This window comes from Aegilops tauschii, chromosome 1, assembly GCF_002575655.3.
Source record: "Aegilops tauschii subsp. strangulata cultivar AL8/78 chromosome 1, Aet v6.0, whole genome shotgun sequence".
NCBI classification, from domain to species: Eukaryota; Viridiplantae; Streptophyta; class Magnoliopsida; order Poales; family Poaceae; genus Aegilops; species Aegilops tauschii.
In genome coordinates, this window is record NC_053035.3 from 187,401,424 (window position 1) to 187,473,512 (window position 72,089).

General features: G+C 43.0%; 2 protein-coding genes and 1 long non-coding RNA gene across 7 annotated transcripts; all 3 read left to right on the forward strand.

Annotated features, from left to right (window-relative positions):
• The first annotated feature begins 31,486 nt into the window (after nt 1–31,486).
• LOC109740764 (uncharacterized) lies at nt 31,487–36,060 on the forward strand. 2 transcript variants are annotated; one of them, XR_005770086.3, is made up of 4 exons: nt 31,487–31,917; nt 32,073–32,139; nt 32,705–32,866; nt 34,520–36,060. It is a non-coding gene; the product is annotated as an uncharacterized lncRNA (long non-coding RNA). The 2 variants fall into 2 exon arrangements; XR_002227416.4 differs by having other exon boundaries at nt 35,628–36,060.
• Nucleotides 36,061–38,178: 2,118 nt separating this feature from the next.
• LOC123495067 (protein FAR1-RELATED SEQUENCE 5-like) lies at nt 38,179–39,676 on the forward strand. Its single transcript, XM_045231812.1, has 2 exons — nt 38,179–38,645; nt 38,761–39,676. The coding sequence occupies exons 1-2, from the start codon at nt 38,179–38,181 to the stop codon at nt 39,674–39,676; spliced, it is 1,383 nt and encodes a 460-aa protein (XP_045087747.1).
• Nucleotides 39,677–59,859: 20,183 nt separating this feature from the next.
• Nucleotides 59,860–70,783, forward strand: LOC109740760 (transcription initiation factor IIF subunit alpha). 4 transcript variants are annotated; one of them, XM_020299810.4, is made up of 9 exons: nt 59,860–60,207; nt 61,299–61,457; nt 61,678–61,829; nt 66,275–66,642; nt 67,339–67,454; nt 68,592–68,714; nt 68,789–69,001; nt 69,093–69,287; nt 70,218–70,783. In XM_020299810.4, the coding sequence occupies exons 1-9, from the start codon at nt 60,034–60,036 to the stop codon at nt 70,311–70,313; spliced, it is 1,596 nt and encodes a 531-aa protein (XP_020155399.1). In that variant the 5' UTR covers nt 59,860–60,033; the 3' UTR covers nt 70,314–70,783. The 4 variants fall into 4 exon arrangements, with proteins under 4 accessions (XP_020155399.1, XP_020155401.1, XP_020155400.1 ...); XM_020299812.4 differs by having other exon boundaries at nt 68,789–68,992; XM_020299811.4 differs by having other exon boundaries at nt 68,792–69,001.
• Nucleotides 70,784–72,089: the final 1,306 nt, after the last annotated feature.

Here is a 72,089-nt window from a genome sequence, read left to right on the forward strand (position 1 = left end):
GGCAGGGGCATTGGTCAATCCAAATGACATAACTGTATACTCATGTAGCTCGTACCTTGTGGTAAAAGTTGTCTTAGGTATATCTTGTTCTCGGATCTTCAGCTGGTGGTATCCTGATCGCAAATCGATCTTGGAAAATACATTAGCTCCTTGCAGCTGGTCAAAAAAATCATTGATCATCGGTAGTGGGTACTTGTTCTTGATCGTCACTTCATTTAATGCACGATAATCAACAACCATTCTCAAGGATCCATCCTTCTTCTCAACCAAGAGCACTAGGGCCCCCCGCGGTGACGAACTTGGTCGAATGTAACCTTTTTCCAATAACTCCTTAATCTGCTTCTTAATTTCCTCCAGATCATTTGCGGGCATCCGGTATGGCCTCTTCGATATTGGTTCGGTGCCTGGCAACAGCTCTATCAAAAATTCTATGTCTCGATCCAGCGGCATGCCTGGTAGTTCCTCTGGAAATACATCTGGGTAATCCTTCACTACATGCACTTCCTCCTGAACAACTCCTGAGAGGGAATTTACTTGGGTCCTCCTTGGCGCATGACTGGATACATACTTACTCCTTTTTCCCTCCGGGGTGGGAGCAGAATTGACTTACTGGCGCAATCGATGTTTCCCCCATACATCGATAGCCAATCCATGCCTAGTATCACATCCAATCCTTGTGACTCCAGAATTATTAGGTCTGAGGGCAAAACATGCCTACCTATGGTCAATGGCATCTGAAAACATCCTTTGCTTGCCATATACTCCGCTCCTGGCGAGCTTACTAACATGGGTGTCTTCAGAACTTTGGTGGGCAACTTATACTTATCCACAAATCCCCTTGATATGTATGAATACGATGCACCAGTATCAAAAAGAATGATTGCAGTAAATGACTTAACCAAAAACTTACCTATAACTGCATCTGGCTGCTCTTCAACCTCCTTCATGTTAACGTGGTTCACCTGTCCCTTGTTGAAAGGGTTGGGCTTCTTCCCAGAGCTTCCATTGCCATTTCCATTCTTTGCTTTGGGACACTCGGTGGCGTAGTGTCCAGTCTTCCCGCACTTGAAACAAGCAATGTGACTTAGATCCTTCTTGGCGGGTGTTGCTGGGTTGGAACGGTTCTGTCTGCTGCTTCCTCCATTCCCATTCCCATTCTTGGGGCCACTATGATTATACGAACTTCCTCCATTGTGAGTGTGGCCTTCATGATTGTGGTGGGTGTGTCCTCCCGAGTTCGGGGTAAAACGAGGTCTCTGCTGAGCTCCTAAATTGTACTTCCCTTGTCCATATTTCCTTTTGCGGCTCTCTATTTGCTGCTGCTTCCCTTCAATCATAAGAGCCCTGTCTACCAACTCCTGGTAGTTAGCAAATGTTGCCACCATCAACTGCATGCTCAGCTCATCATTCAGCCCTTCCATAAACTTCTCCTGCTTCGCGGCATCTGTGGCCACATCATCCGGGGCATAGCGAGCTAACTTACTGAACTCATCCACGTACTGCCCCACAGTACGATTTCCCTGGCGTAACTTGCGAAACTCACGCTTCTTCATGCTCATAGCTCCAGTTGAGACATGTGCAGTGCGGAAAGCTTGTTGAAACTGATCCCAAGTGACATTGGCTATAGGGAAAGTGGTTGTGTAAATTTCCCACCATGAGGCTGCGGGTCCATCCAGTTGGTGTGCGGGAAAACGCACCTTCTTAGCATCTGTGCAACCTGCGGTGGTCAACTCCCTTCCAATCCTGCGTAGCTAGTCATCAGCAACAATCGGCTCGGTGCTACTGGAAAACACCGGCGGATTCAACCTCAGAAAACGAGCTAAGTTGTCAACTGGGGGTGGTGGCGGTGGGTTGTTGTTGTTGTTGTTGCCTTGGTTCTAGACTAGCAACTGCATCAAGGCATTCTGTTGTTGGATCAACTGAGTGAGCTCCGGTGGGAAGACAAATCCGGGGTCACGTCTCGGAGGCATCTGATGGGTTTAGAGGGGAGAGATTAGAATAGAATGAGGTCTAAAGAGAAACACTACCCATATGCACATGAGACAACCACATTCATATCACACCACTCAATTCAAACAAGGGCATACAATCGATCTAGCTACCGTTACAAAATACTCGGACTACTACTATATACATGGGGGAAATACTACTGATAGTATGGTGGTCATCTAGAAATTTTGATCGGTGGAAGACTCCATGATATCCGCTCCAGCTTCATCTTCGTAATCATAGTCACTACTGTCGGGGTCGGAATCAGTGTCATCGATGATGATGTAATCCTCGGGATGGTCGTCATCTCCTCCTGGCGCGGGGTCTCCCATGAATACTCCTAGCTTCCTCGCCAAGTCGTCATTATTTTCTACTAGCACTGCGATTTCCTCCTCATATCCGTCGCGTGTAGACTTGAGTTCCTCTTCAAGCTCCATGTTCCTAGTCATCACCTTCTTCAGATCTATCATGCTTGCGCACATTTGGTTCTCCTAGCGATGAATGTGCTGATTTAACTCCTGGATGAAAGCTGCAATGGACTTGTCCCTCCTGGTGCTGATCATCTCCCATTGCTCGTCTCGGCGCCCACATATCTGGTAGATGGTGTCCTTAAGATCCTTGTGGTAAACTTCGCCGATGCGTCCCATGGCGATGTGGACTGCCGTGCTCTTTCCTAGACTCCAGGTTGGTGCATCAAAGGAAAACTCTATGGGCTCAGTAACTGGTGTGAATGTCCTTCCTGGAACATGAACTCGAATCATCCAACGCTCCTCTTCTGGTAAAGTGGCGGTGTAGGTCCCGGTGAAGCTTGGTATTCCAATGTTCACGTACCTAGTGACTTCCTTCAAGTGTCGTCCAAAAGGGGTGTCTTCATCTGGTTGAGCAAACTTGTTCCTTGGGTTCGCCATCTATACAATGGAAAATGGAGAGGAGTCAGAAATGAGTAGAGAAGAGTGACCTATGGCTTATCTTAGTGGTCACATCCTACAATTAGCGTGTGCTCTGATACCATCTTGTAGCGATCCGACCTCACACGGTCAAATCTCCGTGCATAAGTGTCATCCTTGGATCGGTAATGCTGACACACACAGTACTCGAAGGATTTATAATAGAGTGCAATCACACACTTATTACATCGAAGGTCTCAAAAGAGAGCTTATTACAATAATATGGCTTAAGGCCATCTAAATAAGATAACTGTGGAAGCATCGAAGGTAATGAGTCCATCAACTCCAACGGCATAGCTGAGTGCACGACAACAACCTAGCGCACCTTACTCTTCGTCTGAAAAGTCTGCAACATAATACGTTGCAGCCCGAAACGGGTCAGCACATGGAATAAGCTGGCAAAATAACACTGTAGGGCAATGCACAAGATACAATCTAACACTACATGCATATATGGCAGGTGGAGGCTCTATGGTTATCATGTTTTTGCGAAAAGCCAATTTTTTCCTACAACAAAGGAATATATTTTATTTAACTACGAAGTTTGTTGATAAACGAGAAGGTTCCTCCAACTCAATCCCAATTAAACAGTATTAATAACCCAACAAATTAATTAAAAAGGTGATGAGATCAAATCAATAATTCAAGTACCAGATACTCAAGTTGTCCATAACCGGGGACACGGCTAACCATGATTAGTTTGTACACTCTGCTGGGGTTTGCGCACTTTTCCCCACAAGACTCGATCTCCTCCGTTATATTTCTCGCACTGCATGATGTTTGAGAAACGGATGACCGAGACACAGTCTTTCCGAAGAGGTCCCCTTAACCGATAGATAGGCCGGTACACCTACAATCCCCTACATCTGCTAGCCCATCATGGAAAGGTTTCCCACAACTTACTCAACTATGTCAGAGCCCATAATGGCTTGTGGCTGCACACGGAAGTTTCTAGCATGAATAATCTTATGATCCCTTTGAGCCTGGGTGGTGAACCATAGGATGATCACACGGGTACTCCAGGATATCCCAAGACAACACTGGATTTCTCCAGGTGCCCAGACAACCGCTGGGTGCTCCAGGGTGCCTCAACCAATCCACCCAGACGTGTATTAAAGTAGCCACCTTAAGTTAACCATTAATTAACAACTCTCACATCTGTCATGGATACACTCAACCAATCCATGTCTAAGAACATAACATAGCAGTATAAGCATAACGTAGAAGTAACTCCGAGAGTTTTGATATAAAGGGCAATAGGTTCTACCTCATCAACTACTTCCCAAAACCCACATGTTAATCAGATCCTACTCATGCAATGTTTGAGGATTGGACTAATGCATAAAGACTGGGCAATAAAGGGGTATGATCAAAGTGTTACTTGCCTTGCCGACGATCTGCAAATCCTAGAGACTCGTAGTAGCACGCTTCGCACTCCGGAAATTCTATCGCAAACAAACAATAGCATACATAAGCACTCAAGCATAGATGCAAGGATAAAAATCAGATGAAAAAGTCCAAACTAAAAGTTCAACTAAAGTGCTTCAATTTGCAAAAAAGAATCAATCAAATCGGAGCTACGAAACTCAAACTACGATCAAAAGAAGTTCGAATTCAAATCTGCTTGAAACCAAATTTTAAATTGTCAAAATCATGTTCAAGTTGATTAACTCGAATGAGGGGTTCGACACGAAGATTTTGGCGTTGGTTTCACTGGATTTGGACGAACGGTTGAAAAGTTGCGAGGGTTTGAAGATCAGGGGCCAATCTGCGATAAAAATAATCGCGGATAGGTCCCTGGCCGAAAATAAAAAAAAAAGAAAAGACTAACGAACGAACGTTCGTTATCAGAGACAAACGAACGACGCGTTCGCGAACAGAGGCGTTCGGGCGAACGTTCGCTAAGTAGCCGATCGAAAAAACTGAGAAAACCGGGAAAACCCTAACCCTAAATAAAACGGATCTAGATCTAAACCGAGAAAAACGATGGCGGTTTTTACGAGTTCCTAAAAAAACCGGCGGCGGCGCGGCAGCGACGAGACGGCGGGGCGGCGGGGCTGCGGCAGCGTCGGCGCGGCAGCGGCAAGCGGCGGCGGCGAGCAGTAGCGGCGAGCAGTAGCGGCAGCGGCGGCGGCGGGGCTGGGTGGAGGAGAGGAGGCGGCGGGGGGTATATAAAGGCCTCGGGGGGCTTTGGCTTGGGGAAGGGGCGGCGGCGGCGGAGACCGAGCCGGACTCCTGGTGGAGTCTGCTGGCGACACGGCGCGGGGAGGCGGTGGCGCGGGCGGGCCGGCCTTCTCGGCTGGGCCTTCGGCCCAGTCGGGCGGGAACTTTTTTTTATAAAATAAATTCCGCCGAAAAATAAAAATCCTAATAAAATATAAAAAAATCTAAAAATGCCAAAAACAATTTTCACTGTCTAAATAAAGTATTTAGAAAAAAGTGAACATTTTTCTGGCCTAAAAATGCAATTTAGAAATATGCATATTTTTCCTAATTCAAATAAAATCTCAAATAAAATCCAAATAAAATATTTACTTATTTTAAAAAAAAATCCTGCAGTATTTCTCTTTTTTGAAGAAGTCATATTATCTTCTCTCTTTTATTTTAATATTTGAAATACTCGGAGAGAAAAATATTAAAACCAAAATGATCCTATTTTCAAATCTGAGAAAATTCAAATATGAAAATAATGAAATCCCCAACTCTCTCCATGGGTCCTTTAGTTGCTTAAGATTTCTAGGGTTGAGACCAAAATGCAAATAAAAACATGATATGCATATGATGACCTATGTATAACATCCAAAATGAAAATTTGGGATGTTACAGATATTTAACAGCAGCATGATCGGTGTGAACAATTACTTTTGAATCAATAATGTAAGGTCTAAATTTATCACAAGCAAACACCACTGCTAAGAATTCTTTTTCAGTAGTAGCATAATTTCGTTGTGCACTGTCTAGAGTTTTACTAGCATAATGAATAACATTCAGTTTCGTATCAACTCTTTGTCCTAGAACAGCACCAACAGCATAATCACTAGCATCACACATAATTTCAAAAGGCAAGTTCCAATCAGGTGGTTGAACAATAGGTGCAGAAATTAAGGCTTTCTTGAGTGTTTCAAAGGCTTCTAAACAATCATCATCAAAAACAAAAGGAATATCCTTTTGCAAAAGATTCGTAAGAGGCCTAGAAAATTTAGAGAAGCCTTTGATTAATCTCCTATAGAAACCAGCATGACCTAAGAAAGTACGAATACCTTTGATATCTTTAGGACATGGCATTTTCTCAATTGCATCAACCTTAGCTTTGTCCACTTCAATACCTCTTTCAGAAATTTTGTGGCCCAAGACAATACCTTCATTAACCATAAAGTGGCACTTTTCCCAATTCAAGACAAGATTTGTTTGCGCATGTTTGCAAAACTCGATCAAGATTGCTTAAACAATCATCAAAAGACTTCCCATAAACAGAGAAATCATCCATGAAAACCTCAACAATCTTTTCACAAAAGTCAGAGAATATAGCAGTCATACATCTTTGAAAGGTAGTAGGTGCATTGCATAAACCAAAAGGCATACGTCTATAAGCATAAGTTTCGAAGGGACAAGTAAAAGTGGTCTTTTCTTGATCAGGTTGAGAAACAAGTATTTGTGAAAAACCAAAATATCCATCAAGGAAGCAAAAATGTGTGTGCTTAGATAATCTTTCTAGCATTTGATCAATAAAAGGCAGAGGGTAATGATCTTTTCTAGTTGCTTTATTTAATTTTCTAAAATCAATTACCATTCTATAGCCTGTAACAATTCTTTGTGGAATAAGTTCATTCTTATCATTAGGAGCAACAGTAATACCTCCTTTCTTAGGAACACAATGAAAATGACTTACCCATCTACTATCAGCTATGGGATAGATTATACCTGCTTCCAGAAGTTTTAAGATTTCCGTTCTTACCACTTCCTTCATTTTCGGATTTAATCGACGTTGGTGATCAACAACGGGTTTAGCATCAGGTTCCATATTAATTTTGTGCTGACATAGAGTGGAACTAATGCCCTCTAAATCATCAAGAGTATATCCAATAGTAGCTCGGTGCTTCCTTAGAACTTTCAATAATCTTTCTTCTTCATGTTTTGAAAGGTTAGCACTAATAATAACAGGATATATCTTCTTTTCATCAAGATAAGCATATTTCAAAGTGTCTCGCAATTGTTTTAATTCAAACACAGGATCACCTTTAGTTGGAGAAGGACCTCCTAGAGTTTCAATAGGCAAATTGTATTTAAGCAGAGGACGTTGTTCAAAGAAAATCTTATCTATTTCATTTCTTTCATGCATATGTAAATCATTTTCATAGTCTAGCAAATATTGTTCTAAAGGATCAGTAGGTGGTACAGCAATAGAAGCAAGACCAATTATTTCATCCTCGCTAGGCAATTCTTTTTCATGAAGCTTTCTACTAAACTTGGAAAAATTAAACTCATGAGACTCGTCACCAAAACTAACACCGACAATTTGTTTCTCATAGTCTATTCTAGCATTAACGGTGTTCAAGAAAGGTCTACCAAAGATAATGGGACAAAAGTCATCTTGTGGGGAACCAAGAACAAGAAAATCAGTAGGGTATATTATTTTCCCACACAAGACTTCAACATCTCTAACAATCCCAATTGGTGATATAGTGTCTCTATTAGCAAGTTTAATAGTAACATCTATGTCTTCTATCTCCGCGGGTGCTATGTCATTCATAACTTCTTGATATAAGGAATAAAGAATAGCACTCACGCTAGCACCTATGTCACACAAACCATGATAACAATGATCTCCTATTTTAACTGAGACAACGGGCATGCCAACAATAGGTCTATGTTTATCCTTTTTATCAGGTTTGGCAATTCTAGCAGCTTCTTCGCAGAAGTAAATAACATGCCCATCTACATTTTCTTCCACGAGATCCTTAACCATAGCAATACTAGGTTATACTTTAATTTATTCATCGGGTTTAGGTGTTCTAATATAGCTTTTGTTGACCACAGTTGAAACTTCAGCATGTTCCTTTATCCTAACAGGGAAAGGTGGTTCCTCAATATAAGCAGTAGGAACAACTGGATCAACATTGTAAAGTATAGTTTCTTCTTTAACTGGTACTGATTCTTTAATTTCTTCTTTAATAGGTGGGTGATATTTAAACCACTTCTCTTTAGGGAGATCAACATGAGTAGCAAATGATTCACAAAAGGAAGCTACTATCTCAGAGTCAAGTCCATATTTAGTGCTAAACTTTTGAAAAGCATTGGTATTCATAAAAGATTTAACACAATCATACTTAAGTTTAATACCTGACTCTTTACCTTCGAGTTCCCAATCTTCAGAGTTGCCTTTAATTCTTTCCAAAAGATCCCACCGGAATTCAATAGTCTTCTTCATAAAACAACCAGCACAAGAAGTATCAAGCATGGTTTGATCATTACGAGAAAGTCGAGCATAAAAATTCTGGATAATAATTTCCCTTGAGAGCTCATTATTGGGGCATGAATATAACATTGACTTAAGCCTCCCCAAGCTAGAGCGATACTTTCTCCTTCACGAGGCCAAAAATTATATATATATAATTCCGATCACGATGAACTAGATGCATAGGATAAATTTTTTGATGGAACTCCAATTTCGGTCGATTCCAATTCCATGATCCAATATCATCGCATAGCCTATACCATGCTAATGCTTTTCCCTTCAAAGATAAAGGGAAAACCTTCTTCATAACTTCATCTCCGGGTAAACCTGCAAGCTTAAAATATCCACAAATTTGTTCCACATATATCAAGTGCATATCAAGATGTTTGGTTCCATCTCCTGCATAAGGATTAGCTAGTAGTTGTTCTATCATACCCGAAGGAATTTCATATTCAATATTTTCAGTAGGTGCAGTAGGTTGAGGGGTAGCTAGTTGTGGTTCCGGTCGAGGTGAAGATACCCCAGACAAACCCCTCAAAGGGTTGTTTTCCATAGTAACAAGTGACAATGAATTTCAGCACACTATATAAATGTTTCCTTACAAAATTCCACATACCAAAGGCGCTTCACTCCTCGGTAACGGTGCCAGAAAATAGCCTTGATGACCCACAAGTTTAGGGGATCAATTGTAGCTCTTTTCAATAAGTAAGAGTGTCGAACCCAACGAGGAGCAGAAGGAAATGACAAGTGGTTCCAGCAAGGTAATGTCTGGAAGTGCTGAAATTGTAAGTATCGGAGTAGTTTGATAGCAAGATAATTTGTAACGAGAAAGTAACGATAATAGTAGCAAAAATGCAGCAAGGTAGCCCAATCCTTTTGAGGCAAAGGACAAGCCAAAACGGTCTCTTATGTTAAGCAAAGCGTTCTTGAGGGTACGCGGGATTTTCATCTAGTCACTTTCACCATGCTGGTTTGATTTGTGTTCGGTACTTTGATAATTTGATATGTGGGTGGACCGGTGCTTAGGTGTTGTTCTTACTTGAACAAACCTCCTACTTATGATTAACCCTCCCGCAAGCATCCGCAACTACGAGAAAAGTATTAAGAATAAATTCTAACCATAGCATTAAACTTTTGGATCCAATCGGTCCTTACAGAATAGTGCATAAACTGGGGGTTTAAGCTTCTGTCACTATCGCAACCCATCATCTAATTGCTACTCCACAATGCATTCCCTTAGGCCCAAATATGGTGAAGTGTCATGTTGTCGACGTTCACGGGACACCACTAAGGGAATCACAACATACACACTATCAAAATATCGAACACATATCAAGTTCACATGATTACTTGCAACATGAATTCTCCCGTGACCTCTAGAACAAAAGTAACTACTCACAAATGATAATCATGCACAAGATCAGAGGGGTATTAAATAGCATATTCGATCTGAACATATAATCTTCCATCAAATAAACCATATAGTAATCAACTACAAGATGTAATCAACACTACTAGTCACCCACAAGCACCAATCTATAGATCTGGTAACAAGATTGAACACAAGAGATGAACTAGGGTTTGAGATGAGATGGTGCTATTAAAGATGTTGATGGAGATTGCCCTCCCCAAGATGGGAGAGTTGTTGGTGATGATTAGGATGATGATTTCCCCCTCCAGGAGGGAAGTTCCCCCGGCGGAATCGCTTCACCGGAGGGCAAAAGTGCTCCTGCCCAAGTTCCGCCTCGAGAAGGCGGCAGTCCATCCCGAAAGTCCTCTCCTTATTTTTTCTAGGTCAAAATGACTTATATACCAGAAGATGGGCACCGGAGGTGGGCCTGGGTGAGCACAACCCACCAGGGTGCGCCTGGGCTCCCTGGCGCGCCCAGGTGGGTTGTGCCCACCTGGTGGGCCTCCTCTGGTACTTATTTGCTCCAATATTCATCATATATTCCATAAAAATTCTTCGCGAACTTTCAGCCTGTTTGGAGTTGTGCAGAATAGGTAGCCTGACATAGCTTTTCCATGTCCAGATTTCCAGCTGTCGGAATTCTCCCTCTTTGTGTGTACCTTGCATATTATGAGAGAAAAGGCCTTAGAATTACTCCAAAAAGCATTATTATGGATTAAAAACATCATAAATAATAGTAAGAAAACATGATGCAAAATGGACGTATCATGCTGTAGTGGGACATGTGGGAGTAGAGGATGTACGTGGTGTCCATGATGAAGATCGACCTGTAGAAAAATTAGTTCGCACCAATGCCTGTCGATCCTGCACTTCACGTTCAGCTTTGCAAGCAAGATGGAATGAATGAGGTATATTATTATACTCCTTATACTCTAGAATGGTCTGAATCTCTTTATTTAATCCACCCATAAAACGTGCAAGCATAGCTTCATTATCCTCAACAATACCACATCTAATCATGCCAGTTTGTAATTCCTGATAATACTCCTCTACATAATTTTTTTCATTGTCTCAAACGCTGCAGTTTTTGAAGTAACTCACGTTGATAATATGGTGGAATCCAACGAGTACGCATAGCAGTTTTCAAAGCAGCCCAAGTAGTAGGGATATTATCATGATATAATCTACAATGTTCAGACCACCAAACAAAAGCAAAACTAGTGAATTCACAAATAGCATCAGCACGTCTTTCCTCAGGAAATTGTAAGCATGTGAAAGGTTGTTCAGTTTCTAACTCCCAAGTCAGATATAAATCAGGAATGTATCTACCCTCAAACGGTGGAATATTCAATTTTAGTTTAGGAATATGGTCATAATCTCATACCTGAGGTGGTGTTGCAGCCCTACCATTGCGATTATATGCATGAGGTTGACTTGGTGCTGGTGGTGCTGGTGGTTGCACGTAGTTCTAATTTTGATCAACCTCATCCTCGTAATAGTCCTCCACCTCTACAGTAGCAGCGGGAGCTACAGAAGCATCAACAGCAGTAGCAGCGACACCAGAAGTTTGTCCAGGCTCAAGAGGAACACGGCCCGCTCAGTGGAGGGCTGTTCCGCTTGTTGTTGTTGTTGTTGTTGTTGTTGTTGTAATGGTGTAGCAGATGCAGGTGGTGGTTGTGGAAGACGCGCGAGTACTTCATCGAACTTGGCGTCCAACTTGGTGTCAATTGTCCTCTCAACGTCATCAATCCTCTCCAGTGCCTTTCCAAAGCTGACCATCACGTCTTCCACCTGTTGATTCAACATTTGCTCAAATTTATCATGAAGCTCCTTCTTTGTCATGTTCTCCCAGTCAATCTCATCGGCTTGTGATCCTGCCATAGTTAGCATCAATAGAAACACACAAGAATATGATCTTACAGACTACTAGAAAGTGGTGGGGTGTCACAGATCCATCAAGCGAATCTCAAAGTCTTACCAGTTCTTACCAAGCAGCAGGCGGTGATCGGCAACTGTTGTAGTCAAAACTGTCAAAGCTTCGATAGAGCGATTACCAGGGAGAGTCAAACGCACGATGTAGATGTATGTGGAGCTGTGATGGCTTATAATATGGTAGCAAAAAGGGTCAGCAATAATCAATTCAGAGATGCAAAGTTGAATAAACGCTCAATGACGGTACTGTGCTGGTCCTAGGCTAGACGGTACTAGAGACGTGAGTCTCGAACACTAACAAAATCAAGGCGCAGCACGTAAACAAGGGAGGAGCACACTCTGAATTTTTTTTCTTCTTTTTTCACTTTTTATGCACTTTTTTCCTCTTTTTCTTTGCTCCACAACAATTTTTTTTCGAAAAAGTCTACATGGTCTAAAAATTACCTAGCCAGAATTTTCCAAACTTAGTTTTTTTAACTGGAACTATTTTTCTTGTAGGGGTAACGCGGAAATTGGGGGGTCCGACTTGTTCACTACTCGTAGTATCGCGTGATCTGGAACTCAAAAATAAAGGAAAAAATACTGGACTCGGACTAGGACTGGTGGCGGAGATGAATCTGGTGGAACTCAGACTAGTGATGGTATATAATGGGCGGTGGAGCACAAACTGGTGGCGAATCTGTGGTGGAGGTGGACTCGGATTGGCGTGATGGTGACCTGATGGATGTATATGACTCGGATTGGTGGCGGATATGCGGTGGATGTATATGTACTCGGATTGGCAGCGGATATTTTGTGATGGTATATGGCGGCGGCGATGACGATGGCGTGTCGGCGACATGAAAACCTGTGACCAGAACTCGAAACTCTAAGGTAACTAGACACTAAAACCAGCAACTCGACACGATGATGCAACCGCAAATTCAACAAAGCAAAACTCTAAAAAGATTGTGCAAAGGCTTAGATTGGTTCGGATATGATGAACTAACCCTAAAAAAATGGCTTTTTCGTGGAATGTAGGTATGAAGAACAGACTTTATCTAAACCATGAAAAACTGTAAAATCTCACCGAGCAACCTAGAAATCTGATACCACTTGATAGAGGCAAAGGTGTCCCGTCTTTCGATGAGAAGGAGATTATCGTTTCGGAGGAGTAGACTTTGACGATCCGACTATGAACGTGCGATGACGTCACGCCTTAGCAATCGCTAAACCAACTCCGAGAGGTTATTGACCACGCAGGAGCATGATCAACCTGACCACGAAGGTCTATTTCCTGCAAGCAAACGAAGAGCAAGCAAGAAACTAAGATTGCAATCTAGATATTGCGAATATAAGCTGAAAGCTTTGTTGATCAAGGTGGGGTTCTGTGACGTCTTGGTCTGGTCGTTGAACACAAACGAAGTACGCGAAGTTGCAGCTATGGCAAACTTTTAATCTAACAAAATCCAAAGCCTAAATGGTGCCCTAAGGGCTGTATATATGGAGGAAGAGGGGGGAATTTCGTGGCCCTTGGAGAAGGGGTCCGAAACCAACCCTATCTCTTGTTTCTCCACACATACGGACTCTAAAAACATCCTGTACTCAAGTATTTCAAAATTACATGGGCCTGGCCCAATAATAAGGTGACGCAGCACCTATAATAGCCTCTGTACGAAATTTATGAAGTGGCATGTTGTATATTTCGTCCAAGGCCTCATGCACTCATTATGGTGGCTTCAAAGTCTTGAAATCATCACTTGTAACTTTGTTCTTGTTCCCCTTGCGCATGCCATCATCTCCATGCTTGATCTTGCTCCAATGTTCATCCTTCTTGTCCAAGCTAGGCCCTTCATTTGTAAGCAAGACAAATGTATCCAACTTAGGCAGCATCATATTCTCATGAACATTAGAATCATTACAAGAAACGAAAGTACCTGATAATTTAATTGGCGTGCGCGAGCTCTAGTAATTGGTCCAATATGTATAGCAGCAGGGGTTGTGGGTGTAACAATGGTATTGATGTCCTCGTCAAAATGGGGTGCAGGGGCACAAGGCGAGAGAGTTTTCTGAAGTGGTCTCCCCTATATGTATGGATGTCATTTTGGCTGTAATTAGTTTAAAGGGGGGTGGAAACGTTTTGCAGGAGAGTGAGAAGCCAGTGGGGGCGAGGGAAGGTGGTCTGGAGGTGCTTTTGCTTCATAGTGCATTTTGGAGGGTGGCTTCTATCAAGTCAAGCCCATGTTTTTTGCTATTTGTTTGGGCTTGTGCTTTTAGGGGCCTAGAAGCTCCAAAAGCCCAAGATCAAGCTCAAACAAACAGGGCCTAATATAGACTAGTGTCATATGTTTCTCACCGATAACTAGCCTAACCAAACATGTGGACTAGCCTCCTAGGTACAGAACGAGCCAGTTCCATTCCACAGTTTCTATTTAATGACCAAAATCAAACACACCCTATAAAATTCTAACCTATATGGCTTCTAGGCGACCCGCCCACGTGAGCATCCCTCGACTTCGCAATGTTGCTTGTCGTTCGATGGTGCCTGGTCGGGTCAACGTTGCAGCTCTATCGTTTGATTTTGACTGCGTTTTTTGACTGAACGTTTGCTTCGTGCTGGGCGATGACTGGTGGGCTCGGCAAGGCCTTCGATTGGCTGGGTTGATTTTCCTAGTGTGAACCATTCCTGATGCGTCGCGCGCAGGCAGTTTCTGCGCCCGCATCATACATCATGGGCTAGCTGCACAGGGGATGGCCGGCGCTCATGCACCCGCTTTTTGCGCCCGCGCCTGTGATGTACCGATAATGGGTGGGTCGGTAGTGCCCCTGGTCCACATGTCGGTCGCACTGGCTGGACGTCCCATGATGTATATTAGAATTTTGTGGGGTCAACCGCTCTTTACGAGCCGCTCCTGGCGCACTGCCCGCGTCATGCATAGCGTCCTCTTCGGTTGGTGGATGGAATGGACTGACGAATGTACACCCGCCCATGATACGTCTCCAACGTATCTATAATTTTTGATTGTTCCATGTTGTTATATTATCATTTTTGGATGTTTTACAATCATTTTATAGTCATTTTATATTATTTTATGGTACTAACCTATTGACATAGTGCCAAGTGCCAGTTGTTGTTTTCTACATGTTTTTTACATCGCAGGAAATCAATACCAAACAGAGTCCAAATGCAGCAAAACTTTTTGTGGATTTTCTGGACCAGAAGACATCCAGTGGGCCAAAGAAGTACCGGAGAGGGAGCCCGAGGTGAGCACAAGACACCAGGGCGCGCCTGGAGGCCCAGGCGCGCCCTGGTGGGTTGTGCCCACCTCAGAGGCCTCCCGGACCGCCTCTTTGCTCTATAAATACCCCGATATTCCAGAAACCCTAGGGGAGTCGACAAAAATCAATTCCAGCCGCCACAAGTTCCAGAACCACCAGATCCAATCTAGACACCATCACGGAGGGGTTCATCATGTCCATTGGTGCCTCTCCGATGATGCGTGAGTAGTCTTTTGTAGACCTACAGGTCCATAGTTAGTAGCTAGATGGCTTCCTCTCTCTCTTTTGATTCTCAATACAATGGTCTCTTGGAGATCCATATGATGTAAATATTTTTGCGGTGTGTTTGTTGGGATCCGATGAACTTTGAGTTTATGATCAGATCTATCTTTTTATCCATGAAAGTTATTTGAGTCTTCTTTGATCTCTTATATGCATGATTGCTTATAGCCTCGTATTTCTTCTCCGATATTTGGGTTTTGTTTGGCTAACTTGATCTATTTATCTTGCAATGGGAAGAGGTCCTTTGCGATGGGTTTGATCTTACGGTGCTTGATCCCAGTGACAGAAGGGGAACCGACACGTATGTATCGTTGCCATTAAGGATAACAAGATGGGGTCTATTTCTACATAAATAGATCTTGTCTACATCATGTCATCGTTCTTATTGCATTACTCCGTTTTTCCATGAACTTAATACACTAGATGCATGCTGGATAGCGGTTGATGTGTTGAGTAATAGTAATAGATGCAGGCAGGAGTCGGTCTACTAATCTTGGACGTGATGCCTATATAATGATCATTGCCTGGATATCATCATGATTATTTGAAGTTTTATCAATTGCCCAACAGTAATTTGTTTACCCACCATTTGCTATTTTTTCTCGAGAGAAGCCACTAGTGAAATCTACGGCCCCCGGGTCTCTTCTTTAATATATTTGCCTTTGCGATCTATTTTTAGTTGCTTTTATTTTCAGATCTATATTTCCAAAACCCCAAAAATACCTTGCTGCACTTTATTTTATTTGGCGATCTATCTATCAAATTATTACAACTTTCTCACGTCCACTTGCCAATTTTTGGCACTGTTACCCGAAAGGGATTGACAACCCCTTTAACACGTCGAGTCGCGAGTATTTGTTATTTGTGTGCAGATGTCGTTCACGTAGTGTTGCGTGGTTCTCCTACTGGTTCAATAACCTTGTTCTCATCACTGAGGGAAATACCTACCGTTGTTGTGCTGCATCATCCCTTCCTCTTTGGGGAAATACCAACGTAGTTCTAGCAGACATCAAAAGGAATTTCTGGCGCTGTTGCCGGGGAGACATCATCAACATCTACCAGGTTCCTAATCACAAATCTCATCTCCTCGCAATTTACATTATTTGCCATTTGCCTCTCATTTTCCTTTCCCCCACTTCATAAAAATTTGTTGTTTTATTCGCCCTCTTTTTCGTTCGCCGCTTTCTTGCTGGATCTGTTTTTTGAGTGCAATCTTGTTGCGTAGTCACAATGACTCAAGAGAACACCAAGTTGTGTGATTTCTCCAATACCAAAAACAATGATTTTATTGGCACTCCGATTGCTCCTCCCGCCACAAGTGCGGAGTCTTGTGATATTAATACCGCTTTGCTGAATCTTGTTATGAAAGATCAATTTTTCGGCACTCCTAATGAGGATGTCGTGTCCCATCTTAATAGATTCGTGGAATTATGCGATATGCAAAAGAAAAAAGATGTGGACAATGATGTTGTGAAGTTGAAATTATTTCTGTTTTCTTTGCGAGATCATGCAAAAATTTGGTTTTCTTCATTGTCTCTGAAGGAAATATGCCCTAGAGGCAATAATAAAGTTATTATTTATTTCCTTATATCATGATAAATGTTTATTATTCATGCTAGAATTGTATTAACCGGAAACATAATACTTGTGTGAATACATAGACAAACAGAGTGTCACTAGTATGCCTCTACTTGACTAGCTCGTTAATCAAAGATGGTTATGTTTCCTAGCCATAGACATGAGTTGTCATTTGATTAAGGGATCACATCATTAGCAGAATGATGTGATTGACTTGACCCATTCCGTTAGCTTAGCACTTGATCGTTTAGTATTCTGCTATTGCTTTCTTCATGACGTATACATGTTCCTATGACTATGAGATTATGCAACTCCCGTTTACCGGAGGAACACTTTGTGTGATACCAAACGTTACAACGTAACTGGGTGATTATAAAGGTGCTCTACAGGTGTCTCCAAAGGTACTTGTTGGGTTGGCATATTTTGAGATTAGGATTTGTCACTCCGATTGTCGGAGAGGTATCTCTGGGCCCTCTCGGTAATGCACATCACTATAAGCCTTGCAAGCAATGTGACTAATGAGTTAGTTGCGGGATGATGTATTACGGAACGAGTAAAGAGACTTGCCGGTAACGAGATTGAACTAGGTATTGAGATACCGACGATCGAATCTCGGGCAAGTAACATACCGATGACAAAGGGAACAACGTATTTGTTATGCGGTTTGACCGATAAAGATCTTCGTAGAATATGTGGGAGCCAATATGAGCATCCAGGTTCCGCTATTGGTTATTGACCGGAGACGTGTCTCGGTCATGTCTACATAGTTCTCGAACCCGTAGGGTCCGCACGCTTAAAGTTAGATGACGATCGGTATTATGAGTTTTGTGTTTTGATGTACCGAAGATAGTTCGGAGTCCCGGATATGATCACGGACATGACGAGGAGTCTCGAAATGGTCGAGACATAAATATTGATATATTGGAAGCCTATATTTGGATGTCGAAAGTGTTCCGGGTGAAATCGGGATTTTACCGGAGTACCCGGGGTTACCGGAACGCCCCCCACGGGAAAGTAATGGGCCTATTGGGCCTTAGTGGAGAAGAGGAGGGGCGGCTAGGGCTGGCTGCGTGCCCCTCCCCCTCTAGTCCGAATTGGACAAGGAGGGGGGGCGGCGCCCCCTTTCCTTCCCCCTCTCTCCTTCCCTTCCTTTCCCCCTCCTACTCCAACTAGGAAAAGAGGGAGTCCTACTCCCGGTGGGAGTAGGACTCCTCCCTGGCGTGCCCTCCTCCTGGCCGGCCGCCCCCTCCCCTTGCTCCTTTATATACGGGGGCAGGGGGCACCTCTAGACACACAAGTTGATCAGTTGATCTATTCCAGCCGTGTGCAGTGCCCCCCTCCACCATATTCCACCTCGGTCATATTGTAGCAGTGCTTAGGCGAGGCCCTGCGTCGGTAGCAACATCATCACCATCACCACGCCGTCGTGCTGATGGAACTCTCCCGTGAAGCTCTGCTGGATCGGAGTTCGCGGGATGTCATCGAGCTGAACGTGTGCTGAACTCGGAGGTGTCGTACGTTCGGTACTTGGATCGGCCGGATCGTGAAGATGTACGACTACATCAACCGCGTTGTGCTAATGCTTCCGCTTTCGGTCTACGAGGGTACGTGGACTACACTCTCCCCTCTCGTTGCTATGGATCACCATGATCCTGTGTGTGCGTAGGAATTTTTTTGAAATTACTACGTTCCCCAACAGTGGTATCCGAGCCAGGTTTTATGCGTAGATGTTATATGCACGAGTAGAACACAAGTGAGTTGTGGGCGATACAAGTCATACTGCTTACCAGCATGTCATACTTTGGTTCCGCGGTATTGTTGGATGAAGCGGTCCGGACCGACATTACGCGTACGCTTACGCGAGACTGGTTCTACCGACGTGCTTTGCACATAGGTGGCTCCCAGGTGTCAGTTTCTCCAACTTTAGTTGAACCGAGTGTGGCTACGCCCGGTCCTTGAGAAGGTTAAAACAGCACTAACTTGACGAACTATCGTTGTGGTTTTGATGCGTAGGTAAGAACGGTTCTTGCTCAGCCCATAGCAGCCACGTAAAACTTGCAACAACAAAGTAGAGGACGTCTAACTTGTTTTGCAGGGCATGTTGTGATGTGATATGGTCAAGGCATGATGCTAAATTTTATTGTATGAGATGATCATGTTTTGTAACCGAGTTATCGGCAACTGGCAGGAGCCATATGGTTGTCGCTTTATTGTATGCAATGCAATCGCCCTGTAATGCTTTACTTTATCACTAAGCGGTAGCGATAGTCGTAGAAGCATAAGTTGGCGAGACGACAACGATGCTACGATGGAGATCAAGGTGTCGCGCCGGTAACGATGGTGATCATGACGGTGCTTCAGAGATGGAGATCACAAGCACAAGATGATGATGGCCATATCATATCACTTATATTTGATTGCATGTGATGTTTATCTTTTATGCATCTTATCTTGCTTTGATTAACGGTAGCATTATAAGATGATCTCTCACTAAATTTCAAGATAAAAGTGTTCTCCCTGAGTATGCACCGTTGCGAAAGTTCTTCGTGCTGAGACACCACGTGATGATCGGGTGTGATAGGCTCTACGTTCAAATACAAGGGGTGCAAAACAGTTGCACACACGGAATACTCAGGTTAAACTTGAGGAACCTAGCTTATGCAGATATGGCCTCGGAACACTGAGACCGAAAGGACGAGCGTGAATCATATAGTAGATATGATTAACATAGTGATGTTCACCATTGAAACTACTCCATCTCACGTGATGATCGGACATGGTTTAGTTGATTTGGATCACGTGATCACTTAGATGATTAGAGGGATGTCTATCTAAGTGAGAGTTCTTAAGTAATATGATTAATTGAACTTAAATTTATCATGAACTTAGTACCTGATAGTATTTTGCTTGTCTATGTTGATTGTAGATAGATGGCCCGTGTTGTTGTTCCGTTGAATTTTAATGCGTTCCTTGAGAAAGCAAAGTTGAAAGATGATGGTAGCAATTACACGGACCGGGTCCGTAACTTGAGGATTATCCTCATTGCTGCATAGAAGAATTATGTCCTGGAAGCACCGCTAGGTGCCAGACCTGCTGCAGGAGCAACACCAGATGTTATGAACGTCTGGCTGAGCAAAGCTGATGACTACTCGATAGTTCAGTGTGCCATGCTTTACGGCTTAGAACCGGGACTTCAACGACATTTTGAACGTCATGGAGCATATGAGATGTTCCAGGAGTTGAAGTTAATATTTCAAGCAAATGCCCGGATTGAGAGATATGAAGTCTCCAATAAGTTCTACAGCTGCAAGATGGAGGAGAATAGTTCTGTCAGTGAGCATATACTCAGAATGTCTGGGTATAACAATCACTTGATTCAACTGGGAGTTAATCTTCCGGATGATAGTGTCATTGACAGAATTCTTCAATCACTGCCACCAAGCTACAAAAGCTTCGTGATGAACTATAATATGCAAGGGATGGATAAGACAATTCCCGAGCTCTTCGCAATGCTAAAGGCTGCGGAGGTAGAAATCAAGAAGGAGCATCAAGTGTTGATGGTCAACAAGACCACCAGTTTCAAGAAAAAGGGCAAAGGGAAGAAGAAGGGGAACTTCAAGAAGAACAACAAACAAGTTGTTGCTCAAGAGAAGAAACCCAAGTCTGGACCTAAGCCTAAGACTAAGTGCTTCTACTGCAAACAGACTGGTCACTGAAAGCGGAACTGCCCCAAGTATTTGGCAGATAAGAAGGATGGCAAGGTGAACAAAGGTATATGTGATATACATGTTATTGATGTGTACCTTACTAATGCTCGCAGTAGTACCTGGGTATTTGATACTGGTTCTGTTGCTAATATTTGCAACTCAAAACAGGGACTACGGATTAAGCGAAGATTGGCTAAGGACGAGGTGACGATGCGCGTGGGAAATGGTTCCAAAGTCGATGTGATCGCGGTCGGCACGCTACCTCTACATCTACCTTCGGGATTAGTTTTAGTGCCAGCGTTGAGCATGAACATTATATCTGGATCTTGTTTGATGCGAGACGGTTATTCATTTAAATCAGAGAATAATGGTTGTTCTATTTATATGAGTAATATCTTTTATGGTCATGCACCCTTGAAGAGTGGTCTATTTTTGTTGAATCTCGATATAGTGATACACATATTCATAATATTGAAGCCAAAAGATGAAGAGTTGATAATGATAGTGCAACTTATTTGTGGCACTGCCGTTTAGGTCATATTGGTGTAAAGGGCATGAAGAAACTCCATACTGATGCACTTTTGGAACCACTTGATTATGAATCACTTGGTACATGCGAACCGTGCCTCATGGGCAAGATGACTAAAACGCCGTTCTCCGGAACTATGGAGAGAGCAACAGATTTGTTGGAAATCATACATACAGATGTATGTGGTCCGATGAATGTTGAGGCTCGCGGAGGCTATCGTTATTTTCTCACCTTCACAGATGATTTAAGCAGATTGGGTATATCTACTTAATGAAACATAAGTCTGGAATATTTGAAAAGTTCAAAGAATTTCAGAGTGAAGTGGAAAATCATCGTAACAAGAAAATAAAGTTTCTATGATCTGATCGTGGAGGAGAATATTTGAGTTACGAGTTTGGTCTACATTTGAAACAATGCGGAATAGATTCGCAACTCACGCCACCCAGAACACCACAGCGTACTGGTGTGTCCGAATGTCGTAATCGTACTTTACTAGATATGGTGCGATCTATGATGTCTCTTACTGATTTACCGCTATCATTTTGGGGTTATGCTTTAGAGACGGCCGCATTCACGTTAAATAGGGCACCATCAAAATCCGTTGAGACGACGCCTTATGAACTGTGGTTTGGCAAGAAACCAAAGTTGTCGTTTCTTAAAGTTTGGGGCTGCGATGCTTATGTGAAAAAGCTTCAACCTGATAAGCTCGAACCCAAATAGGAGAAATGTGTCTTCATAGGATACCCAAAAGAAACTGTTGGGTACACCTTCTATCACAGATCTGAAGGCAAGACTTTTGTTGCTAAATTTGGATCCTTTCTAGAGAAGGAGTTTCTCTCGAAAGAAGTGAGTGGGAGGAAAGTAGAACTTGATGAGGTAACTGTACCTGCTCCCTTATTGGAAAGTAGTTCATCATAGAAACCGGTTCCTGTGACACCTACACCAATTAGTGAGGAAGCTGATGATATTGATCATGAAACTTCAGATCAAGTTACTACTAAACCTCGTAGGTCAACCAGAGTAAGATCCGCACCAGAGTGGTACGGTAATCCTATTTTGGAGCTTATGTTACTAGACCATGACGAACCTACGAACTATGAAGAAGCGATGGTGAGCCCAGATTCCGCAAAATGGCTTGAGGCCATGAAATCTGAGATGGGATCCATGTATGAGAATAAAGTATGGACTTTGATTGACTTGCCCGATGATCGGCAAGCCATCGAGAATAAATGGATCTTCAAGAAGAAGACTGTCGCTGACGGTAATGTTACTGTCTATAAAGCTCGACTTGTTGCAAAAGGTTTTCGATAAGTTCAAGGGATTGACTACAATGAGACCTTCTCACCCGTAGCGATGCTTAAGTCTGTCCGAATCATGTTAGCAATTGCCGCATTTTATGATTATGAAATTTGGCAAATGGATGTCAAAACTGCATTCCTGAATGGATTTCTAGAAGAAGAGTTGTATATGATGCAACCGGAAGGTTTTGTCGATCCAAAGGGAGCTAACAAAGTGTGCAAGCTCCAGCGATCCATTTATGGACTGGTGCAAGCCTCTCGGAGTTGGAATAAACGTTTCGATAGTGTGATCAAAGCATATGGTTTTATACAGACTTTTGGAGAAGCCTGTATTTACAAGAAAGTGAGTGGGAGCTCTGTAGCATTTCTGATATTATATGTGGATGACATATTGTTGATTGGAAATGATATAGAATTTCTGGATAGCATAAAGGGATATTTGAATAAGAGTTTTTCAATGAAGGACCTCGGTGAAGCTGCTTACATATTGGGCATCAAGATCTATAGAGATAGATCAAGATGCTTAATTGGACTTTCACAAAGCACATACCTTGACAAAGTTTTGAAGAAGTTCAAAATGGATCAAGCAAAGAAAGGGTTCTTGCCTGTGTTACAAGGTGTGAAGTTGAGTAAGACTCAATGCCCGACCACTGCAGAAGATAGAGAGAAAATGAAAGATGTTCCCTATGCTTCAGCCATAGGCTCTATCATGTATGCAATGCTGTGTACCAGACCTGATGTGTGCCTTGCTATAAGTTTAGCAGGGAGGTACCAAAGTAATCCAGGAGTAGATCACTGGACAGCGGTCAAGAACATCCTGAAATACCTGAAAAGGACTAAGGATATGTTTCTCGTTTATGGAGGTGACAAAGAGCTAGTCGTAAATGGTTACATCGATGCAAGCTTTGACACTGATCCCGACGATTCTAAATCGCAAACCAGATACGTGTTTACATTGAATGGTGGAACTGTCAGTTGGAGCAGTTCTAAACAGAGCGTCGTGGCGGGATCTACGTGTGAAGCGGAGTACATTGCTGCTTCGGAAGCAGCAAATGAAGGAGTCTGGATGAAGGAGTTCATATCCGATCTAGGTGTCATACCTAGTGCATCGGGTCCAATGAAAATCTTTTGTGACAATACTGGTGCAATTGCTTTGGCAAAGGAATCCAGATTTCACAAGAGAACCAAGCACATCAAGAGACGCTTCAACTCCATCCAGGATCAAGTCCAGGTGGGAGACATAGAGATTTGCAAGATACATATGGATCTGAATGTTGCAGACCCGTTGACTAAGCCTCTTCCACGAGCAAAACATGATCAGCACCAAGGCTCCATGGGTGTTAGAATCATTACTGTGTAATCTAGATTATTGACTCTAGTGCAAGTGGGAGACTGAAGGAAATATGCCCTAGAGGCAATAATAAAGTTATTATTTATTTCCTTATATCATGATAAATGTTTATTATTCATGCTAGAATTGTATTAACCGGAAACATAATACTTGTGTGAATACATAGACAAACAGAGTGTCACTAGTATGCCTCTACTTGACTAGCTCGTTAATCAAAGATGGTTATGTTTCCTAGCCATAGACATGAGTTGTCATTTGATTAACGGGATCACATCATTAGCAGAATGATGTGATTGACTTGACCCATTCCGTTAGCTTAGCACTTGATCGTTTAGTATTCTGCTATTGCTTTCTTCATGACTTATACATGTTCCTACGACTATGAGATTATGCAACTCCCGTTTACCGGAGGAACACTTTGTGTGCTACCAAACGTCACAACGTAACTGGGTGATTATAAAGGTGCTCTACAGGTGTCTCCAAAGGTACTTGTTGGGTTGGCGTATTTTGAGATTAGGATTTGTCACTCCGATTGTCGGAGAGGTATCTCTAGGCCCTCTCGGTAATGCACATCACTATAAGCCTTGCAAGCAATGTGACTAATGAGTTAGTTGCGGGATGATGTATTACGGAACGAGTAAAGAGACTTGCCGGTAATGAGATTGAACTAGGTATTGAGATACCGACGATCGAATCTCGGGCAAGTAACATACCGATGACAAAGGGAACAACGTATGTTGTTATGCGGTTCGACCGATAAAGATCTTCGTAGAATATGTGGGAGCCAATATGAGCATCCAGGTTCCTCTATTGGTTATTGACTGGAGACATGTCTCAGTCATGTCTACATAGTTCTCGAACCCGTAGGGTCCGCACGCTTGAAGTTAGATGACGATCGGTATTATGAGTTTTGTGTTTTGATGTAGCGAAGATAGTTCGGAGTCCCGGATATGATCACGGACATGACGAGGAGTCTCGAAATGGTCGAGACATAAAGATTGATATATTGGAAGCCTATATTTGGATGTCGGAAGTGTTCCGGGTGAAATCGGGATTTTACCGGAGTACCGGGGGTTACTGGAACCCCCCCCCCCACGGGAAAGTAATGGGCCTATTGGGCCTTAGTGGAGAAGAGGAGGGGCGGCTAGGGCTGGCCGCGCGCCCCCTCCCCCTCTAGTCCGAATTGGACAAGGAGGGGGGGCCTTTCCTCCCCCCTCTCTCCTTCGCTTCCTTTCCCCCTCCTACTCCAACTAGGAAAAGAGGGAGTCCTACTCCCAGTGGGAGTAGGACTCCTCCCTGGCGTGCCCTCCTCCTGGCCGGCCGCCCCCTCCCCTTGCTCCTTTATATACGGGGACAGGGGGGCACCTCTAGACACACAAGTTGATCAGTTGATCTATTCCAGCCATGTGCGGTGCCCCCCTCCACCATATTCCACCTCGGTCATATCGTAGCAGTGCTTAGGCGAGGCCCTGCGTCGGTAGCAACATCATCACCGTCACCACGCCGTCGTGCTGACGAAACTCTCCCGTAGAGCTCTGCTGGATCGGAGTTCGCGGGACGTCATCGAGCTGAACGTGTGCTGAACTCGGAGGTGTCGTACGTTCGGTACTTGAATCGGTCGGATTGTGAAGACGTACGACTACATCAACCGCGTTGTGCTAACGCTTCCGCTTTCGGTCTACGAGGGTACGTGGACTACACTCTCCCCTCTCGTTGCTATGCATCACCATGATCCTGTGTGTGCGTAGGAATTTTTTTGAAATTACTACGTTCCCCAACAGTCTCGCCATAGTATTGATTCTTGGAATAAGTTCAAAGATGCTTTTATTACTAAGTATTTTCCGCTCGCAAAAATTATTTCCCTTAGAACCCAGATCATGAATTTCAAGCATCTTGAACATGAGCATGTTGCACAATCTTGGGAAAGGATGAAAATGATGCTAAGGAAATGCCCAACTAATGGGTTAAATCTTTGGATGATCATACAATATTTTTATGCGGGGTTGAATTTCGTTTCTCGTAATCTTTTAGATTCCACCGCGGGTGGTACTTTTATGGAAATTACTTTGGGTGAAGCCACAAAATTGCTTGATAATATTATGGAAAATTATTCGCAATGGCATACCGAAAGAGCTCCTACTAGTAAAAAGGTTAATTCTGTTGAAGAAATTTCTTCTTTGAGTGAAAAAGTTAATGCTCTTATGAAGTTGGTTGCTAATAAAAGTTCTCCTATTGATTTTAATGATGTGCCTTTGTCTACTTTGATTGAGCAAAATAGTGACGCCATAGATGTGAATTTTATCTCGCGAAATAATTTCAATAACAATGCTTATAGAGGTAATTTTAATCCTAGGCCTTTTCCTAGTAATTCCTCTAATAATTATGGTAATTCCTATGGTAATCCTTCTTATAATAATAGGAACACCTCTGATCTTGAGAATAATATTAAAGAATTTATCAACACTCAAAAAGTTTTCAATGCTACAATGGAAGAAAAGTTGAATAAGATTGATGATTTGTCTAGAAGTGTTGATAGAATTTCTCATGATGTAGAAAATCTCAAGATGAAAATTTTTGTGCCTAAAGCTGAGGAATCAATTAAAGCTCTTTATGTTTCTATGGATGAAAGTAAGAAAAGAATCGCTATGCTTAGAGCTAGAAGAGAATTTTTAGAAAAGGCTTTTTCTAGTGATTGCTTTCATAAAAGTGATGAAGATCTTAAAATGATTGGAGTTTCTTTTATTGATTCCTTGTTTAGTAAAATTAATATTGATGAAAAAGGGACTGAAGAAGAGTCAACTTTATCTAGAAGGCATCCCGATAATTTGGAGGGTGAAAATCTTGTTAAGAAAATTAATAAAAGTGGGTTTGAAGAGGTCAAAACTTTAACTAGTGATGTGCCCACTCTTTTGAATTACAAAGACTTTAATTATGATAGTTGATCTTTGATTGATTGTATTTCTTTGTTGCAGTCCATGATAAATTCACCCCATGCTTATGAACAAAATAAAGCTTTTACTAAACATATTGTTGGTACCATGATGAAAGCTTTGGAAGAAAAGTTGGAATTAAAAGTTTCAATTCCTAGAAAATTACATGATGAGTGGGAACCTACTATCAAAGTCAAGATTAAAAATTATGAGTATTTTGCTTTATGTGACTTGGGTGCTAGTGTTTCTACAATTCCGAAATCTTTATGTGATGTGCTTGGTCTTACCAATATTGAAGAATGTTCTTTAAATTTGCACTTGGCGGATTCTACTATTAAAAAGCCTATGGGAAGAATTAATGATGTTCTTATTCTTGCAAATAGGAATTATGTGCCCATAGATTTTATTGTTCTTGATATTGATTGCAATCCGTCTTGTCCAATTATTCTTGGTAGACCGTTTTTACGTACTATTGGTGCCGTGATTGATATGAAAGAAGGCAATCTTAAGTTTCAATTTCCACTAAGGAAGGGTATGGAACACTTCCCTAGAACAAGTATTAGGCCACCATATGAATCAACCATGAGGGCATCATATGGATCTAGAAACAAGGATGAAAACACTTAGATCATTTGCATTATGCCTAGCTAGGGGCATAAAACGATAGCGCTTGTTGGGAGGCAACCCAATGAATAAAATTTATTTTTGTCTTTTGCTTTCTGTTCTTGAGTGTTTGCACAACTATGCTACTATTATGATTATGTTTTTTGTGTTTTAATTAGTGTTTGTGCCAAGCAAAGCCTTTAGGATCATATTGGGTGATAGTTGATTTGATCTTGCTGAAAAACAGAAACTTTCGCGCTCACAAAAATAATTCTCATTTTTAACAGAAGCGTGATAAAATACCAATTATTTTTGTAGAAGAATAATATACAAATTGCTCACGTGGTCCTAATTTTTCAGAATTTTTGGAGTTTCAGAAGTATTCAAAATATCCAGATTGCTACAGATTGTTCTGTTTTTGACAGATTTTGTTTTCTTTGCGTTGTGTGCTTGTTTTGATGATTCTATGGTTTTCTTTCAAGAGTTTTTGCCATAGAAAAGTTGGAATACAGTAGATATAATGCAAAAATAAAATATGAATGGGTTTGCAACAGTATTATAGTAGTGATTTGTTTTCTTATACTAAGGGATCCCACGAAGGTTTTGTTGAGTTTTGTGTGATTGAAGTTTTCAAGTTTTGGGTGATGTTACGATGGATGAAGGAATAAGAAGTAAGAAGAGTCTAAGCTTGGGGATGCCCATGGCACCCCAAGCTATTATCCAAAGAGAAGCAAGCAACTAAGCTTGGGGATGCCCCGAGTGGCATCTGCTCTTTCTTCTAACGACCATCGGTATTTTACTCGAAGCTATATTTTTATTCGTTACATACTATGAGTTTTGCTTGGAGTGTCTTGTATGATATGAGTCTTTGCTTGTTTTGATTTTTGTTTTTAGTCTTGAATCCTTGCTGGACACACCTATTCGAGAGAGCCAAAATTATGCCATGACTTGTTAGAATTGCTCTCTATGCTTCACTTAAATCTTTATTTGCTATGGAATTGCTCTAGTGCTTCACTTATATCATTTTGAGCACGGTGTGCTTTAGTATTTTTTGAAGAAATGCACTCTTGCTTCACTTAGATTTATTTGAGAGTTGGTAATTTTTTAAGAAATTCTCTCTTGCTGCACTTAAATTGATTTGAGAGAAAGAAATATTATGCTCATGATCTTCACTTGTATTTGGTTGAGCTTATCAAAAGCAACACATGAAAATTAGTCTCAAAGTGATATATATCCAAGGAGGATATAATAAAAACTTTCATGAAGATCATTGGACAAAATAAACTTAATTCCTTGTAATGGTTTTGAGATATGATGATGTGATATGTGAGTCATGTTGATGAGTAATTATGCTTTAGTAAGAATATTTGTGTTAAGGTTTATGATTCCCTATGCAAGCACGAAAGTCAATAGTTATGCAATGAAATTACATCCTACTTGTGGTGCATTATTCGGTGTTAGTTATGCTTAATGCTCGCTTATGAGATTTTTTGTTTCTTGGTTGGTCGCTTCTCAATCTTTTGCTAGCCTTCATTTTGCATTAAGTATCATCACTACTTGTGCATCCAAAATCCTTTAAACCAGTTTTGCCACATGAGTCCACCATACCTACCTATATGCGGTATTATTTTGCCGTTCAAAGCAAATTGGTATGTGCCATCTCTAATTTTCAAAATAATTTTCTATTTTGTGTGTTCGTACCGCTCATGAAACGGTAGGGGGCGGCTAATATATTTCCATGCTAGATATGTTATTCTCACGATGAGTGTTTATTCACTTGTCATTTCATGAGAGTAAGGCAAAGGTATTAGGGATGCCCAGTCCCAAAATGAAAAATGAATTTACTTTATGTTGTCAAATAATAAATTCCTTGGAAAGTGTTGGTATGGAAGGCACCCGTGGATACGGCTAGCCATGGAAAGTGAAAGTATGGTTGAAAAAGGAATAAACTTTAATTTCTGTTTGGGAACCTCCTATGATATATCTATCATGGAAAGTATTGGGAACTACTCGATCGTTCTCGTTGACAGGAAAAGCATGCCTCCCAGAATGTTTTTATCTCTATCTTTTTCGCTTTGAGCTCTGGCACCTCTACAAATCCCTACTTGCCTCCGTGAAGGGCCTTTCTTTTACTTTATGCAATTTTTATTTTATTTGAGTCTCCATCTTCTCTTATAAAGCACCAACTAAGGGGCACTATGATCGTACTTGAGCATTGGGTGTAGCTAATATGCGAGTGTGTTTCATGAATGGATCAATGATTGAGCATAATGGGGTAGGGATAACTTATTTTAGCGTTGATATTTTGAAAGACATGGTTGCTTGTTGATATGCTTGAGTATTAAAGTCATCATGTCAAAACTAGACTATTGATTTCAACCATATAAAAGTCCAAATGTCCATGCTATAAAGAAAATAATACGTGATGACATGTTAGGCAGTATTCCACATCAAAAATTCTGTTTTTAACATTTACCTACCCGAGGACGATCAGGAATTAAGCTTGGGGATGCTGATACGTCTCCAGCGTATCTAAATTTTTTGATTGTTCCACGCTGTTACATTATCATTCTTTGATGTTTTACAATCATTTTATATCACTTTTTGGTACTAACCTATTGACATAGTGCCAGGTGCCAGTTGCTGTTTTCTGCATGTTTTTTACATCGCAGGAAATCAATACCAAATGGAGTCCAAATGCAGCGAAACTTTTTGTGGATTTTTTTGGACCAGAAGACATCCAGTGGGCCAAAGAAGTACCGAAGAGGGAGCCCGAGGTGAGCACAAGACACCAGGGCGCGCCTAGAGGCCCAGGCGCGCCCTGGTGGGTTGTGCCCACCTCGGAGGCCTTCCGAACCGCCTCTTTGCTCTATAAATACCCCGATATTCCAGAAACCCTAGGGGAGCCAACGAAAATCAATTCCAATCGCCGCAAGTTCCAGAACCACCATATCCAATCTAGACACCATCACGGAGGGGTTCATCATGTCCATTGGTGCCTCTCCGATGATGTGTGAGTAGTCTTCTGTAGACCTGCGGGTCCGTAGTTAGTAGCTAGATGGCTTCCTCTCTCTCTTTTGATTCTCAATACAATGGTCTCTTGGAGATCCATATGATGTAACTCTTTTTGCGGTGTGTTTGTTGGGATCCGATGAACTTTGAGTTTATGATCAGATCTATCTTTTTATCCATAAAAGTTATTTGAGTCCTTTTTGAACTCTTATATGCATGATTGCTTATAGCCTCGTATTTATTCTCTGATATTTGGGTTTTGTTTGGCCAACTTGATCTATTTATCTTGAAATGGGAAGAGGTTCTTTGTGATGGGTTCGATCTTACGGTGCTTGATCCCAGTGACAGAAGGGGAACCGACACGTATGTATCGTTGCCATTAAGGATAACAAGACGGGGTCTATTTCTACATAAATAGTTGTTGTCTACATCATGTCATCGTTCTTATTGCATTACTCCATTTTTCCATGAACTTAATACACTAGATGCATGCTGGATAGCGGTCGATGTGTGGAGTAATAGTAGTAGATGCAGGCAGGAGTCGGTCTATTAATCTTGGACGTGAAGCCTATATAATGATTATTGTCTGTATATCGTCATGATTATTTGAAGTTTTATCAATTTTCCAACAGTAATTCGTTTACCCACCGTTTGCTATTTTTTCTTTTTAGAAACCACTAGTGAAATCTACGGCCCCGAGGTCTCTTCTTTAATATATTTGCCTTTGCGATCTATTTTTATTTGCTTTTATTTTCAGATCTATATTTCCAAAAACCCAAAAATACCGTGCTGCACTTTATTTTATTTGGCGATCTATTTATCAAATTATTACAACTTTCTCACGTACACTTGCCAATTTCTGGCGCCGTTACCCGAAAAGGATTGACCACCCCTTTAACACGTCGGGCTGCGAGTATTTGTTATTTGTGTGCAGGTGCCGTTCACATAGTGTTGCGTGGTTCTTCTACTGGTTCGATAATCTTGGTCTCATCACTGAGGCAAATACCTACCGTTACTGTGCTGCATCATCCCTTCCTTTTTGGAAAATACCGACGTAGTTCTAGCAGACATCAGCACCTACCTATGCCACTATGACGGGTGGCCCAGATTGGAGGCTGGTCCCACATGTCGGCGGGTTGCCTATTGATTGGGTCAGCCTAGGGAACGTACTTTGGCCCAATACGCTCGTCCCGCGGCGCGCGCGACGTGTGTGCTGCAGCAGCGTGGTTTGATGAGAGATTTCCGTGGCGCCACCCAAAGTCCCCTCTTTCCTCTCCCCAATCTCTGTAGCCGCCACACCGGTCCTCCTCCATCCTCTCTCCCTCCCTCCCTCGTCAGCCACGAGACCCACCGCCTCCTTCCTCTCCGCCGTGACGTTTCGTTCTCTTGTCCTCCGGAGCTCCTCTCATGTCGTCATGCTCGCGCAAAGCACCGCGTCCACCCAACCATCTTTGCTGCGCAAGGCGGCCGGAGGACGAACAACGGCGGTCCGAGCTCCGCTGCCTCCATCCATGTCTCATCCTCCTCTTGCGCGCCGGCCGACCGGAGGCTGCCTCCTGGTGGGTGGTAGGTGCGAGCGATGACGCTGGAGGCCAGATCTGGAAGCTTAGCTAATGCAGCACCGTGACAACTTCGGTAAGAAAAACATGTGTCTGGTTCTGTTCTGTGTGCTTTTTTTATGCCATGCTCCACCAATATATAAAGGTTTTATGTCCGATTCATAGACATCCTTCCCGTACAAAATCTCTCTCTCTTCGTCTAACTATCTCGTTTTGCCTTTGAGATTGCAGATGCGAGCACTAGGTGTTTGTTTAAATGCTCAAGGAGGACTGTTCAGGGGAGGACGACAGCTTTCAGGTGGAGCACCGTATGTTCTCTTATCAGTACGAGATGCCAAATGTTAGTTAAGTTCATGATTTGTGCCTTTTGTTCTCACATAAGTGCCATTAATTTATTATGATTCCTGGAGCTAGCTTGTACACATGGACATAGGATTGAGATTTGCCTACTGTAAGAGTATGACCATACATGATTTAGGACATGCATTTAGCAGAGCAGCATGGTTAAAGAAACAGTCAGATTAGCATGCTACTTCATAACTAATATTTTCTAGGAACAATCAACTCATGTCCTGCAAAACAGTACACACATGCATGCAATTTGATCTATGTACACAAGTTGCTGGTTAACACAGAGTACATAAGTGGTTAAAGAGCTACCAACAGAGCATGCGATTCATGTTAATTAACTGAACAATGCTCGTGCAGCTCTGAAGCTAAGTTTTGGGAGATTGTGAGGTCTAGGAGAATCCGGACAGGGAATATGCACACCACCACTCTACTCTACTAGAATCATACAATTTGGACTGCATGCCTTAATTAGTTATGATGGAATTAAGGAAGTGTGTTTGTGCGAGCAATAGGTAACATGTCAAGCGAGGGTGTAATAGAGAATATGAAGCAGGAGCTGGTCATGCTGCTGCTCAAGGAGGAAGAGGAGGTGAAGGCGACACAGAGGAGCTTGCCATAGCTGCTCGCCAGCTCCGGGAATTCCTCCTTCCAGAAGCACAACGCCATGTCCTAGAGTATGTTCACGTACTTCTATCTGCCTAATACATGCAAGCAGTGACTGATCCATGCATGTATGTATATAAACTGACAATTATATGTGATTGATTAATTAACTAAAACTTGAGAGGGTAAAAGGACAAGTGTTTTCAAATGGAGGATATACTATACGTGCAGCTAATTATGTACACATCTCAAGATTTATAGTGCAATTTTTGTGGGGCAGGTTAAAGAGCCCATGTTAGTTTGCTTGATTTATTTATGTTCAAAAGGGACAATACAATGCTCTTTGAGTTAAGTTTTTTTTTAATATTTTGAGTACTCCTTTAGTATTTATCAAACTGAGGCATGACTGCTGTGTGCACTTCTTACTGAAGATGATCCTGGTATATTTGCTTTCAGAAAAGAAAGAGACAGCTCCATGTGCACTTCTTAGCATTATATCAACTAGCAAATATGCCCGTGCGTTGCAACGGGAAAAAATTAAGCATATGTAATATGGTTAGTGAGTTCAACCATCTTTAATTATTGAAGGAACTTACATAAGGTGAGTTGATTCTAAGTAAATCCATATGAATCCATTAAAACTGTGCACATTAGGTATTAGACCAGATGCGCATTTCGAACTGGGTCATTTCTTGTGCATCTCAGTGAAAAAAATTATCATGGGAAAGTCATGGATAAAGGGTAACCTTTTTTCGGATAAATAACACAAACTAATGAAAGTATGTAAACAAATAATAATTATCCATCATCTCACAACTTGAAAAAAAATGGTACGGCATGTATGTTCGACCAGACACGAGGGAGGCGATAGATCAATCAAAAATTCATTCCTCCTTGGTGTTGCATTGTCCACCTATAGTGCTTCCTCACATCCCTACTTTCCGATGCCGCAAGGGCCAAATGCCGAGCTCCTCAAGATTTCGGACTTGCAGAACCGAAGCAAGGGTTCCCATAAATAATAAACTAAAATAAATTTATCATAATAAAATCGCTGTTATAAAGGATTCAAGTATGATGAAAATATGCATCTATGTTTACTTCCCTTATACAGCCCCTCTTTTAGGTGCATGGGGCATCCGTTACACATGGGGCAGCTTTTTTTTGGGTGCATGGGTCATCCGTAACACATGGCGCGGCCTTTTTTTTACGTGCATGCATGGGGCAGCCGTTTCTAGATGTGCGGAGATTAGTATTTGCGTTTATAGTGAGCAGTGGTCTGGTCTGCCTTCCGAATTTATTTTATTTTTTGAGAAACCCCGCTCCTCCTATAATACAGAAGTTTCCTATGTTTGCACACAATCACAAGCCATATCAGTTGGTTAGTCCGCTGTGCACACTTCCTGCCAACCTTGGTTTGAGACCTCATGAGCGCAATTTTTTCCCTTTTTGTTTTACAAAACGGACAACGTACAAAAAAACATAAAAGGACGACGTACAAAAGGACCCGATGACCAAAAAAAGTGGAGAAACAATCCTCCCTTTAATATTAGGTAAAGAATGGAGTGAATAGGGTTATATATCATCATATCTGCATACATAATATCTTCTATAATTATTTACCGATGTAGGCTCCTGTTGTTAGATGGTGAACTTATGCTCTTTTATGCCAAGTAGTTAAATTTATGTGCACCTTCTTAAGTGTTTACTTGTTTCTGCTTTTATAGTATGGCTTGGTGGACCGAGGCCCTGCTGTGGAAAAAGATCCTGATATGTTCGACCATGCCGCCTTTATGACCTATTAATGTGTTTTGAGCATGTGACAATTGTTTTCTCAAATTTACGTGGTCTATCTTAGATTAGTAGTAATCCTTCTCTATGTTTCTGTAATTTCAGTTCCTTATGTTTGCCTTTAGAAATTTCCTTTGCATATCCTGTTTTCTGCACATCCCTCTTGTGGCCTGTTGTAATGGTCTAATGAACAGCCATATCATGATATGATTGCATCGTTGCATGATAGTGTACCATATGCTCATGCATTTGTTTTCTTACCGATGTTGTCCTAATGAGTTGGCTGGCTTACATGTAGTCTGCTGTAAAGGTCTACTTGTTTCAGGTAGCATTGCTTTCTGGAATACATTATTGGAACTTGGTAACCTTCCCTGGTTATAGTCAGCAAGACAAGAAGAACATACTTGTGTATGAGTTCATGCACAACGAAAGGAGCACCTTAGCTGATGTTAAATTTTCTCTTTGGAATCAACAACACACTGTTGTATATACACGTGTGATTCTTTCGCAGTAAAACTTTGCCTGTGCAGTTGTATTTTGCTGATTCAGGTTGTCTTAGCCTGCAACACTACGTCTAGGTTACGAATGAAAACTTGGAATTACCTAATAGGTGCATACATGAACTATTGATGGTGTGAATAGAAACAACGGCATTGGCGCAGACGCTTGGTGACCTTCACGTTGTTCCTCCAAGGCAGGCCATGAGTGATGGCAGCCGTGAGGTCAGCGTTGCTAGGAAATAGGGAAAGGCTGCTGCCAATTATGCAAGATACACACATAGTTTGTGTTTGCTGTTTACATGTCAGTTTTTTACCATTTGAACTGTCTTTTATAGACAGTATAGTTCACAAAAAAGAAACTTTTGATAAAGCATATATGGGTTTGCAGTAGACCATTCTAGACCATATTTCTTGAATACATAGTTTATAGTATTTTCTGGTTTTAAATATATGAGATTGCCCATCTTAGTTAGTGGCACTGCTATGCTTCACAGTATACAATGCTTGCATGCCAATATAATCATAAGTGTTTTTTCGTTTTCAGGTGTTCTTAATATGGTGGGTGATTGAAGCGAAAGCATGAGGAGCAGTTCAAAGGGCGGATGGAGCATGTGACTTATGTGGAAATAACAAATTTTCTTTTAGATGATTTGAGTGTATGCTGATGCGTGAAAGTCAAATCATTTGGATTCCCAACTAGCCTATTGTGTGTGTTCAATATTTTGTTGCGCATTGACAAAATGTTTTCAGTGCCCGAGTGCGCAAGTTGAATTTTGAAACATATGAGAGGATAACCCTGCAAAAGGGAATTTGCCCTTTATGAAGGTTCGGGCTTGCTGTTGTAATTAAAAGTAGGAGATTTATATATACCTATAATAGAATAATTCCTCAAGCTAAAGGCTTCTGTAACATGTAACATATGAACTTTGTTTGTGCTAATAATTTTCCAGCCATAGTAAAAGGCTATGTTGCACAGGTATTTTGGGTTTGGGCAGTGATCTGCGCCGGCGCACCGGCCCAACAGCGTCCGATGCGGTTAGCGTGAACCGTTAGATCTGCGCGCGAGTGTGTACCGAACCAACCGTTGCAGCAAAAAAAGAACAGTTTTGTTGCAACCGTTGTACGAATAGCCACAAAGAGAAAAACAGGGGAGCTGGATCCCCCGCGTCTGCCCGTCCCCGATCCGCGGCGGCGGCGGCTGGATCCGCCAGTTTTAAGTTCCCCATGGCCGAATCACGTCGAGGAGGGGCTCCCCCATCTATCAAGCGGCCTTGGAATTGCTTCAATCATGTCTTACATCCGTAATGACCTCCTTGCCTTCATGGATTTGGGCTCGAGCTCCGCTGCCGTTCATGGCCGAAGTCCCCTGAGGCGGCAAGGCCTTGGTGGTAGTGGACCGGTGCTGCAACGGTACTACAACCCTGATGTGGTCTTCCAAGATGCAGCACGGCATGGCCGGGATGAAATTGATCTGGTATGAATTCCAATTGCAAATCGTAGATCCTTTTGTTCACAAAAAAAGTTGCAACCTTTGATTTCAATTGATGAGCGTGAGATTAAAAAGAGATGTTCTCAACATACTTGTGTTTGATTTTTGTGTAATGTTTCTGAGATGTTGTCAATTAATGCAAGCATCTTCCTGCTGTCTGCTAGTAAAATGTTACAAGTATGTGTTGCACTTGCTACATGCGTCTTGCTTGATGTTGCATGCTACATCCTAAAATGCTGCATGCAGGAATTGTTTTGGAATTGTGATTGACATGTTGCGTCCACTTTTTTTGTTCGCGCTTTTTGCATGTTTTTTCAGGCAGAAAAAAATGACTTGGGTGCTGATTTTGTTGCAGAATGTTGCTGTGGAGCCATCAATTTTCCTTGATGATGATATGCAAAATGTTGCGCACGAAGAAGAAGATGATGGAATTGATCTGAATGGTACTCCGGGAAATGATAGTGACGATTCGTTGCATCTGAACACGGATGGTGTAGCTCCAAATCATGGCAATGCCCGTGTGGCTAGTGACAATGCCAATGGAAATGCTGCAACACTTGTTGACGAACCAGATGAAGAAATATCATCACAGCCAGTTGTCCCTTTTCTTGAAATGGTTTTTGACAATGTTGAAGAAGCTCAGCGTGTTTACAATGAATATGCCTCGAAGATGGGCTTTGGAACTCGCATTGTGACATCAAAGCATAGTAGGAAAAATAGCTCGGAGCATAAGCGCATTCTAATCTGTAGAGTTTTTGAGTGCGTACACTCACGGAAAAATCCTTCGAAGAATGTTGGTGGTAGCATTTCTGACGGGGCTGCAACAAATCAGTGTGAAGATGTTGATATGAGCTATTCCAGTAACAAAAAATCTGCAAGCAAACAAGCTGGCATCTATATGGATGTGAGTGACAAGAGGATAAGAAACCGGTTGGAGCGGTATGATTGCAAGGCTCGTATGGGTGTTAACCTCAAAAACGGTAGCTGGGTTGTGACAGTTTTTGAGGCCGATCACACACACCGGCTGATTTTGCAAAGGGGGCGTCGGAGATTTTGCCGCTCTCACAGAAAGATCCCGGATGCAGACATGCAGTACATCACTTCACTGCACTATCGCAACATATCAACGGCTAATATGATGGGCTTGCTTGGAGATGCACGGTGTTGCGATCCAAGGAGTTTGCCGTACGTGAAGACTGATGTGACAAATGCAAGAGCAAAGCTGCGAAGGGGCCTGTCAGAGCGAGATTTGGAGCTAACAATCGAGTACTTTGAGAGAAGACAAGTGGAGACTCCCAACTTCTTTTTCTCGAAGCTATAAGAAGATGGAGCTGTTAGGGCGCTTTTCTGGGTTGATGGGAGAACAAGGGCCTTGTATCCAAAGTACAAAGATTGTGTGTTTTTCGACACCACATTCTGCACAAATCGCTACAACTTGCCCTTTGCTCCGATTGTTGGCATTAACAACCACACACATACTGTTTGCTTGGGGTGCGCTTTGTTGCCTGATGAGACCATCGAAACTTTCAAGTGGGTCTTCGAGCAATGGATGTTGGCAATGAATAACGAGCATCCGTTGAACATTATGACTGATCAAGACCAGGCAATGGCTAAAGCCATCTCAATGGTATTTCCAGATTCAACACACAGATGTTGCAAGTGGCACGTCTTCCGGGTTGCAAGGACGAAACTAGGGAAGATGCTGGGCAAGGATGAGCCTTTTGCTGAAGCATTCTATGGTTGCATCAATGATTCAGATACCGTTGAGGAGTTTGAAGAACGGTGGAAGCAGATGGTTGAGTCATTTGGTGTGGCTGATAAGAAACACCTCAAGAACATGTGGGACAGCAGGGAGATGTGGGCTCCTGTGTACTTTAGGAATAAGTTCTTCCCATTCACAGGAACAACTGGGCGGTCCGAGGGCCTGAATTCCTACTTCAAGACTTTAAATCATCATGGAGACTCGGTTTGGACATTTGTCCAGCAGTTTGAGCTTTGCCAGGAGCTAATGCTTGATCGTGAAGACAATGCTGGCTTCATCAATGAAGCGGCGAGGCCGCCACTCTGGGGAAAGTAAGTCCAAAGTCATGTAGCATTTTTTTTAGTTTTCCAGTACAGTGGGGTTGCAGCATTTCTTTGAAACATATGTAGCAATTCTTATTGATGTTGGAAGCTTTTTTGTTTGCAGTTACAACATTGAAAAGCAAGCTGCAGATTTCTATACCAGAGAGGTATTTTCCAAGTTTCAAAAAATGTTGGCTAAATCAACAGGCTATGGTCTGCAATATCAGCTGCAAGGGTTACACGGTGTCGTCTGGTTTCGCATTGTTGCAAATTATGGCGTCAACCCTAAAGTGTACACGGTGCGTGTTGCCCCTAAAGATCAGACATACATGTGCACCTGCAACATGTTTGAGATGTGTGGGCTGATCTGCCCACATATCATCCGTGTCATGGTGCACCTGAACGTGCAAACGATACCTGCGACTTACATGCTTCCAAGATGGTCTAAGAGAGCAACCGACCTTGCGCCTGAACCGGGCGATGGGCATAGAGCTATGCATTTCGGCGTCCCCACGACAAACACCCTAAAGTTTAACTCTCTATGCCGGAAGTTTGGGAAACTCGCTTCTGATGCATGCTTCAATGATGAAGCTTATAGTTTTGTCTCTGGGCTAATTGATCAGGGTAGTGTTGGGGTTGCTGCAATAAAAGCTAGAGCAACTGATGGGGTTGCAGGAGACGAAGAAGCCCGAGGTCATGCAGAAAATGCACAAGTCTCAGGGGGTCCAAGTACAGGTCAGCGGGATCCACCCCCCGTAGGACTGCGGAACCCACCAAAGTCAGCAAAGAAAGGGAGGCCAAAAGAGAAAGAGAAGCGCAGGAAGCCACTAATTGAGATTCGAGAAGATGAAATGAAGAAGAAAGCAAAGAAGGACGCAGCGAAAACGAAGAAAGCTCCAAAGCCAAGGGAAAAGAAGACTCCATGCAAATATTGTGAAGATGAAGATCACAACGTGAAGGATTGCCAACTCCTTGCAGCTTTTCTTGCTGCGAGTGCGAGCGCGAAAGCTCCGGGCGTCGAAACAATCCTTACACTTTAGGATATTTTCATGAGGAAAAAAAAGATGAATTGCCTTGTAACACCCCATGACTTATGATAAAAAAAGTTGTGTTGACTAGCTGTGAATGTTTGTTTTGTGGGATTGCAACATATTACTACATGTGTGGTTTGAAAAAAAGCAGAATGTTCCTTTTTACAAGAGTTGATTTAAAATAATTCTTATTGTTATATGTTTGTGAGAGCTTACTTTTTGTAGTATGATGGTGCCAATATTTGTAGAATTTTGTTGTAAAAAAAGCAGAATGTGGGTTTTTCCTTATTTTTTTTAGAATATTACTCAATGGTTGTTGTAACCACAACTTGATCCATGTTTATAATGAACATGTTTTAAGCTTTTGAAAAGCATGGGGTAAGCTTTTTGAAAACATGGTTGAAGCTTCTGTAAACAAGGTTGCAGCTTTTAGGAAACATGTTTGAAGCTTTTGAAAAACATGGTTGAAGCTTTTGGAAAACATGGTTGAAACTTTTTCAAAATATGGTTGCAGCTTTTAGGAAACATGGTTGAAGCTTTTTAAAACATGGTTGTAGCAAAATAACAAGTTTGAAAAGGAAAAATCCTTGAATGATTTAAAGTGTTGATTTAGCTGTACAGCAAAAGTTGGGAAAGGAAGCTTATTTACATTATGCTTCCAGCAAAAATATTGTAGGGATGTAGCTAATTTGCAGGTAAAAATGTATATTTTGGCTCTGCAACAAATCTAACAGAAGGTTGTAGCTATTTCCTGTGAGCTTCCAGCAATTTAAGTGTGTGACAAAAGTAGCATTCACATATTATTTTTTCAGAAAATATGTTTTGAGGGGAAAAATGCACATAGATTCCCTTGAAACTTCGATGGATGAAGTTTGAAATATTATCATATTTCAGAACCAGCGAAACAAAAAACAATTGTCAATGCATGATCAAGTTGGCAAACAGAAGAACGCATCCATTAAAAACATAAGTGCATCATCCAAAATATCAAGTTATCATCGGCTTACATACCAAAAGGACACATATGTTTACTGGAGGTATCAACAGTTTACATACGAACGCGCACTACTCTAATCCTATGAGAACGCTACCACCTCGGACATGATCTAGACCTAACGAAGAAACAAGCTTGTTGGTCTTGAACCTTCCAGAAAATCAAGCCGCCAACTCATCCTTGAACGCCCGCTCCTTTGGGGCATTGCTCATTGGGTGACTGAAAAGGTTGTATGCCACATCGATGCGGTATCGCGCCATGTCTTCCTGTAAAAAATGAATACAAAAAGTAAGCAAGTATGATACTAGTTATTCTTGTGTTGCATGAGTATTGAAAACAAAAGGTAAAACAAGTATGATACTAGTTATTCTTGTGTTGCATGAGTGGTGAATGCAAAAAGTTCACATCCATCCACCGTGAAAAATTGATATGGATGTAGCAAAATTATTATATGAATGAAGCAAAAGCAGAATGTAGTTGTAGCACACTAGACATATGGATGTAGCAAAAAAGCCTAGTAGGTACGAACTTAAACCACATATGAAGCAAAAACAACACATGGTATTCTTCTGTTGCATGAGTACTGAAAACAAAGAAAGTAGATTGTAACAAAATGACAAGACAAAAAATTAAAAATGTGTACCTGCTTGAACTCTCTCATTGACTTCCCATCATAGTTCTCCACATATTTGAGCCCAAAAAAGCCACAATCACATCTGTGAGATAAAAAAAGTTCAAAAAGTTTGTGATCTAGTTTGATGATGATATGCAAAAACATGATTGAAGCAAAATTCAAAAATAAAACTCACAGGGTATCTTGCTTTGGGTAATCCTCTAGGTCAACACGGGCGAAGGATCCAACATTGACATTGAATTCGCTGCACTCTTGTGCGAGGGTTGTAAAGTTTGTGATCTAGCACCAAAAACACACACAAAAGTTTCAAAAAAAAAATAAAATGAGGTGTGTAAAGATGACAACAGGGCATTTATGTAGATGAATCAGAAGGGTAAACAGAAAAAATAGAGAGCATGAGCCTACCAGGTTATTGGCTTGCTTCTTCAAAGGAGATTGTTTTCCTTTTGAATGGATTGAGTCAAATACATTCCACTGCTTGTGAAGCAAGTTTGCGCAAACAACTATCCAATGGCGATCATGCACAATTGTGAAAAAAAGCTGGAAAAAACAAAAGAAAGGCAAAAAGGTACTCAGAACATGTAAAAAACGTTACAGCCGCGTCGCATCATTGGATCATATTTGTTAGTATTTTGTGGTGTGGAACAAAAGAAAGCTTCGTGAAACTTACGAGGTCAAACTTTTGAACCTTGAACAATTTCATAGCCCTTTCAAGCTCAGCCATGAGTTTTGCTGGTTGGAAGGTTGATGGGTCTTGTTTTAGTAGGATCTACTTGAAAGATACAACAAAATGGTTAGTGTGTGTTGCAACGAAAATGTGAAAGTAAGAAAGGAATGAAGCATTGCTTGTTTTTACAAAAGCTTACCCCCGCGTGGACTGAGAACATGTATTTCTTCACATCCCTTTCTTTTGCTGCACGGGATGCGAGGTTGTTCATCTCGATACATAGGGACATAACCTCATCATTCATATCCCCGCGAGGCTTGAAGCATACAAGGAATTTCTTGTATCCAATGAAAAATCCACCTAGCTTGATGAAAGGCGTCCTGTTACCATAGATGCAACCGAATGAATCATTTGTTTCGAGCAGAAAAAAAATAGAAAGCAAAAACAGATAGGGCTTAGGTAGCTCACACTTGTTCATTGGGTTGTGATTTCCTCAATGGTTTTCCATGCTTTACAAACTTCTCATACATTTCTGCAGCCTTGTCGACCTTTTGCTTCTTTGCCCTGATATTTTTTATGGCTGGAACTTTGGCCATCCTCTTCTTCCTAGTGTTCTTGTCATGTGTGCTAGGGCCACTGCTTGCATCAGCAAAATGCTCTTCCATAGCGACCATCTTAGGAGCTGTAGCAAAAAAAAATAAAAATGGATGAGTTTGCAAGAGATTGTACAAAAAGAATTTGCTGGAATCACACAAATGTGAAAAAAACGATATGGAGAAAAACAAAAAGAAATGATGCAAGAGGAAGGAAGCATACTTGGGCTGTCATCATCGTCTGAAACAGGAAACACGGGGATGTTTGCATAGATGGGGCTGACTGTGCTCTTCTTAATTGTAGGCTCATCCGTGGAATGCATCATCTCATAGTCTTCGGAGCCCTTTGGGAACAACTCACAAGATGGCTCGTCGTCCCAAATGCCGGCTGTCGCACTCCTGGGTGCATCATAGAAGAGTGGGGGGCTGTGAGGTGAGGCGTTGCCTTCCATCTCGAAACTCACTCTTTGTTGCTCACGAGTTTCCGCAGCCTCTGTTGCAACTTCTAGGTTCAATCCGGTGACTTCATCCTTGTTGATGCTAGGTGTTGTACCTTGAGCTTGAGCTTGAGCACCAATGTCGGCATTTGCAGCTTTAGCATCATTCTCTTTTCCGCGACATTTGTCCATGATAGGTGCTTCAAAGGAAAAGTTGGGCTCATTGGTAGCTGTGATGGCGTCTCCAACATCACGAAGGAGAGCGGCCATCCGGTTGCACTGCAATCCCTTTAAACACTGTCCAAACTTGCCTACTACACCATCCACCTCTGCTGCAAAAATACCCTTGTGCTTGTCGTAGAGCATTTGAAACTGAGTTGGTACCTACAAGAAGGCAAGTGTCCAACATTTTTAGTGACAAGTATATCCAGATTTTGAGAAGTATGGATGTAAAAAAAACACAAATGTGGGTGTAGCACATTAGAGGTATGGATGAAGCAAGAAACAAGTAGGTGTGGTGCTGTGTCACTATGTATCAAATAAATAGTGTGATTGTAGCAATTTACTGTCATGGATGAAGCATAAAAAACAAATGGTCTATACCTCTAGGTAGCAAATTATTGATATGGATGTAGCAAAATTATGATATGTTTGAAGCAAAAACATAATGTAGTTGTAGCACACTAGACATATGGATGCAGCGAAAGAGCCTAGTAGGTATGAACTTAAACCACATATGAAGCAAAAATAGAACATGGTTGTAGCACATCAGAATGAGGGATGCAGCAAACAAAATATACACTTGCAACTGGGTATAGTAAATAATGCAAAGCCAAAGAAATGAATACAAAGAAGAAGATAGTGTAGATTGTGAAAGAGTACCCTTAGATCTTGCATGCTAGGGAATGATTGCTGCAGCCAATCGTTGAGCGATGATGATAGGTGTGGTTCAGTATCAACATTTTGTTGAGCCTCGTTTGATTGAGAGTCCTTTGCTTGAATGTCAGCACCTTGAATTTGGCTTCCTTGGCCACTAGTTCCTTGGCCACTAGGTGCTTCAGCACCAACTCCCTGCCCACTGGCTGCTTCAGCACCAACTTCCTGTCCCATGAGTTGTGCTGCATAGGGGGTGTTGCACAAACTCCGGATCTAGGAAAACAAAACATGAAGGGAGACAAAATAAGAAGGCCGCCATAACCTAAATGGAAAAGCAAAGATTGCTACATGCAAATTCAGTGAGCAAAAAACATGGGGGTGTAGCAAAATTACTTGGGTGTGTTTCCCGTAGAAAGGTTGGACAAGAGTGAGCTTGTTCTTGTCAACTTTATCCAACCAATCAAAATCCTTTTGGCAAACAAAGCGTATCCTCGGCACGGAATAATCAATGGCATGCTCATTTGGGAGGCCGGGCGGGATATCAATATGATCCATGTATATGATCTGCATGGAATGTAAAAAGGACATTAGCCAACAAAAACATAAATGCGAGCTATAGAAAATGTACAGAAGGTTTCGTGCAGCAAAGAAAAAAGATGGAGGTATTTCATAATGTTGTGTTGCATACCGCTAAGATGGGAAGGCATGAAGCGATCTGAAACTCTGCTGCTTTTTCTGTATTTGCTTGCATCCTCTTCTTCTCTTGAAAGACTCCAACCTCCTCCATCGCTCGTGCCAACAAGTGCTCATCCCAAGCGAATTCATGCACCAAAGACATATCTTCCAGGGAAGCAAGATACTCGAGATTCACCATATTGCCCGTGCCTGGGCACAAAACTGTTGCCAACGCAAGGAGTGCCCAAGTCCTATTTATCATAACCACGTCCTCCTCACTGCAACTAGTGAGCAACTTGACAACATGGGCGATTGGAGCCCTGTTCCCCTCCTTGTAGATGCTGCGAAGATCATGTTCATCACTCTTCTTTAGAAGCTTCACGGGTCTATCACCGGATGGCACGTTGAAAATCCTTTTCACCATAAGCTTGCTGAAGGTGATAGACTTGTTCTTGTGTTTGAACTCAGAGAGTATGTGATTCGTGTTCATCGCAACAAACTCAATGAGCTCATGGGGCACCTTGAAAGACCGGATGTCCAACAAGTCTCCAAACGGTCCCTCCCTTATGATTCTCTATTTTTCCGGTGATACCTGCTTCCCAAACTCAGCCAGCCTTTTTGAGTTAAACCTTGACTTAAAGCCACATAGATTGTACTTCTTCTTATTCTTCTTCTTAGCCTTCTTACTCCCCTCATTCTCACCAGAGGTGCGTGCAACATCTACAAAAAGGAAAAATGTATAAGCACACATAAAAAATATACATCCTCAGTTGGACAGTGCTTAATTTAAGCTACTAACACCACTTCAAAATGCTACTAACACCACTGAAAAAAGCTACTAACGACAACATTTTGAACTTATCACAGGCCACAACATTTTGCATCTAAAAATGTTACATATATGTGGAACAAACAAATCCTAATGGGATCCTAATCCCATCCCAAATCCCTAGCCACCAAAAGCCTAAATAACCACCACCCCCGCCCCCTCCCACAACCCTGCGGGAACACCACCCCGCCCGCTCCCTCGACCCGCGGGAACACCACCCCATCCCCGTCCGCGCCGGCGCCGGCGGCGGCCCGCGGGAACCTCGCCCCACACCATAACCCACCCTAACCCTAAAGCCAATGGGGGAGGGGGAGACAACAGAACGATAGGGAGAGGACGAGGGGAGAGTTACCATCCGGGGGCGCCATAGATCGCCGGAGAATCGAGATCCGCCTTGGGCCGCCGCCGCCGCTCCTGATCTCCAGGCGCCAACAAGCCAGCCGCCCGCCGGTCGCCCTGCCTCCTCGCACCAAAATGACCCCCCCGTGCGGATGCAGCAAAAACACGGGAAGGGATAACCCGTGCGTGTTTAAAAAAAATACGGGTTTGGTAACACATGGCGCAAACAGCGTCGTTGGATCAAAAGAGATCCAACGCACGGAGCGCGACCGGCCCGAGCGTTCCGCCGGCGCCCCGGCCACCAACACTTTCCTTTGGGTTTCAATTCAGGGAGGTGACACCTTGATGAAATAGTTTGCATGTTTGGATAGCCCTATCTTAGTAAATTGTGGGTTTGATCTCCAAATGTGCTTGAACATAATCAGCTCAAAGAAGATATTGCGTCGCATCTTTGTTGTAAAGTTGTATGTCATATACCTTTTTCCATTTGCCTCTATGCTGTAAATTATCCTTCATTTTCCATCTTAAAGGGTTTGAATTAGTACCCTAGGTGGTTGCTAAACCTGAAGGAAATATGCCTTAGAGGCAATAATAAAGTATTATATATTTCCTTATATCATGATAAATGTTTATTATTCATGCTAGAATTGTATTAACCGGAAACATAATACATGTGTGAATACATAGACAAACAGAGTGTCACTAGTATGCCTCTACTTGACTAGCTCGTTAATCAAAGATGGTTATGTTTCCTAGCCATAGACATGAGTTGTCATTTGATTAACGGGATCACCTCATTAGGAGAATGACGTGATTGACTTGACCCATTCCGTTAGCTTAGCACCCGATCGTTTAGTATGTTGCTATTGCTTTCTTCATGACTTATACATGTTTCTATGACTATGAGATTATGCAACTCCCGTTTACCGGAGGAACACTTTGTGTGCTACCAAACGTCACAACGTAAATGGGTGATTATAAAGGTGCTCTACAGGTGGCTCCAAAGGTACTTGTTGGGTTGGCGTATTTCGATATTAGGATTTGTCACTCCAATTGTCGGAGAGGTATCTCTGGGCCCACTCGATAATGCACATCACTATAAGCCTTGCAAGCATTGTGACTAATGAGTTAGTTGCGGGATGATGTGTTACGGAACGAGTAAAGAGACTTTCCGGTAACGAGATTGAACTAGGTATCGAGATACCGACGATCAAATCTCGGGCAAGTAACATACCGGTGACAAAGGGTACAACGTATGTTGTTATGCGGTCTGACCGATAAAGATATTCGTAGAATATGTGGGAGCCAATATGGGCATCCAGGTCCCGCTATTGGTTATTGACCAGAGACGTGTCTCGGTCATGTCTACATAGTTCTCGAACCCGTAGGGTCCGCACGCTTAACGTTACGATGACAGTTTTATTGAGTTTTGATGTACCGAAGGAGTTCGGAGTCCCGGATGAGATCGGGGATATGACGAGGAGTCTCGAAATGGTCGAGACATAAAAATCGATATATTGGACGACTATATTCGGACTTGGGAAAGGTTCCGAGTGATTCGGGTATTTTTCGGAGTACCGGAGAGTTACGGGAATTCGTATTGGGCCTTAATGGGCCATACGGGAAAGGAGAGAAAGGCCTCAAAAGGTGGCCGCACCCCTCCCCATGGTCTGGTCCGAATTGGACTAGGGAAGGGGGGCGCACCCTTCCTTCTTTCTCCTTCCCCCTTCCCTTCTCCTACTCCCACAAGGAAAGGAGGAGTCCTACTCCCGGTGGGAGTAGGACTCCCCCCTATGGCGCGCCTCTCCCCTTGGCCGGCTGCCTCCCCCTTGCTCCTTTATATACGGGGGCAGGGGGCACCCCAGAGACACAACAATTGATCCTTGAGATCTCTTAGCCGTGTGCGGTGCCCCCCTCCACCATATTACACCTCGATAATACCGTTGCGGAGCTTAGGCGAAGCCCTGCGTCGGTGGAACATCATCATCGTCACCACGCCGTCGTGCTAACGAAACTCTCCCTCAACACTCGGCTGGATCGGAGTTCGAGGGACGTCATCAAGCTGAACGTGTGTAGAACTCGGAGGTGCCATACGTTCGGTACTTGATCGGTCAGATCGTGAAGACGTACGACTACATCAACCGCGTTGTGATAACGCTTCCGTTGTCGGTCTATGAGGGTACGTGGACAACACTCTCCCCTCTCGTTGCTATGCATCACCATGATCTTGCGTGTGCGTAGGAATTTTTTTGAAATTACTACGTTCCCTAACAGTGGCATCCGAGCCTGGTTTTATGCGTTGATGCTATGCACGAGTAGAACACAAGTGAGTTGTGGGCGATATAAGTCATACTGCTTACCAGCATGTCATACTTTGGTTCAGCGGTATTGTGAGATGAAGCGGCCCGGACCGACATTACGCGTACGCTTACGCGAGACTGGTTTCACCGTTGCGAGCACTCGTTGCTTAAAGGTGACCGGTGGGTGTCTGTCTCTCTCACTTTAGTTGAACCGAGTGTGGCTATGCCCGGTCCTTGCGAAGGTTAAAACAGCACCAACTTGACAAACTATCGTTGTGGTTTTGATGTGTAGGTAAGAACGGTTCTTGCTAAGCCCGTAGCAGCCACGTAAAATATGCAACAACAAAGTAGAGGACGTCTAACTTGTTTTTGCAGGGCATGTTGTGATGTGATATGGTCAAGACATGATGTGATATAATGTGTTGTATGAGATGATCATGTTTTGTAACCGAGTTATCAGCAACTGGCAGGAGCCATATGGTCGTCGCTTTATTGTATGAGATGCAATCGCCATGTAATAGTTTTACTTTATCACTAAGTGGTAGCGATAGTCGTAAAAGCAATAAGTTGGCGAGATGACAACGATGCTACGATGGAGATCAAGGTGTCGCGCCGGTGACGATGGTGATCATGACGGTGCTTTGGAGATGGAGATCACAAGCACGGTGCTTCGGAGATGGAGATCACAAGCACAAGATGATGATGGCCATATCATATCACTTATATTGATTGCATGTGATGTTAATCCTTTATGCATCTTATCTTGCTTTGTTTGACGGTAGCATTATAAGATGATCCTTCACTAAATTATCAAAGTATAAGTGTTCTCCCTGAGTATGCACCGTTGCGAAAGTTCTTCGTGCTGAGACACCACGTGATGATCGGGTGTGATAGGCTCTACGTTCAAATACAACGGGTGCAAAACAGTTGCACACGCGGAATACTCAGGTTAAACTTGACGAGCCTAGCATATAACAGATATGGCCTCGGAACACGGAGACCGAAAGGTCGAGCGTGAATCATATAGTAGATATGATCAACATAGTGATGTTCACCATTGAAACTACTCCATCTCACGTGATGATCGGACATGGTTTAGTTGATATGGATCACGTGATCACTTAGAGGATTAGAGGGATGTCTATCTAAGTGGGAGTTCTTAAGTAATATGATTAATTAAACTTAAATTTATCATGAACTTAGTCCTGATAGTATTTTGCTAATCATGTTATAGATCAATAGCTCGCGTTGTTGCTTCCCTGTGTTTATTTTTGATATGTTCCTAGAGAAAAAATTATGTTGAAAGATGTTAGTAGCAAACATGCGGATTGGATCCGTGATCTGAGGATTATCCTCATTGCTGCACAGAAAAATTATGTCCTTGATGCACCGCTAGGTGACAGACCTATTGCAGGAGCAGATGCAGACGTTATGAACGTTTGGCTAGCTCAATATGATGACTACTTGATAGTTTAGTGCACCATGCTTAACGGCTTAGAATCGGGACTTCAAAGACGTTTTGAACGTCATGGACCATATGAGATGTTCCAGGAGTTGAAGTTGATATTTCAAGCAAATACCCGAGTTGAGAGATATGAAGTCCCCAACAAGTTCTATAGCTAAAAGATGGAGGAGAATCGCTCAACTAGTGAGCATGCGCTCAGATTGTCTAGGTACTACAATCGCTTGAATCAAGTGGGAGTTTATCTTCCAGATAAAATAGTGATTGACAGAATTCTCTAGTCACCATCACCAAGTTAGTAGAACTTCGTGATGAACTATAGTATGCAAGGGATGACGAAAGTAATTCCCGAGCTCTTCGTGATGCTGAAATCGACGAAGGTAGAAATCAAGAAAAACATCAAGTGTTGATGGTTGACGAGACCACTTCAAGTGTTGATGGTTGACGAGACCACTAGTTTCAAGAAAAGGGCAAAGGGAAGAAGGGGAACTTCAAAAAGAACGGCAAGCAAGTTGCTGCTCAAGTGAAGAAGCCTAAGTCTGGTCCTAAGCCTGAGACTAAGTGCTTCTACTGCAAAGGGACTGGTCACTGGAAGCGGAACTACCCCAAGTATTTGGTGGATAAGAAGGATGGCAAAGTGAACAAAGGTATATTGGATATACATGTTATTGATGTGTACTTTACTAGTGTTTATAGCAACCCCTCAGTATTTGATACTGGTTCAGTTGCTAAGAGTAGTAACTCGAAACGGGAGTTGCAGAATAAACAGAGACTAGTAAAAGGCGAGGTGACGATGTGTGTTGGAAGTAGTTCCAAGATTGATATGATCATCATCCCACACTTCCTGTACTTTCGGGATTAGTGTTGATACTAAATAAGTGTTATTTGGTGTTTGCATTAAGCATAAATATGATTTGATCATGTTTATTGCAAAACGGTTATTCATTTAAGTTAGAGAACAATTGTTGTTCCGTTTACATGAATAAAAACCTTCTATGGTCATACACACCAACGAAAATGGTTTGTTGGATCTCGATCGTAGTGATACACATAATCATAATATTGAAGCCAAAAGATACAAAGTTAATAATGATAGTGCAACTTATTTGTGGCACTGCCGTTTAGGTCATATTGGTGAAAAGCGCATGAAGAAACTCCATACTGATGGGATTTTGGAATCACTTGATGATTGCGATCCGTGCCTCATGGGCAAGATGACTAAAACGCCGTTCTCCGGAACTATGGAGAGAGCAATAGATTTGTTGGAAATCATACATACAGATGTATGTGGCCCGATGAATATTGAGGCTCATAGCAGGTATCATTATTTTCTGACCTTCACAGATGATTTGAGCAGATATGGGTATATCTACTTAATGAAACAGAAGTCTGAAACATTTGAAAAGTTCATATAATTTCAGAGTGAAGTAGAAAATCATCGTAACAAGAAAATAAAGTTTCTACGATCTGATCGCGGAGACAAATATTCGAGTTACGAGTTTGGTCTTCAATTAAAACAATGTGGAATAGTTTCACAAATTCGTGCCACCTGGAACACCACAGCATAATGGTGTGTCCGAACGTCATAACCGTACTTTATTGGATATAGTGCAATCTATGATGTCTCTTACCAATTTACCACTATCGTTTTGGGGTTATGCATTAGAGACAGCTACATTCACGTTAAATAGGGCACCATCAAAATCCGTTGAGACGACGCCTTATGAACTGTGGTTTGGCAAGAAACCAAAGTTGTCGTTTCTTAAAGTTTGGGGTTGCGATGCTTATGTGAAAAAGTTTCATCCTGATAAGCTCAAACCCAAATCGGAGAAATGTGTCTTCATAGGATACCCAAAGGAGACAGTTGGGTACACCTTCTATCACAGATCCGAAGGCAAGACATTCGTTGCTTAGTATGGATCCTTTCTAGAGAAGGAGTTTCTCTCGAAAGAAGTGAGTGGGAGGAAAGTAGAACTTGATGAGGTAACTGTACCTGCTCCCTTATTGGAAAGTAGTTCATCACATAAATCTTTTCCTGTGACTCCTACACCAATTAGTGAGGAAGTTAATGATGATGATCATGGAACTTCAGATCAAGTTATTACTGAACCTCGTAGGTCAACCAGAGTAAGATCCGCACCAGAGTGGTACGGTAATCCTGTTCTGGAGGTTATGTTACTAGACCATGACGAACCTACGAACTATGAAGAAGCGATGGTGAGCCCGGATTCCGCGAAATGGCTTGAGGCCATGAAATCTGAGATAAGATCCATATATGAGAACAAAGTATGGACTTTGATTGACTTGCCCAATGATCGGCGATCCATTGAGATTAAATGGATCTTCAAGAGGAAGACGAACGCTGATAGTAGTGTCACTATCTACAAAGCTAGAATTATCGCAAAAAGGTTTTCGACAAGTTCAAGGTGTTGACTACGATGAGAGTTTCTCACTCGTATCTATGCTTAAGTCTGTCTGAATCATGTTAGCAATTGCCGCATTTTATGAAATATGGCAAATAGATAAACAAAACTACATTCCTTAATGGATTTATTAAAGAAGAGTTGTATATGATGCAACCAGAAGGTTTTGTCAATCCTAAAGGTGCTAACAAAATATGCAAGCTCCAGCGATCCATCTATGGACTGGTGCAAGCATCTCGGAGTTGGAATATACGCTTTGATAAGTTGATCAAATGATATAGTTTTATACAGACTTGCGGTGAAGCCTGTATTTACAAGAAAGTGAGTGGGAGCACTACAACATTTCTGATAAGTATATGTGAATGACATATTGTTAATCAGAAATAATGTAGAATTATTCTGCAAAGCATAAAGGAGTGTTTTGAAAGGAGTTTTTCAAAGATAGACCTCGGTGAAGCTGCTTACATATTGAGCATCAAGATCTATAGAGATAGATGAAGACGCTTGATAAGTTTTTCAATGAGTACCACTACAGGAAACAGCTACTTTGCCGTCTGCCACGGCGGACGGCAAAGGCTCGAAAGGCGGACGACAAAGACCTTTGCCGTCAGCCGCGGACGGCAAAAGGCTCCGGCAAAGAAGGCTATGGTAAACAGCTGCTTTGCCGTCTGCTTCCTGGCGGCGGACGGCAAAGGCTCTTTGCCGTCTGCGGCGGACGGCAAAGAGGGCGGACGGCAATAATTGCGCTGTCAGTCCGTTAAGTGGCTAACGGCAGACCTTTGCCGTCCGCTGCTGACGGCAAAATTTCTCTGGTCTTTGCCGTCCGCCGTATGATGTCATCTACACGTCACTAGATGGCAGGTTCTTTGCCGTCTGCCACTGATGGCAAAGTGCAGGTTCTTTGCCGTCTGCCACAGATGGCAAAGTCTTCGTCGTCTGCCACTGTAGGCAAACTGACCAAATGGGTCAGCTCCCAGGAAGCACAGTTGGCTGCCACGTGGCTTCTTTGCCGTCCGCCGTAGACGGCAAAGAGGCCTTTGCCGTCTGTGGCAGACGGCAAAGAGCCTGCATATTGGGTTTTTTTTCTTCTGTTTTTTATTAAATCCCACAATTTGCACAGAAAATATATATGACATATAGATATATTTCACAGGCATTCATCACATAAACAAGTTCATACATCATTTCATACATAAACAAGTTCCATCCATCATTTCATACATAAACAAGTTCCATCCATCATTTCATACATAAACAAGTTCCATCCATACATAAACAAGCACTCCATAGCTAAGGTGACTAGAATGAGAAGACAAGAATGAGAAGACAAGAACAAGAAGAGTAGAACAAGCACTCCATCCAGCACATAATGAAATCTGCAAAATGGCAAAATAAGGAAGTTAGAAATGGATCGTTTTTAGCTCACTTAGGTGAAATGGATCGTTTTTGAGGTAACTAAGGTGAAATAGATCTTTTTAGCTCACTTAGGTCAAATGGATCGTTTTTGAGCTAACTTAGTTGAAATGGATCGTTTTTTAGCTAACTTTGTTGAAATGGATCATTTTTTAGCTAATTTAGTTGAAATGGATCGTTTTTGAGCTAACTTAGGTGAAATGGATCATTTATGAGCTAATTTAGTTGAAATGGATCTTTTTGAGCTAACTTAGGTGAAATGGATCATTTAAGAGCTAATTTAGGTGAAATGGATCGTTTTTTAGCTCACTTAGGTCAAATGGATCGTTTATGAGCTAAATTAGTTGAAATGGATCGTTTATGAGATAACCTAGGTAAGATGGGTCATTTTGGAGTTAACGTAGGTGAAATGGGCCATTTTAAAGCTAACGTAGGTAAAATGGATCCTTTCTCACAGGCATGTATCTTATCATAGGGCATCTTCAGTGCACGGAGGATTTTGTCCGACTGGTACAGGTTTGCAGGCATTACATGGCCTTTGGGTAGAAAGCGTCCAAATACGGTCATCATTGCATCGTAGCATTCTCTGCCCAAGTTGAACTGAGCCTTCAGAGCCATTACTTGTGAGATGGCATCCAACTGACAAAGCTCAGTGTGCTCATGGAGCGGACGTTTTGAAGACTCCAACATTTCATTGAAGGCCTTTGCAGATTCCTCCATCTCCTCGTCCGAATCCCGAGCATCATCAAAGTCTTGCACCATGTTTTCCATCCCGGTACCATGCTCGTCGGTGCGACGACGATCCACCTCAGCTCGGTCACGTTGGGCAGACTCACCATGAAATGTCCACACCGTATAATCGGGCGTAAAACCACTCTTCTGCAGGTGTTTGCCCATTTTAGCCTCTGTCCTCTTTTCCCAATTGCCGCACCGTAAACAGGGGCACCAGGTTTTCCTCTGGCCATTTGCAAATGCGGCTCGCGCAAACCCCTTGGTTTTTGTGAACCATTCAGTGCTCCATTTGTTCTGACCAGTGTGACCGGTGTACATCCACGCACGATCACTCATCTTGACTTTCAGAGCTACTAGACACACAACAAATATATATATATAATTCACCATGTATGTATTCATCAGTTGATCTACTTTGTCAATTTTATTACGTCCATGCAACCTACACTCTAATAGGTAATGGTAGGTCCTAATCCCACCCGAGTATGTTTAGATTGGGTTCATTTTCCCATGCTATGCCCCGGATCCTACGCAAAATTTCGGCAGCACCTCCCCGCTGTTCTCCTGATACACGTCTCTGCAATAAACAGAGAGGATGTGTACCCGGAGAACAACAGGGGAGGCACTGACGAAATTTATGCGTCGGATCCGGAGCAAAGCATATGGGAAAATGAACCCAATCTAAACATACTCGGGCTGTCCATGGATAGCGTTGGACAATTCGAAAGAATCAAGGTTATAAATATGCAAATGCATGCATATTTATAACTATGACGCTTTCGAACGGGAGACACATATTGGTTACGCATACTGATGATTCAAGACACATATATATCTAGCTATCAAGTTTCATCGGAATAGATCAAATAATTAATGGGGGAGGAGGACATGTCATTTGTGCTCACCCACGAACGAAGGGGCAGAGCTCGTCAAACGCACGGCGAGGTCGTCGAACACCAAACCTCGCAGCGATGAAACAACTGCACATTTAAAACTACCCGATCAACACAATTATATATGATGTTTTTCATAACAAAATCGAAAGATATATGACCTAACTAATAATTCACAAATATATGATCCCGTCGGCTTCTGGAAGGCCAAAGAACACCTTTTCGGGAGGTGTCGGGGGTCGGGGTGTCGTGTCGGTCTCGGGGTGCCGTGTCGGGGTCGGGGTCTCGGGGTCGGGGTGTCGGGTCGAGGTCAGGGGGTTAGGGGGGTCGGGGTCTCGGGGTCGGGGTCTCGGGGTGTCGGGGGTGTCGTGTCGGTGTCGGGGTGCCGTGTCGGTGTCGGGGTGCCGTGTCGGGGTCGGGGTGCTGTTTCGGGGTCGGGGGGTCGGGGTGTCGTGTCGGGGTCAGGGGGTTAGGGGGTCGGGGGGTCGGGGTGTCGTGTCGGGGTCAGGGGGTTAGGGGGTCGGGTGTCGGGGTGGAGTCGGGGTCGGGTGTCGGGGTGTGGTGTCGGGGTTGGGGGGTCAGGGGGTCTTCTCATTCGTCTACTACTTCTACTTCTTCTCATTCTTCTACTTCTTCTCATCCCCCGTCTTCTTCTTCTTCTTCTTCTTTATCCTCCTCCTCCTCCTCTTCTTCTTCTTCTTCTTCTTCTTCTTCTTCTTTCTCCTCCTCCTCCTCCTCCTCCTCCTCCTCCTCCTCTTCTTCTTCTTCTTCTTCTTCCCCCTTCTACTTAACCTAAACCTAAACTAAAAACCTAAACTAATTAAAACTAAACTATTTAAACTAATTAAACCTAAACTAATTAAACTAAATAACCTAAACTAATTAATTCTAAACTGAAAAAACTTAAACTAAAAAACCTTATCTAAACAGAAAAGAAAAACAAAAAAACAGAAAAAATGGGAGGGGCTCACTGTGGGGGGCGGCGACGGGTCGGGGAGGGGCCGACGACGGGGGGCCGGGGCGGGGCGGTGGAGGAGGCGGGGCGGCGGGGGCCCGGCCGGCGGGGGGCCCGGGCGGCGGGGGGCCGGGGCGGGGCGGTGGAGGCGGGGCGGCGGGGGCCCGGGTGGCGGGGGGCCGGGGCGGCGGGGGGCCGGGGCGGGGCGGTGGAGGAGGCGGCCTGGGGCGGCGGGGGCCGGGGCGGCTGTGGGCCGGGGCGGCGGTGGGGCGCGGGGCGGCGGGGGGCCGGGGCGGTGGGGCGGCGGGGACCCGGGGCGGTGGGGCGACGGGGCGGCGGCGGCGGCGGCGGCGGGGTGGGAGGAGAAGGGCGAGGAGGAAGTGAGTAACGGGCGGGGGGGTACCTGCCGTTAGTCAAGTGCCCTCTTTGCCGTCCGCCTGCTAGCGGACGGCAAAGAGGTGGGCCGTTAAGATTTTTTCAAACGAGCCGGGGGTGGGGGCCACCACACTCTTTGCCGTCTGCCAGCGGACGGCAAAGATTCTTTGCCGTCTGCTGGCGGACGGCAAAGAGTTGGCAGATGGCAAAGAGCTTCTTTGCCGTCAGCCTTTTCTTTGCCGTCTGCTTTTGGGTAGCCGATGGCAAAGAGCTTCTTTGCCGTCAGCTAGCAGACGGCAAAGAGCTGGCAGATGGCAAATTAGCTGATTCCAGTAGTGTACATACCTTAACAAGATTTTGAAGTAGTTCAAAATAGAACAGTCAAAGAAAGAGTTCTTGCCTGTGTTACAAGGTGTGAAATTGAGTAAGACTCAAAGCCCGACCACGGCAGAAGATAGAAAGAGAATGAAAGTCATTCCCTATGCCTTGACCATAGGTTCTATAAAGTATGCCATGCTGTGTACCAGATCTATTGTATACCCTACACTGATTTTGGCAAGGGAGTGCAATAGTGATCTAGGAGTAGATCACTGGACAACGGTCAAAATTATCCTTAGTGGAATAAGGATATGTTTCTCGATTATGGAAGTGACAACAGGTTCGTCATAAAGGGTTACGTCGATGCAAGTTTTGACACTAATCTAGATGACTCTAAGTCTCGGTCTAGATACATATTGAAAGTGGGAGCAATTAGCTAAGAGTAGGTCCGTGCAGAGCATTGTAAACATAGAAATTTGCAAAATACTTACGGATCTGAATGTGACAGACCCGTTGACTAAAATTATCTCACAATCAAAACATGATCACACCTTAGTACTCTTTGGGTGTTAATCACATAGCGATGTGAACTAGATTATTGACTCTATTAAACCCTTTGAGTGTTGGTCACATAGAGATGTGAACTATAGGTGTTAATCACATGGTGATGTGAATTATTGATGTTAAATCACATGGCAATGTGAACTAGATTATTGACTCTAGTGCAAGTGGGAGACTGAAGGAAATATGCCCTAGAGGCAATAATAAAGTATTATATATTTCCTTATATCATGATAAATGTTTATTATTCATGCTAGAATTGTATTAACCGGAAACATAATACATGTGTGAATACATAGACAAACAGAGTGTCACTAGTATGCCTCTACTTGACTAGCTCGTTAATCAAAGATGGTTATGTTTCCTAGCCATAGACATGAGTTGTCATTTGATTAACGGGATCACCTCATTAGGAGAATGACGTGATTGACTTGACCCATTCCGTTAGCTTAGCACCCGATCGTTTAGTATGTTGCTATTGCTTTCTTCATGACTTATACATGTTTCTATGACTATGAGATTATGCAACTCCCGTTTACCGGAGGAACACTTTGTGTGCTACCAAACGTCACAACGTAAATGGGTGATTATAAAGGTGCTCTACAGGTGGCTCCAAAGGTACTTGTTGGGTTGGTGTATTTCGAGATTAGGATTTGTCACTCCAATTGTCGGAGAGGTATCTCTGGGCCCACTCGGTAATGCACATCACTATAAGCCTTGCAAGCATTGTGACTAATGAGTTAGTTGCGGGATGATGTGTTACGGAACGAGTAAAGAGACTTGCCGGTAACGAGATTGAACTAGGTATCGAGATACCGACGATCAAATCTCGGGCAAGTAACATACCGGTGACAAAGGGAACAACGTATGTTGTTATGCGGTCTGACCGATAAAGATCTTCGTAGAATATGTGGGAGCCAATATGGGCATCCAGGTCCCGCTATTGGTTATTGACCGGAGACGTGTCTCGGTCATGTCTACATAGTTCTCGAACCCGTAGGGTCCGCACGCTTAACGTTACGATGACAGTTTTATTGAGTTTTGATGTACCAAAGGAGTTCGGAGTTCCGGATGAGATCGGGGATATGACGAGGAGTCTCGAAATGGTCGAGACGTAAAAATCGATATATTGGACGACTATATTCGGACTTCGGAAAGGTTCCGAGTGATTCGGGTATTTTTCGGAGTACCGGAGAGTTACGGGAATTCGTATTGGGCCTTAATGGGCCATACGGGAAAGGAGAGAAAGGCCTCAAAAGGTGGCCGCACCCCTCCCCATGGTCTGGTCCGAATTGGACTAGGGAAGGGGGGCGCACCCTTCCTTCTTTCTCCTTCCCCCTTCCCTTCTCCTACTCCCACAAGGAAAGGAGGAGTCCTACTCCCGGTGGGAGTAGGACTCCCCCCTATGGCGCGCCTCTCCCCTTGGCCGGCTGCCTCCCCCTTGCTCCTTTATATACGGGGGCAGGGGGCACCCCAGAGACACAACAATTGATCATTGAGATCTCTTAGTCGTGTGCGGTGCCCCTCTCCACCATATTACACCTCGATAATACCGTTGCGGAGCTTAGGCGAAGCCCTGCGTCGGTGGAACATCATCATCGTCACCACGCCGTCGTGCCGACGAAACTCTCCCTCAACACTCGGCTGGATCGGAGTTCGAGGGACGTCATCGAGCTGAGCGTGTGTAGAACTCGGAGGTGCCGTACGTTCGGTACTTGATCGGTCGGATCGTGAAGACATACGACTACATCAACCGCGTTGTGATAACGCTTCCGCTGTCGGTCTACGAGGGTACGTAGACAACACTCTCCCCTCTCGTTGCTATGCATCACCATGATCTTGCGTGTGCGTAGGAAATTTTTTGAAATTACTACGTTCCCCAACAAAACCTACTTCTACTAACAAACTCAAATATTTTCAAAATACTTGGGGATTTGACATGTCCTTTGCGCTTGCTCAAACCTAAAGTTACTGAAAAAATGTAAATATTTTTGACACGTGTCCATGGTTTTAAATGGGGCTCTACGCCATCTGGCTCAAAGATGACAATGTGTATGTATGTACATCTCATTGTGGACAACAAGTCTTCATTCTTTTTTTATTAAATAAAAGGGGGTAAATTTATTATCGTATGTGATTGCCCACAACTAAACTAACTAAAACATGACCCCCCCCCCCCCCCCCCCAATGCACACATGGATTCAGCGAGTCTCTCCTCCATTTGACGCAATGGATCAAGTACATACGTACATTTTCAGATATATATGCGTCAATCGAAGCAAACATAAAGGTTTTTTTAGCAAAAAACAATAAAGAAGTTAATAGCTTAAAAAAACAAAGGCCTCCTGAAATGGTTCCTACATGCTATTAGGTATACATATATATTTTAGTACCAGAGTATCTATTTTTTATTTTTTAAAAACATGCAGGAATATGCGTTTCTTTTTACAAATAAGCATCTAAGTTCTTAGCGTGCGTATTTGCCCAGAAAAAAAGATTACTAAAAGATACATATATTTTCAACATGACACCATTTTTATCACGCGTACTTGCCTACGACTAAACTAATAAACTAACTAAAACATCTCTAAATCCTGAACCCTTAAATTATTGATATTTTTTTTATCACGAACCTGAATTTAGCGTGCCAAACACGTGGACTAGCCTCCTGGGTATAAAATGGGCCCGTTCCATTCCACAGTTTCTACTTAATGACCAAAACCAAACACACCCTGTGAAATGGAGGAAGTACTATGTTGAGCCGAACCCATTTCCATTTCATTTTGCGAATCACCCTCGGCGAGACCCGGACCCGGACCGGAGCATCATCCGTCTCCGGCATCTTAACCCGCCGTCCGTGCCCCGTCGCCCACCGCTCATCCCCGCCGCGATGGGGAGCGTAGACCTGGTGCTGAAGCCGGCGTGCGAGGGCTGCGGCTCCACGTCGGACCTCTACGGCACTGGGTGCAAGCACACCACGCTCTGTAGCTCCTGCGGCAAGTCCATGGCGCTTTCCCGCGCCCGATGCCTCGTCTGCTCTGCGCCCATCACGAACCTCATCCGGGTATGGTTCCGTTTGTTTCCGCGTGCATGTGATCGCCGTTTGTGCGAACGCTCTCGATCTAGGGTTTCGGCGTTTGGTTGCTCCAGTAGCCGGACGTGGTTTATGTCTGTGGGATTGGTGCGCTGGATTATGCGATTCATTGTTTTGACGCTCCGATGAATTGAATTATGTTGCTCAGTATGCCATGGATTGCAATCAAGGTTTTCTCACTACACTACGAACAGAAAATGTCTGCTATTTCTCAGATCTTCATGGAATAAAGAATGACCTCGATAATAATATTAGTTCGAGTTGCAATTTCGAAATAAAGAATCAAGATGATGGCACAAATTGAGAAGAGAATTTTGTCTGGATCTGCTGCAATTCATGTTACCTGGAACTATATGCAAGAATGGTTATTTTTAGTTCTGGATCTTGTGGCTGCTTATGTTATGTATGAGAAGAAGAAGAAAATGGATCTGGGACTTGCCCACTTTGATTTTGAAATTTTAGCACTGTACAAGTTACATGACTTATCTGTTTATACTAGAGATTTGGATGGTAAATTGGACGAAAAACCAACTGGTAGTATTTGGTTTAGCGTGCCAGTGAGAAGTTGCACTAGGGTAGCTGTGGATAATTGGGGATGTTGAAGTGCAAACATGGGAGTGATTGCTAATGTTTCTTGAAGTGTGTTATAATGAATCAGTGGAATTTTCTAATTTTCCACTTCTATTCGAGTCGTTACTTATAACCTCAATCTCAAATTTCGCATACAAAAATGTCAGTACGAACAATTTACACAATGTTGGTGTAGACTACAACCATCAAACATAAAAGGTGAAAATATTAAGTTAGGAGGGGCTAGGGCACACCCTGTCCCTAACTAAGCCCGCCCCTATTCACAGTGTTCACAGTGTAGTTAGTTTCACAGCTTTATGCAAGCTCTTCATGTGTACTATGCGGTTATTGTTGTGGAAATTGTAGTTGCATATTATGTGCCGTCTGCAGCTCAAATTGTGAGTTATGTCAGTTCTGGGAACAGGGCGGATCAGCTATGTGGTTCGTCTATTTACACTATGATGTACTCATTGTGAATCTTTCTCTTTTAGGAATACAATGTGCGGGCAAATGCCAGCACAGATAAGGCATTCTCTATTGGAAGATTTGTAACTGGTTTGCCGCCATTCTCAAAGAAAAAGAATGCTGAGAACAAATGGTCTCTTCATAAAGAAGGCCTGCAAGGACGGCAGCTTACTGACAAAATGCTGGTATGCACTTTTGGATCATCATTCATCATTATTTATTCAACAATTATTCCAGTACAATAGAGGTATCATAGTTATTTTTGCTTTGCTTGAACCAAATGTTATCAATTTCTCTGCCATGTCCTGGATAATATTTGATCGAGAATGATCTGTTTTGAGTTGAAGTTCTAAGTTTGTGCAGTTGGTCCTTCTAACTATGTGGATTTACATTTGGAAACTCCAGGAGAAATACAACAGGAAGCCATGGATTTTGGAAGATGAAACTGGTCAATATCAGTTTCAAGGTCATATGGAGGGATCACAGTCAGCAACAGCTACATACTATTTGTTAATGTTGCATGGCAAGGAATTTCACGCATTTCCTGCTGGTTCCTGGTAATACACTTGTTCCACATTTTGCCGTGCTTTTCATTATGTTAGCCCAAATCAGTATTGTAGTAGAAAGAAGGAAAAAACGAGAGTCAATCATGACAGTCCATTGTTACAACTTTGACAAGTGAATTTTGTGACAAAATCTAAACAAAAATTCAATGCTGTGAGTTTCCTATCTGCAACAAATTCACTCAAATAATTTACTTTTGTCTTAACAAGAGATAAGTGTCAAAGATAGAACAGTATGGGTGCTGCTACTGGTCTATACCATTGGAGCTGCTCCTGATGGTACATCATCTGGTCTTAACAAGAGATAAGTGTCAAAGATAAAACTGTATTCACACTTGTTCGAACTTTATAGATTGTACTCACGTTTTGTGTTTCACTTGTACACCAGTGATATTTCAGACAAATTTTAAATCAAACGACTTCTGGGTAAGTTTCAAACTACTCACACATAGGTTATTCACAGCCAAATTGCATAATTCGTTTCAATAAATTCAAATGAGTTTTGCTGATGTGATTTGTTTGTGTTTCGTGAAACTTAAATGTATTTTCAGCGAGTTCCGTAAAGTTTCTTGTTAGCTCACTTAAGTTTTTGCACAGGCTCCAGAGTGTTTCACATAGGTTTAGCAGGTATTTCATAGGACTTTTGAAAATTCTGGCAACATTTCAGAAGAAATTGCCCAGAAGTTTGGGCATGTTTTTATATCAGTTTTTCATCTGTAGACAAATTCAACTAGTTTCATGACAATTACAAACATACAAAAATAATGTGATCTTTATGTTAGAACATATAGATTCCTGACCCTTACCCATTGCCTCAGCATCTCTCCTGGAATATTCTAACCCGAAGTTCATGCTTGATTCAAAGACAGAGCAACACAAAACAAGAGCAAAACTAAAATAGCAAATTTCTACCAATGTGATGACCATAAAGAAAAAGAATAAGAACGCAATCGGGCTCAGATCTCGGCCAGTTCAATATCTCCTGATGCCTCCTAACTCGATATTCGCATGCCGCTCAGCTCCCCCCCCCCCCCCCCCCCCCCCACCTCTCTCTCTCTCTCTCTCGGTTGTTTCTCACAACACGCACAAGTACATGAGCTCTCTGGTGGCTTGCTGCATCATCTGCCTCACATAGCCAAAGTCTTTCATAACTTTTCCCCCTCTTTTGATGCTCCTCATAGCTTTAGCATATGGCTGTATTTATAATACAAGGGAAGGTCTATTTCGCAACCGACCATACGGCTCTAGCGGTTGGCAGAGCAAAAAACAAATTGACTACCCCCCCCAATCCTTGTTTGTTATCTTGACCATTCCACTCCTCGCACTAAGCTCTTTTGTGTAGCAACATCATACTGTGCTTGTCAGCTTCACAACCGATTCTTTTGTATGATGACATCTCACCACCTATTCTGGCTCACGCCGACCTTTCTTGTGACAATGGTATTACACCCTAGTCGTCGGCCTCAAGATCAATGGCAACACACATTATATCTAGCTCATGTAGGTAACTCGACTGATTCACTCGATCCATCACTCCTATCAGCTCATGTAGCCGTTCCACTATTCAGCTAGCCTGCATCACCGTTTCACATAGCGACGCCTGCCTCACTCAGCATGTCGGCTCCTCTCCATGCACACATTCGAACTGCTGCCACACAAGTCCTGTATGCACCATATGTACATCCCTACTAACAAAGAACACTCTTCATGAGCACACCACCTACAACTTCAAAGAAGAGTGGTTTTGCCGACGTAGCCTCTAGCCAAGGCTCTCCTTCTTTACTTAGGACATGCCCATGCAAAATGTCCAAAGTCGTCATAATTGTAGAATTGTACCTTGCTTTTATCTTTGTTCCCTCCATTGCTTCCACAACTGCGGTTGCGACCTCCTCGTCCTTGTGACGAGCCATGCCTTCTTGTCATGAGAAGTTGCTCTTCTTCATCTGCCATCTCCCACCCCTTGGGGAGCTCCTCTTGCGCCTTGAGTGACCCAATGACCTCTTCCATAGCCTTCTTGTGACGTCATTGAGTAGCACAATCGATGAAGCAACATCATGAATTTGGAGATGATAACTTTTTCAATGACGTATTTCTCCTCCATCGGGTCTCCAAGCTCACAACTATGCACCATGGGCATTGTGAACTTCGCCGCAAAATCATCCATGGACTCTGCACCAACCATCTTGAGGTTATCAATCTCCGGGCGCGGGGACTGGATCCTCGCCTCTTGGACGCGCTCGACGCCCACATGCATGGAGTGTAGAGCCGTCCACACAATAGATGTGTTTCCTTCTCCGCAACACGTAGCAGCATCGCGTGGTCGATTGACTTGGAGATAATTGTTAATGCCAACTCTTTGCTCTCATCAACCTCCTTGGATGAGCTCTCGCGATCAGCAGCACCCCATGCAGTGTTTGCTCACAGGAAACACTTCATCCTTATTGCCCATGCTACATAGTTTGTCCATGTCAGCCGTTGGAATTGAATCTTCCCTGGTGCCATTATTGGTGGGTTGCCTGTTCCAGTGGTTAGCATGGTTCCACTCACCCCAGTGTCATGCGACATTGTCTTCGTCAGCACCTAAGCTCTGATACCAAATGTTGGATCTGAACCACTCAACTCTTCTCTCTCTCTCTCTCTCTCTCTCTCTCTCTCTCGGTTGTTTCTCACAACACACACAAGTACATGAGTTGTTTGGTGACTTGCTGCCTCACACAACTGATTAGCATATATCTGTATTGATAGTACAAGGGAAGGTCGGTTGCTAAACCGACCATACAACTCTAGCAGCTCGCAAAACAAGTAAAAACCAAATGGACTACTAGTTGACAACCACACACCCTTGTCAAGGAACAATATCTGGCAAGTACAATTGGGGTCAACGACTTTGATACCAGGTTGCTGGTATTCGAGGTGGTCGAACTAGACGAGATATCTTAAACCGAATATGTTGAAGGCTATACTAGGTCTTCAATGCTTATGTCGTCTTCACCGGGGAAGCCAAAGTTGTTCTTTCCTCATCGTGGTTTGACATATTTATAGCAGGCCTTGGTCAGTCACACTGTCCTTCGTCTTGATTTCCTTGTCTTGGACGACTTGCACCTTGTTTGGTAGTCAAGCACTTAACTTTCGGGAGCTCGGGAGGGGGGGGGGGGGGGTACTCGTCTAGGTAAGAGACTTCTAGAAATGGGCCCTTTGCGGGGTTCGGGGCTGGGCCTAGACGAACTGTTAGGGTGTGCGCGCGACAAGATGTGGGGCCAAAACCCACGTCCTATTGACAAGCTCCCATCAATATGTGTAATGAAGCCGCTTTGCGTGATTGGCATTCCTTGCTTCGTGGAGTTGGTTATCGGAAGGAGGCGGAAGCGAGCTGTGACCAGGCCTTGGGAGGGGGGCCATGCTTGCTCCATTAGCCATTGAGGGGGAGACAAAACGAGTTTGACTCGACCTTCAACTCTCCCATGCAAAGGGAGAGGAAGCCGAGCGACTTCAGAAGGAAGTGTTCCAGCTCCTGGACCAGCTTAACAAGGAACAAGGCCTGAAGTCGAAGCTTCTTCTTCACTTGGTCGGTGTTCTGGGATCGACGGGAGTCTCCTTTAGCCCGAAGACCCCTGTGCTTGATGCTGTGCTGGGGGAGGTTTCTTCTCTTCCTAGACGGATCGACCGCTTGGTGAAGGTGACTCCCATTCTTCTGTTGAGGCCGCAATGGCCCTAGTCATGGGCCTTGTCGAGGAGGCCATGCAGGGAGCTATATCTGCAGAGATTCTAACTAATGTCCTCCTGGGAGGCTAGGAAGGAGCGGGACTCCATTGCGGTCTGTTAGCGTTGGCAGAAAGATGCTGGCGCTTTTGCTAAGGCTTTGAAAATTTGGTCGAGGCGTCTTTGAAGCTGCTGAACTCATCACAGTAGCCCCCTTGCGTGTTGCCATCCCTTGTCTCCGTTCTTTTCATGTAGATATTTTTGTAAGAAACTGTTTGAGACACCCGTGCTTAGGATGTGTAGACTGTCCTTCGGTTGATCCTTTTGCTGAGTAGTTTCGCTTCCTGGTTGTCTTAATTTGTTATTCTCAGGGCGGGCTTGTCCGCTCCTATGTTTCACTGCGTGGCCTGTAGATATTCGTTAGCTCAGAAACTGGAAGGTGTCTATTGACTAGCTGACCGTGTCCTGTTTTTCGAGCGGGCTGATGGTCTCTTGCGGGGCCTTGAGATCGTTTCTTTCAAAGTGTTGTTCAGTACCACCATGGTTTTTTGGGTGAGCGCAGTTACTCGACCTGTATAGGCTTCTTAGTTGTTCTCAGAATAGAGCTGCTTGGATGTATCAGCATTATTTACTAATGCTTGGCGATCATAATTACTTTTTGTTTGACAGTTTAGGCTTGGCAAAATGGTTCTGCAATGAATTAATTTGTGCTCATTGCTTGGAATTTTTTCTTATATCAGGTATAACTTCAGTAAAGTTGCGCAGTACAAGCAGCTGACTCTGGAAGAGGCCGAGGAGAAGATGAATAAGAGAAAGACTAGTGCAACTGGTTATGAACGTTGGATGATGAAAGCAGCTACAAATGGGCCAGCTGCCTTTGGTTCAGATATGATGAAACTTGAGCCTGCTAACGATGGGGAAAAAGAAAGTGCTCGTCATAAGAAGGGGAAAGATAATGAGGAGGGTAATAATTCTGATAAAGGTGAGGAGAATGAAGAAGAGGAAGCCGCTCGTAAAGATAGGCTCGGGCTCTCTAAAAGGGGCATGGATGACGATGAGGAAGGTGGAAAAGATCTAGATTTTGATTTGGATGATGACATTGAGAAAGGTCTGTTCTCAATTTTGATCATATTAGAATAGTTCCGTAGTTGACTAAACTCTGCTCATCGTCTAGCTCTGTATAACTCAAGTTCACTCATAGTTTGCTCACCTTGCACTCTCTTTCTATTGAAGCTTGTTTGTTAGTTTTTCTGGAAAAGTTCCTTTGTATACTATGAAGCACATGCTTTTGCTAGTTCATATATCTGTTGATTTTTCTTAGATGATACATCCCGTATTTGCATTACATTAGATGGCCCTGAATAATAATATTGCAATTTGCTTTTATTCAGATTTGCAAATTAGCTAAGAAATAGGCTGTTTCTTTCTGTCAATAACTCTAATGTTGAATTCGTCCCTTGAGTGTAAGCAAGTAGCGGTAGCGTGTTTACTTGTGACTAAGTGTTGGACTAGATATTTGGATGACCATGTACTGTCGACGTCCCATTTTCCTGCTGGTTTATTTTGCATGGCTACTAGCGTTTTTGCTATGTGCCCAGGTCCAGGTTAATGTAATCTATGTGCTCCTTACAACGAGAATAGCTATACCTAACATGGCCAAACTGTCACATTGAGATTAAGTTTGCTCTGTCATAGAGAGCTATACCAAAATGTTTGCACTGAAAAGAAAATATCAACACTGGCTATATATCATGCTCATTTTTCCGAACCCAGATTGGCATCATAGTGGGAATTGCCTTTTCAGGTGATGACTGGGAACATGAAGAAACATTCACCGATGATGACGAGGCTGTGGATATTGACCCAGAGGAGCGGGCAGATTTAGCTCCTGAAATTCCTGCTCCACCTGAAATTAAGCAGGTTGTTGCAAATATACACTATTTGCTGAAATAGTTATGAATTTAATTTTGTATCTGTAGCACTGTTTCTTTCTTCCTTAAAACATGTTCAATCAGTACTGAAATTTGATGTCAGAAATTTTTAAGTTGGGAATATACTCTATTTTTGGAAATATTTCTGAACTTAAATTTGCACCTGTTGGCATTATCTTTTGTTTCTTACTTTGTTATAAACATGTTCAATCTGTACTGAAAATTGATATCAGGAAGTTCTTACTTGGGAATGCTTAAAATGGTTCACATAGGTAAACATGTAACTAGCTAGTATATGCTTATAAATGTGTTACTACTCACTAGATCTGCTAGATACACACAAATTTCTTTCATGTGCCGCTGTTATCCAATTAGGGGATAATATCTTGGCAGTTAGAAAGCTTAGCATTATTTCAAGCCAAGTTATCCATAAGAGAGGGCTCCCATGTCAATCAATTGATGGATCAAGAGTATTAGGGATTTTGTAGGGTCGTTTAGTTTAGTTATACACAGTTCTGTTCTCTTGTCAGGTTCTTTGTGCACACATCTATAACAAGTCATGAACTGTACTTGATTTTATACAAGCTGTCAATGCACTGCTATAATGCTGTCCTAGTGGATGTGCAATGATCGGAATCCACACGTGACTTTTGTCAACAAACTAACTGATAAATGAATGAAATGATAAACGGGATGCTATTTGGAGGAAATGGAGATATGCCACTAACCAGCCTATCTTAATGAACCTGAAGTGAAGGTTCTCAGGTGCCCGCCATAATTGGATCCATTGCACCCGGTAGACCTTTGGCCGCAAAAGAAGAAATGAGCTACTAGTCGATCATGTAATAGACTCCACTTGTGGTCCCTATTGCTTATGGGACACTGATTAAATCTGCCTGCATGCTGGTATTATGGGAAAACGCCTCTAGCAAATATGTGCTAGGGCTGCAAGTATACCTGCCTATAAATGCCATCGTATAAGCTGCAAGTATTACCTGTCCAAAGTTAAAAAAAAGTATTAACTGTCTATGAATGATATTGTGTGAAATTATTCGAAGCAAAATGCTGCCTACAATTTCCATTGTTCAAGAGCAAACTGCTGGTATTCTGATTTTGATACATTCAGGATGATGAAGAGAATGAGGAAGAAGGTGGCCTGAGCAAGTCAGGAAAGGAATTAAAGAAGCTGCTTGGTCGTTCTTCTGGACAAAATGAGTCGGATGCCGATGATGATGATGAAGAAGATGATGTAATACTCCATTCACAGAGATTTAATATTTATTTTTCTTTATTGATAAGGATTTTTTTCTTCCCTTATTTCAGCAGGATGATGAGTCATCTCCAGTGCTTGCTCCAAAGCAGACGGATCAACCAAAAGATGAACCTGTTGATAACAGCCCAGCCAAACCTACACCTTCATCAGGACATGCTCGTAGTACACCTCCTGCATCGAAATCCAAGCAAAAGAGGAAATCAGGTGGTGATGATGCCAAAGCATCTAGCGGTGCAGCTTCAAAGAAAGCAAAGGTGGAATCTGTAAGTCAACTGTGTTCATTTCATATTTTTTAAAGGAGACCTTAATTCTCATGGATATGTATCTAAGTGATGTGTTTTGTTGTTTGCATAGGATACAAAAACATCAAGTATCAAAGAGGAGACACCATCTTCCTCAAAACCTACACCAAAGGCCTCTGCTTCATCAAGAAGTGCCAATGTATCTCCTGTGACAGAGGATGAGATCAGGACTGTTCTTCTTGCAGTGGCTCCTGTCACTACACAAGATTTAGTCTCCAGATTTAAGTCTAGACTACGAGGTCCAGAGGTACGATTCTTCAGCAGTACTGTTACAACTTTTAAAGCTGTTGCATCCTTTTTCGCTAATTACTAAATAATGATACATCACTTGTTCTAGCCACGTATATTAAGAATTGCAGCCTGTCCTGTTTTGCATTAACTCATAATATTTTTTGAAGGATTTAGTTATGGTTTGTTAATTGTCACGCATGAAGACACCTCCAGTTTCTTGAACCTCGTTGTTGGTCTGCCTCAGGGATAGTCAGAATTTCTTATTATTGGTATAATCACTAATTGTGTAAGTAGTGAAATGGGAATTGTTGGTTGGCAATTTGAAGAATAGGAACGAAGCTATTGCTTTTAGTGACTTGGCATCCAGACTTTGGACACAGTCACAGAGTCCACAAGAGTATCGTGCATCGGGTGATGTTATGGTTGGCTGGGCGCCTGGGTGAAGTCCATCCATGATCTACAACAGCCCCCATACTATTTTGCTAATTTCGATCCCAACTTTATCACTTCTAATTTCGTTAGTACTTAATATTAGATAAATGCCACTCCAATTATGGTGATTCATAAAAATGCCATTGCAATTTCCAAACTTTGAAAAATGCCACTGCAATTTGTGCAAACTTTGAAAAACGCCACTCCAGACTTCGAAAAATGCCATTGGAAATGGCATAAAATGGCATTTTTCAGAGTTTGGAAATTGCAGTGGCATTTCTCGGAATCGCCAGATTTGGAGTGGCATTTATCAAATGAACCCGTTTCTTTGATGTAATTTGCTAGGCAAAGCTTTAAAATTCATAGAAGAAATCATGTAAACCTCAAAAAAAAAATTTGCTGGTTAAATGATTAGTCCTTTTCTGTAACTGAAAGTGTCAAACATGCTCTTTCTACCAGTTGTTGATTTGACAGCTTAATTTGTATCTTGATCTCATTTTGTCTTGCATCGCAGGACAAGAACGCCTTTGCTGAAATTCTGAAGAAAATTTCGAAAATACAGAAGACTAATGGCCACAACTATGTTGTCCTTAGAGAGGATAAGAAATGATGAGCTCAAAAGTGGCGATTTCCTTCATTGCGAAGTATCCTCTTGTGTCTTCCTGGGGGTAATAGTTTTGTACTGTATTATATTAGACGAATTTGGTCTTCTGACAAGTATATGCCGAAATTCTACCCTTGCTTCTACTAGAAATTAAATAACCAGTTAGTGCCTGTTCTGAACCTCTCCAATCTCGAAACTCCGCTCCGCGTAATGAGCTCGGTTTGAGCCACTCCCTGCAATTGTGCTACAGCTTCCTCCGCTCCGGGAGCTGCAGTTATGGAGCGGAGAGCATCCGAACAGGGCCTTAGTATGTTGTCATCTCCTGGAGTTATTCTAGAAGAAGTTGGGAATTGCAAGGTTATGATGATGTGTGAGAAGAGGTATATTGATGCCAAGACAGTGTTTTCCGTTTGACCAGGTTCTTTAAACCTATGAATCGAAAGAGTAAAATCTATAACGATGTTCCTAAGAGTAAAGTTTCATTGTGTGACTCAGTACATTTTTTGTGTGTGTGTCCCATATCATCCAAAGAATAGTGAGCGTGACGTTGTGCCCGATCTGAGCGTGGACTCATATGTGTCAGGATGAGCGGAGCAAATCCTACGGACATTACCATATCAAGAGTCCTCATTGTCATGTCAAGAGTCCGTCATGTGTGACATCTACTTACACAAAGGAGGTGTTTGTTTCAGAGAAATTTGCCCGTCACCTGATTACACCGTAATAGGAAAACGTTGCTCGCGTTTGGTAACTCCGTAAATGGGTCCGACCCAGTTATCGATCGATACCACCTACCCCCCACCGGTAACGAGCCCATACCCCCCTCCTTCCACCCGAGCCCTCTCCTTCCCGCACGACCATGTCTTTCTTGTCCGCCGCCGCCTCCCAATCCCCTTCCCTTCCGGCGCCGGCGCCTCCATGCTGCTTGAAGAAAGGGAAGAGTTCCTTGCGGGAGATTGGAGCATCGGGTGGCGCTTGTTATCGGGAAGGCCGGCGGTGCTTGAGATCGAAGGCCACCAGTAGCGCACATGCTCGGGAATGGCCGGCGGCACTTGATTTTGGGGACGGTCGGTGGCGTTGGAGATTCTGGGCGGCTGGGCCGAGCAAGAGCAGACCGGGACCACTGATGGTGGCCGACGAGCAGCAGGGTCGGGCAAAGCAATGGCAATCAATTCCTTTCCCTGAACATGAACCAAACAAACTGGGAAAAACTCATTACACCTCCATAAACGCTGTGATCTGATTACGTTTACATTACCGTTACCATTTCTGTAGCCAAACACCTCCAAAGATGAATCTTCTTTACACGTGTTCATCTGCCTCTTCGAGGACAATACACTAGACAATCCTATCGTATGCATGCATAGGTATTATCAGAGCTTCATGGATGACGAGGAGAAGTGCAAGCGCAAGTGCAAGACTTCGCCTACACCATCATTGAGAGAAGCTTGGAAGAGTTGGAAGAGAAGGAAGAAGAAGCGAGGGCAAGTCCCTGGAGACCTCGGAACCTCCGGCCTCGACCTCGAACTTCCAGCGCCCAAAACCTCCGGCCCTACTCGGAACTTCCGGCCACGACGACCCTGACGAGTGCAAACTCTCTGGATAGTTCGGAACCTTGCCCGAGTGTTCGCCCCACGGAGCTTCTGGCCATCCCCGGAACTTCCGTCCTGCCTGCGAGCAATGAGTTGGGCCGCGGCCCATGTAGCCCTCTCTCTCCCTTACTTACCCCTTCGTGGCTACCACTATATAGTCTTCTCCCACCTCCTTTCTAGGGTTAGCAAT

Excerpts from the sequence above, each read along its gene's own strand:
- LOC109740760 (XM_020299810.4), top strand. The coding sequence starts at position 60,034 with ATGGGGAGCGTAGACCTGGTGCTGAAGCCGGCGTGCGAGGGCTGCGGC. Across the intron at positions 61,830-66,274 it reads GCATTTCCTGCTGGTTCCTG|GTATAACTTCAGTAAAGTTG; the intron begins GTAATACACTTG and ends TTCTTATATCAG. Across the intron at positions 67,455-68,591 it reads CTCCACCTGAAATTAAGCAG|GATGATGAAGAGAATGAGGA; the intron begins GTTGTTGCAAAT and ends TGATACATTCAG.
- LOC123495067 (XM_045231812.1), top strand. The coding sequence starts at position 38,179 with ATGGCTAAAGCCATCTCAATGGTATTTCCAGATTCAACACACAGATGT. Across the intron at positions 38,646-38,760 it reads AGGCCGCCACTCTGGGGAAA|TTACAACATTGAAAAGCAAG; the intron begins GTAAGTCCAAAG and ends TTTTGTTTGCAG.